Genomic DNA, 72,089 nt, shown 5'->3' on the forward strand with positions numbered 1-72,089 from the left:
TGTGCTGAAACAGCTAACAGCGGTCAGACCGCAGGCATATGGGCGGTCAGACTGTCAAGAGTCACGGTTAGACTACCAGAAACACGGTTAGACCGCCTGTGTACAGAGAGTTTTGGCCCCTGGCGGTCTGACCGGCCTGAGTTGGCGGTCAGACTGCTGTATACAGCCGGGGAAACTTGGCGAGCTCGTCGGCGATGATTCCGGTGACCTTTGGGGTGGGGCTTTGGACCTAGAGCATCACCTTAACCTCTTTTACCGCATAGGATCACAGTTATACGCCGAAATTGATCAAAACTCGACTATTGCTACCAAAACATCAAGAACTCATGAACTTCAACCCTAACTCCAAATTCTTGGATTTCGACCAACCAATTCGTGCATCCATGCCATGGGAGCCTAGGAGACTCACCCAAGATATTTTGCCGAGCTTGAGGACCGTTGGTTGAAGAAGGAAACGGAGAAAATCGCTCGGAAGACGAAGAAATTCGGTGTTCTTCGCGTTTCGACCCTAAACACCAAAAGACATCAAATCAAGCCCAAATCCTTCGGGAAAGAGCAAACAAATTGGAGGGATGAGAAGCTTATTAGCTAAGGATCGTGTGCGTACCACATGCATACCTCAAATCCTTCTCTTGAGCTCGGATTTTGGAAGAAATGGAGAGAGGGCTTGAGAGGGAGGAGCAATAGCTCCTGTTGCATGGGTGGGAGTGGGAGCAGGTGGCTGCACGTGAGGGAGAGGGAGGGGTGGTTGGCCCACATGTGGGGCACACATTTTAGAGAAAAGGGTCCGTTTTGACTACGAATTTCATTCTTTTTCCTCCCGTATTTCTTTTCTCTCATCCAATTAACTTTTAATAAAGTGCATTAGTATTTCGAATTATAATTACGCAAAATTAAATATAATTCTTAAAAAGTATGATTATGCTTGATTGCGTGATTAAGGATTTGGGATGTGACAACAGGTAAGAGTAGTTGAGTGCTACTTGAGATGACTCTGGTGGTGCCTTAGGTCAATGGCACCACCTCTTTTGTTGTTTCTAGATGTATTTTCCACTGTGTAGTAATGATCATTTGCTAGGATATGAACTTATTGTATTTTGTTGATTCTAGCTCTTGATCGATGTTATGTTGAGAGCCCAAACATGTGTATTTTGCTCTCATCCTTTAATTTCAGCATGTAATACTCTTAAATTGTGGAGCTCGTAATAACTTTAAAGATTTGTAATGTATTTAAAGTGCTGCTCTTTATTATATCTTGATGTGATGAAACTTGTTGTAAAGGTGTGTGTTTCGATCTTGGGCATAAAACACATACTTGGACTACTGGGATTCGATTCGCTTTAATCATTTAGTGGTTGCGATTATTGCTTTAAGATGTGGGTTAGCTCATAGCATATTGAGAGACGGGCATGTACTAGCTCTCATCTTATCAGATGGTCGGCTGATTTAATTAATTCGACTGTCGTTTGAACTGTTCTCAGAAACATGTAATTTGAATCGTTCTCACAAACATGCTCCTAGAACTAGCTCAAACAACCCATAAATATGACACAAGCACAATAAAACAAAAAGATGCAATGAAAATTGAATTTTCTTTCATTTTTTGCTTCTTCTCTTTTCTGAATTTTTTACTCTTTCTTTTGGCACTCTTTGCTTCTTTTTTTGTACCTTTTCTTTTGGCACTCTTTGCTTCTTCTTTTTTTGCGAATGTGTAACAAGTTCAAATCTCTTCTACTACCTTTTCTAGGTACAGGGAGGTGAGTGGGTCACAAACTTTTTCTGTAGGGTGGGGTATCAAGGTAATTAAAAGATACTTAGGCTTTATTTGATTTCATATATTGGAGTTCTTCTCAGACTCAGATGATAAGGTGAGTGCATGGGATGTCCGAGAGCAACAAGAAAAAGAAATCCAATTCGGTTTTGGCTATGGGGTCAAATCCGAGTTGGAGGTCGATGTTGTATTCAACATAGTTTCAGACTATTGGGAATGTCTAGGGAATAAAATGTGGGGATATCAAGAAACCGGTGGATCATGGTTGGTGGGACAAACTCGGCTATAGCACACAATGCCCTAATTGCAACCGACGCAAAGAAAATATTGGCGGCCCAAAGCATTAGCAATTTCACAAGCTAGGGCAAGCAGAGAGAAATCCTAAGCAAGGACTTGACGCTAGATACTAGAACACGATGACCAGACCAATAACAAAAACACCGACGTGGAATCAAACTCAACAACACGAAACCAAAAATGAAAATTGCAATATGCACAAAGTGGTTTGGATAGCAGAAGGACGAAGAACACAATCTTTTTATCCGGCATTTTTCTAGACTCTAGGTGATGGAACGCAACTAAACGAAGGGAAAAACTAAGATTACCTAATGGGAAACCAAAGTTTTGATGCCACTTGATGGAAGTATGACCTGATATTCCGAAAGGTGTTAAGATAAGTCGATTTGTGGAGCTTTAACGTTGATGATTCAAATACGCCAACCAAAATAGATCAAAACCCTCGCAATCACTATACCACTACTATGTAGTTTTCAACCATACTGAACATTGTTAACCTCACCAAGAAGGCTTATCCCTGCATGCAAATCGAGAGTACAACCAAAAGAATAGAAGATGCAATCTGAAATTCTGTTGTAAATACAGATAAGGTTCACAAGGTGGGGTTGCTCAAACCAAACAAGCGATGAAACTGCAAAGTGGCAGAGAAAAACCTGAAGATTCTAAAGTGGTGGCTACGGAATATATATGTGGGGTCGAGCTAAGGTTTTGGGTGGCCAAGGATGACCTACATAACCCACGCTTAGGCCCCAACACACTAACAAGGCATGACACGACGTAAAACAGTGACGTAGAATCTTGTTTTATTGATTATGATTGATTTACAATGAATCTAGGGGTGGGACTAGATCCATTAGAAATAGATCATCATAAGATTTCTAGCGAGTACAAGAACTTTTCGTTGGACTCTGTATGAGAGAGATAAGCCTGTTTTATTGAAGTGGTATCCGCAGACTCCGAACCAAACTTGGAGCCCGAATTGAGAACGGCTTGGACTCCAATTTAACTTGGCCTTCGAGGGGTGACTTACAAGTGAAATTGTGGTGCTTCTCTCATATTTCTAAGCAACAAAACATCATAATAAGTTAGTAGCATCTCATCTTTTACCAAGGAAACATAAACAATAAGGAACGAGTTCACTTATAGTTTAATTGTTATTTACATGTTTTTGTAATTAGTCCTTATATATCTTGAAAAGGAATATTAGTGTTGAATGTATCCGAACTAGTGATATTCTCGTCAAGTCCTGGTATGACTTGCACAACTCAGTGTGTGTTATGTAAGAGAATCCCGGAATCGGCTCTTCGTCTATTCGCCGAATGCAGATTCTCGATCCAAGTGTGGCGCATGATCGTGGTTTGGATTTCACAACCATAAGTGGACCTGGCAATGTGGCAACATGCATCCTCCGCCCATGAATGGGTGGACTTCTCTGGCCAATAGCCCCAGCACGCGACGAAAAGGCATGAAGTCACTCATCAAGTAAATAAATATACTATCGACTCAAGAATCTGTGGCCTTTCAGACCATCTACTACTGTAGTGTACTGTAGTAGTGAGTTATACTATTGGTTATGCATATGTATATATGTACGTATAGGTATATGTATATGTAATTTTTATTTTTTAGAAAATTATAGGAAAATATCGAAATGAATATTAGTTATATTGATAAATCGACTGAAAAAAAATCTAAAATGCAAAGAAAAATATCTAGAACTCAAAAAAATATGAAACAATTTTTTTTAGGTTAGTATTACTTTCATCTACATGTTAAAACTATATGCATACACAAAAGTACTATTGTTTTCTCTATAATTAATTAAATGTGTTAAACATTGATAAATTCATAGATAAATATTGAAATGCACATTTGTGAACCTAATTTTTTTAATCTTCTTTTGTTATACTCTATACAGCAAAATAAAAACGGACACGACATAGACGCATCAATCAGACTAGTTATTCTGATTTGCTAGGAAACCTGGAAAGAGATAAATCAGAGGATTTTCAATCACAGAGATCAGCAACCTTCCTAGATAGTTCTAATGATCACGGACCAAGCCTCAGTCTGGGCGTTTACAAGATCGTGCGACCTTAGGCCCTGTTTATTTCGGATTGTAAAAGCTAGATTGTGATCAAAATCGAAAAGCTGAAACAAACAGTTGGATTGTGATCACAATCCAAAAGCTGAAACAAACAGCTGGTTAGAAAAGCTGAATTGTTACAATCCAACATCCAGATTGTAATAATCCAGCAATATGTCTTCCACCAGATTGTAACAATCCACAATCCAGATTTTACAATCCAGCTTCTTACAATCTATAATCTACAAGTTGGTTTTCACAATCACCAGTTGAAACAAACAGGCCCTTAGGCAACTAATATTACGAGAATAGGCTTTGGTTTTCCGTATTAAGAAACCATCAAAACTAAGCAGGCTATGTGAGCTCCTCGCTTGTAATTTTGTCATAACTCATCAGCCCGTCAAGCTCTTTCTTCTTAGGCCCTGTTTGTTTCAGCTGTAGATTGTGAAAAGCAGCTTATAGATTGTGGATTGTAAGAAGCTAAATTGTAAAATCTGAATTATAAAAGCTGCATTGTGGATTGTTACAATCTGGTGGAAGGCAGATTGCTAGATTGTTACAATCTGTGTGTTGGATTGTAACAATCCAGCTTTTCCAACCAACTGTTTGTTTCAGCTTTTGGATTGTGATCACAATCCAACTTTTACAATCCAGCTGTTTGTTTCAGCTTTTAGATTTTGATCAGAATCTAGCTTTTACCATCCGAAACAAAAAGAGCCTTATTAATATATTAGGTAGTTCTCCAGCCGATTCTTTCAAAAAATACATAATACGTCATGGCTATGTTTTTTTTTTTATTTTTTTGAGTTAAAATTTAAATAAATAGATTCTCGGTGAAAAAATTTACAAAACTAGGCGCCCGCAGCCCTCTCAGGGGGCTGCAGCCCTCTGAGAGGGCGGCTACGGGTCCTAACCACCCCCTGAGAGGGCGGTAGGTCTAACCGCCCCCTCAGAGGGAGGCAAGAGGTGCTAACCGGTTAGGCCCTGAGGGGGCGGTTAGCCCTAGCCGCCCTCTCAGAGGGCGGTTAGGGCCATTTTCTCCTGTAAAATTAATTTTTTTCCATTTTATCCTCTAAAAATGTATAATTTTTGTAATTAAAGAAATAAAAAAGGAAAGGGTGTAAGGAAATTAAGAAATTAAATTTGGAGTAGGTTATGTAATAATGAGAGAAAAAAATCAGTAGTTAGTAGTTGCAGTATTTTACGTGGGTATGGGGGTGGGAACGAGGACAAACATAGTATTGAACACATGGTGAAAATATTACAATACACTGTAACCGCGACGACACGATAAGAAAATAAAGGTGGCATGTACAGTTCGCACTAAGATCTACTTATTAGTGCGCCGGTCCTAATCATAACATGCCTTAGGGAAGGAAAGTATTTCGGGTTACATTAGTTACTCTCTACTGCGTGCATCTAGGATACTTTCCCTTTCGGAGGGCATCGGGACCTGCCGCCTTAGCATGGCGGGCTCTCTCCCGCTTCCTTTCCCTCTCAACCTCTCGAGCCTGAGCCACGGTACGGTCGTGCGCCGCCTTCCTCATACGCTCTTCTTCCTCCCGCTTGAGGCGAAGTTCCTCTTGCTGTTGTTCGTACTCCCGACGTGCGTAGGCTTCCCTTCTCCACCTCATGTTCATGTCGACCCACAGCTTCTATGAGTCATTTTGCTCATTGTCAAGCCACTGAATAAAATCACAGAGCGGTGGAGGGGACTGAACAAATGGAACAAGATGAGCGGTTAGTAAAAGAGGGTGCATAATCAGAAGAGATGAGGCGGATATCTGTTACCGTACCAGTCGATGACCAGTTGTTGCATGGCGATGCTTGTCATACTCGTAGTTGGCACACATGAAGAAGCGCAGTCCATAGGTGTATGAGATGTCCTGCGACTCACGGAGCTTACAAAGGTCACCACAGAAGCACATTGGTGGTTCGAGACCTTCAGGTATGGTAGTCCCCCAATGTTTCTTTGGTGGGCTCGATGGAGCTGAGGAAGACATTGCACTTGAGAGATATGAGAAATGAGCGATACTTCATCGTAAGGAGGTTCGGCTATTTATAGTTGGGGGAGGCAGGAGCATTGGATTCGCTCTTGAAGAAAGGAGTGAGGGCATGTGCGTAGCTGGTGGGAGGAGCATCGGATTCCATCTTGAAGAATGGGAAAGTTTTGTCATTGTCCATGGTAAGAGATTTCACGTTTATTGGTACCCGTGTTGTCATTTACTGATTTGAAAAAGCTGGGTAGTGTTGTCACATCTTGTTTAAAGCCTGCGGCAAGAGGCATGTGTTGTCAAGTCATGGTTAAAGTTTAGTGCTGTGGTCACTTCTCCATTGAACGTGTCAAAATATGGAATGCATTTACGAAATGCTAAGTCGACCATACAAAGTGAACGTGTCTTAATATATAGGAGTACATCACGAAGCGAATATGCATATGTTAGTTACATAAAATGTAAAATGCTACTCATGCCTCCCTCGTTGCCGTCGCCCGTGCACCCCATCGTGGTCCCAATGCCGCTGGTTAACCATCACGTGACCCCTGGAGTAGGTGAGGGGGTCGGGTGGGCCGACGTGTCTGGTAGGCCTAGGAGGGACCACCGGTGTTGAGGTCTCGTCGTGCGTGGGCTGTGTCCAAAGCGGTGCACTGGAAACCTAGGACCGCTGAAGGACGTCGTAGTCAGGTGTGCCCCCGAAGAAGTCACGGACGATGTCGTATGCGGTGTCGGGGCCAGCCTCATCCTCCTGACTAAGGTAGGAGGACTGTGAAGGCTCGGCAGACGTCCATGTGTACTGGCTGGAGGGGCCTGTGAACAAATAATCACGTTAGGTACGAACAATATGGTTTTGAAAGTAGTAGTAAAAAATGTATAATTGTACCTGCGTGGTACGACAGTGCAGCAGAAAAAGGCCACGCTGACGTGCCGTAGTACGTTGCGGGGGGGGGGGGGGTAGGGCGTGGGGCCGCCGAAGACGGACCGGCCTCATCACCGAAGTAACCTGAGCATAGTACTAACTTATTTTGCTGAAAGTATTAGAAATTAGGAAGAAGAGTTCCCGGAGTACCTGACTGTGGACGCACAGGGCTCGATCTGCGAGGCTGCATCGAGACTTGTGCAGACGGACCTAATGAATGTTTAATAACAATAAGTAAAGGATATTGGTCAATATTATTGAAAAGTATAATTCGTACCATGTTGCTCGGACCCTCCAAGACGTGATAGAAGGGGTCGTGTGGGAGCCGACACTGAAGAACGTCGGTGCACGTCTGACGACCGAGACGACTCGACGTGTACACCACTCATCCTGGGAGGCGGCCCTGCTACATCTGTGGTAGATCGGTAGGAGGTGAGCTCCAAGGCGCGCGTCGTCTTGTCGAAAACCCGTCTAATGAAGCTCGCAACATCCGACGCACTTAGGTGAGGCCCTTGCCGGACGTGGTCCATGGCATCAGCTGCATCCCTATTTACGTCATAAATGATATCTGTCTGCGGGTACGAACAAAAGTGAACAATTAAAGTATACGGTTATGTTCATTCAATATGGAGTACGGACTTCAAAAAGTTACTTACTGCTAAAGCGGCGTCCTCGTCCCAATGCACCGGGTATGTCTCCGCTGTCGATGCGACGTGGGCCCGGACATCCTCAGGGGTGGGTGACACGTGTCCGCGTATGTGGTACGTACCACCGTAGGTACTCCCTGAAGTTCCCCTCGGTGTGGGGACGCACCTCATCAACGACGTCCTGTAGCGCTTGGGCCCATGTTGCCACGTAAGGGGCCAAGCGGTCCGCCCAGAGGTTGCCAGCTGGCTGGCCTTTTCGCGTGTACCTGCATTCATACCACGGTAAATGTAAGTCAAACTGAAACAAAGGTTGCTCAAACTATAATTTTGCAAGTGTACCTGTGGACTTGCAAGGGGACGGTACGGATGGGGATGAGCGGGAATGCCTGGTGACGGCCAAACTGCCGCATGACGCGGTGCGGTGAGTACTCTTCGACATAGATGTCGAAGACAAGGGGCGCCTTGGTGAGCCAGTACTCCTCGTCACAGGTGCACAAGGGGGACAAACCCAACCCTGCCCGTGTATGCACGGACCGAACGCTGTATGGCTCCCATCCCACATCGTTCGGACGTAGCCTGTCGAACTGGGTACGAAAATGCTCATACGCGCTGCGAGGCTGCTCGTGGGTCCAGTGTGGCTGAGTGACAAACATCGATACAAATATTCAGAGACTAACATAGTACGAATGAAACTGTTAATGTAAAATACATGCCCGTCGACGACACCACAGCGAGGCCATTGTGGGCGCGTCCTCGTCCGTCTCGCCGTACCATTCCTCTGGGTACGGGGAGCGATCCACCACTTCCTGCCTATGGCGAAATGCTCGTACGACCATAGCTGAAGAAGAAGTGGACACCCGGCGAAAGTGGCTAGTGCCTCCTTCTTCGTGCATGCGTCGCAGAGCGCCCGATATGTCGCAGCAAGAACAACGGATGCCCAGCTGAACTGCGGTACATCCTCCGCATCAGCGTCCACTATCGACCGGGCGTACAGCACAAGTGTCCTCGTTACCAGGTGGCCTTGGCCACTAGTGAACATCACCCACCCAAAAAACCAAAGGAGGTAGGCCTCCAAATGTCTCGAGACCGCGTATGCGTTGGCGTGTGGGTGGGTGTACACCGGCTGCACATATGAATGATGTCAGAAAGGATCATTACGACATACTTTGTTAGTATTCGATAGGTTCCCTGTTACCGTACCTGGAACTGTAGGATCCACTTCTTCGTTGGCCCTCGTGCATCGGATAAGAACTCAGGCACGTAGGGGGGTGCGTCCGCCTTTCGCTCCACCAGCCCAAATCGCTGATGCATGTCGTTCATCCAGTCAATCTGCATATCGATGACCCCAACCGCAGCTCCTGCGCAAGGAAGGCCTAAGAGGTAGGAGACGTCCTGCAGGGTCGGAGTCATCTCTCCGCACGGTAGGTGGAACGTATGTGTCTCCGGCCTCCAACGGTCGACCAGTGCTGCTATCAGCGACCGATCGAAGTAGAAACGACGGGCTGCAACCTCGGGGTTTTCCGTCGATCGGGCCTCGACCAACCGGCAAAGCGGTAGGAGTCCGGCCGCTGCCAACCTATAAGTATTGCAATACGTCAATAATATGTAACAACAGCAGTAATATGATAATTTTGTATCAAATTTTCTTAGTACATGTGGGTCCATCGCTCGTCTACCGTCAGCAGCTCTCCAGGGCCTCGTGGGCAAAACACTCCTAGCTCCGTCTGGTGCTCGGCGGATAAGAACATGCGATGCTTCTTGTCCACGGCAGGGTCCAAAAGCTCCGGGGTCGAAGGGTGAGCCATCTCTGCATTTGAAAGACATGTACATTAATACATTGATAAATAAATACAACAACAATATACTTTGAATGGAAATTAACACATATTAAAATGGTACAAAACTAGCTGAACACACATGAAGCTCACCTAGACAACAGGTGCATCACCACCTGCAATTTTGGTACAATATTTGTAAGTGTGACCTACTTCATTGCTTCTTCATCTTTCCCAAATCAGGCACATATATTCTTGCAGGCCCTGGGTTACTTGTAAAAGTGTCAACAATGCTGTAACCATACAGCTCCTGGTTCCAGGTGTTCAATACTTGATCTTTCATGAAATATTGTGACACATATTGCCTTGGAAGCATATGGTGCTCCGCGCACGCAGCTATGATGTGTGTACAAGGTTTGTGGAGTAATTGTGGCTTCTGACAACTACATATGCATGTCCCACTCCTTAGCACACACTCTTGAACATGCTGCTCACGTCTACCCCCCCCCCTTCGACCCTTATCCCGACACAGGACACTGAACCTGTGCTCTGCAGTGCTCTCTTGATTTGCGCGATGCATGTGGGCCTTCCTATTTGCCTTCTCCATGTACTCACATAGCATCCGGCCGTAAAGCATACGATTGTCCTCCATTACAACCTTAGCAGCTGCATACCGATCAATAAAGTACTTGCAGGTCCCATGCAAAATGCCTTCTACAATTCCAACTAGTGGTAGGGACCTCATTCCTCGCATGACCCAGTTATAAACCTTTGCAAGGTTTGTAGTCATTACTCCATACCTGGCACCACCACTGTCGTACAGCAGAGCCCATTTTTCATTCGGCTCATTGCGTATCCACTGTGAAAAGATCCTAATAGATGAGCCTGATCTCCTTACAATCTACGGAGTATCGGTTGGGAGAGGACCGAGAGCCATTGGTTCCTCACCGTTAGGTGCAGCCTCCGCAGTTTGTTTAAGAGTCAGTTCATCAAGTCTTGCCCATAATGCGTTGAACTTACGTTGCTGGTTCTGACTGCACAACTTCTTGAAGAGCTTCATTAATTCTTTGTGTTTAAACTGTCTATAGAAGTTCGCACCCATATGGCGCATGCACCACCTGCTTTTGAGATCTAGCCACTGTACTGGTACACCCCGTCGCACGCTACCGTGTTGCATATCCAGCAAAGCCTGCAACAATCCTGCATATCTATCATGAATGAGACACACATCTGGTCGGTCAAGAACAATTGCATGCTTCACCTGCTCTAGGAACTAATACCAGCTGTCTCCGTTCTCACTCTCCACGAACGCAAACCCTAGTGGCAGGACTTGGTTGTTACCGTCGACCCCTATTGCAGACAAAATTTGCCCTTTGTACTTCCCAGTCAGGAATGTTCCATCTAGGCATATGATGGGTCGGCAATATCTAAATGCTTTGATAGTTGCACCGAATACAAAGAAAGCACGCTGCAACACTCTTTTTCCGCTGTACTCCACATCAATAGAGGGGTAATGCTTGATATCATAGTAGCTGCCTGGATTTCTTGCACAAATTGTGGCTAATTGACGAGGTAGATTGTGATACGAATCTTCATATGTACCGAACCTCATCTCAATAGCCTTTTGTTTCGCCCTCCATGCTTTCGCATAGTTTATTGTGTACTGGAACATTTGCTCAATAGCACGGATTATTGATCGTGGCTCATACCTTAGGTTGTCCACAATCTCTCCGTACATAACATTTGCAATGAAAGCAGAAGACAGGTTCCGGTGGGCGAACTCTATTTCCTCAATGTGACAAGTATGTTCCTTAACTATTGAGCATTGCCAGTAGTCTGCCCATTTCCCTCTGAATGCGTGCACCCGCCAAGGGCACTGAGGAACCAAGCATTTCACATCATACTCTCTTTTACTTGATTTAACAACCTTGAATTGCCTACGAAGAGACAATGACCAGAATTTCACTGCATCAATAACTGCCTCTTTTGTAGGGTACACAACACCCTGTGACACCTCATTCTCATGGTACTGCTACGGTGTCTGGTCAGCCTCGCTAACCACCAACTTCAAAAATTCTTGATCCCGCCACTCTGCAGAAACTGGAGCATTAACCTCCTCATCAGACGAATCCCCATCGGTAAGGCCTTCCTCCAACTCTTCAGCCTCCAAATCCATATCTTCAATGATGCTAGGGATGTGCTCCCCTTCATCAGCTACACCCATCGACTGCAGCTCTGGAACATCACCAACCTCCTCCCTGGACCCTACATTAGCCGCCTCTAACTCATCTTCCACTGCCTCACTTGGTCCTGCTACTGCTTCTGCAGAGTTCACCTCATTTTGATCTTTCAAGTACGCCTCAGCTAATAAAATAAGCAGCAGGCCATGTTCACAGCATATATCTATATACTGCCTCTAAGTTGATGTGGCTTCGATGGGAACAAGCTCACCAAAGTATCCCTGACTAGCACGGCTCAGAACAGCTTTCAACTTCAGCTCATATTGCTGCAGATCCAGTTGGAAAAACCGCATGAGCCATTTGCATACACCCACAATAGTCCTCTCATTAGCCTTACTAAGTCCCTTCATGACATGACGAAATCCAGAGAGATCTACACCGTTGGGATTGTACCTAATTTCACCCTCACCATAATATATCTGAAAAATTAATTTATCTGCCATCCCTGGAAACACCCGCAAATATAACCCATGTTAAGACAACAAACTATATTTCTGATTATCGGATAAAATAGTTTCTAAATGCTGCCCTTTGTTCGCAAATTATTATCTAATGTTGCCTCATACGTCCGCAGGTACAAATAATATACTAAAAACTATATACTACAAGTAACATATTGAAAATAATATACTAAAAATAATATTCTATATTTAACTGCTATCGTACCATTTTCTAACTAAATTTGACAATTTTCTAAATCCTAGGTCATAAATGTCTAAAATCTATGTCATATACTACTACTGAACTAATTAACAAAAATAAAAAGGAAAAAAAATTACCTGAACTTTTTCTTCAAATCCACAGCCCAAATGCAGCAGGGCTTCGCCGACCTCTCTTCCTCCCCTCTCCTCTCCTCTCTACTTCCCTCTCTTCTCAAATTTCACTTTTTTCCGAATTTTATGAGTTTTTTCCCATTTTTTGGGCTATTTATGGCCGAGAGGGCGCGGGGGGCTGGTGCGGCCCGGCAGGGTGGGCGGAGCCCTTACCGCCCCCTGAGAGGGTGGTAAGGAGCTCTACCCGCCCCCTCAGGGGGCGGTAAGCTCGTGGGCCGGGCGGCAAGGCCCCAGCCGCCCTCTGAGGGGGCGGTTAGACCTACCGCCCTCTCAGGGGGCGGTTAGGACCCGTAACCGCCCTCTCAGAGGACTACGGGCGCCTAATTTTGTAAATATTTTCACCAAAAATCTATTTATTTAAATTTTAACTAAAAAATATTAAAAAAAAACTCCCTTATAGATGGCCAACTGGGCTGATGTGAGACCCATCATTGTAGGCTTAGCATGGCTAGATTTGTGTCAAGCCAGTCCGACACGATGCATCGGGCCGTGGTTTGTCCACCACCCTAGCACGGTGCGTCAGCATAGCACGGCTCAGAATAATTTCGTGTCTAACAAACAACACGATTAGCCTGCGTAGCCCATTTCGCCCATTTAGCCTGTTTAGCTCATTTAGCCTGTCTATTTTGAAAATATAGCCATTTTTTACCATTTGAGCTATAAAAAATACGTTTCACAAATCACCAAATTTCGCCTATAAATTACTTGCATAAGACCTTTCAATTTTTCGTGCATGTTGGGCTAGCCGTGCCAGATGGGCCTATCGTGATGTGGGTCGACCTAGCACTACATGAAAGCTAGTCAGCATGGTACGACCCACCAACAGTGTCTATTGGGTCGTGCCTAATGGGTCAGGTTGTTTTTATGCCCGTGTTAGGCTAGCCTATCATACCCATTTAGCCATCTTTAGAACACCTGATCAATGCTCGGTCGATTGTGATAAACCAATATTAACACTATCAGATGTAGAATTAGTAGTGATATCTCTTATCTCTGTCGATTTATGATATAAATTGGCAGTAACGCCGATTCAAGGCTAAAACAAATCGTGGTAGTTATGATATTACTGCCAGTTTTAGTCTTAAATCAGCAATAATAATTCTGCACCCTAGGTGCAAAACCTGCATTTCTGACTAGCATAAGGTATTGCTAGTGTCGGTGAATCAGGAACCAGAGGTCCCCGAATCCCGAGGCCAGGCCAGCAGTTTGCCACATGGCACCTTCCTGCGAGGATCGTCCCCGCGAGGTACGAGAAGACTAAGTCCCGGGAGAAGGCGCTCGGGGACATGAACAGTGGTCTCCGAGTACCCAGGTTCCCCGATGATCTGCGAAGACCAAGTGACCGGGAAGAGAATGCTCGGGGTCATGAACAGTGGCCCCCGAGCATCCAAGTCCCCCGATGACCAGAGAAGTCGAGTACCGGGAAGGGTGTGCTCGGGGCCGCGAACAGTGGCCCCTGAGCACCCGAGTACCCCAAGGACCCAAGGAAGGTAGTTCCGGGAGAGAGTGCTCGGGGCTGCGAACAGCGGCCTCCGAGCACTCGGTTCCTCGAGGATCCGAACGGTTGATTCCGGGAGAGAGTGCTCGGGGCCGTGAACAGTGGCCCCCGAGCACTCGGTTCCCCGAGGACCAAGAGAGGGTGTTTCCGGGAGAGAGTGCTCGGGGAGGTGAACAGTGACTCCCGAGTACTCGGTTCCCCGACAGCCCAAGAAGTCCTTCATCGGTGGCCCCCACAGGGGTCCAGCGGTGAGGTGTCAGCCTGTGAAAGTCCCGATGCCGCATTTAAGAGGGCGTGTGGTCTGTCACCTCCAACTGCTCCTGCCATGCTCGGTGTCAGTTCCTGCCACATCCTGGCAGAAGGGCGTGGGGACATTTAATGTACGGGTCCCATCCCGCGTCATCTGGTACGCCTCGAGATAGCATCGCAAGGCCCGAGGTGCCCCGCCTGCCGCCCTGCGGTGTCAGACGAATAAGACCAGGCGGGCACGCCGGGCTGCTCTGCGGCTGCCTGGTGGGCCCTCTCCATGGCCCCCGTTGCTAGCGTCATCATGACGACCGAAGACAGGGCGGGGGCGCGTTTTCAACCCCCCGTCACTTCACGCTAGCGCCCATGATGACTGCCTTTCCATTTATAGCATCTTGGAACTCGTGCCGTCCCTTTCGAGGCATGCTACCGCCGGCGAGTATTTAAGGGAGCCGGCGGGCACGGACAAAGACAACTGAAGAACTCTTTCAGAGGTTCAGAGAGAGCACAGACGTCAAGACCGAAGAACATCTTCGTACAAGCATAGAAGCTGAGACCACCGAAGAACAAGGAGCTCGAAGCTCTAGGATAGACAAACACTCTTGTAACCAGCAACATTCCTGAGATACATTCTCAAGGTATTTATAGCATCCACACAGGAGTAGGGTGTTACGCTCAGCGCGGCCCGAACCTGTCTAAAAATCCCTCCAGTGCATTTACTGCGTTCTGTATTAGATCATTCCATCCCACCTGCCATTACATTTACACCCATTTATTTCTCCCGCAAACATATTCAGAATCATCTCCGGGCCGAATCTCAAAAAAGGGTCCCTCTGGATCCCTGCGACAGGAGTTCACCCTCCGACAGCTAGTCACGCCCTTTGAAATAGAACATGCACGCATGCGCACACACAACATACGTGCACACACATATATGTACATATCCCTTATTAGTCGTGCAATATGTTAAATGCCAATTCAACGTGTTTTGTGTGCGTGCACACATATGTGCACACATCCCTTAGAGCATCTCTAGCAAGGTGTCTTTCCGGCTCGCCATCGCCAAATATAGCTATCTCTTGCAAAAAAACAAGCTCCAGCAGAGTAACCAACCGAGTGGCTATCACTGTAGACATGTTATCCACGAGGAAAGAGTTGCCAAATTTGACTGCCCTGTGTAGCTCGCTATCCTTGTCCACCTCTGTTCCACACACCTTCACACGTAGCTTTTCCTATGCTTTTCCATTCATGAACTCCCACGTGCCTACGTTGCCGAACGCTCACCTCCATGGTTGCCATCCCCGTTGAATCTCCCCCGAGTACTGCGCGCCCTCGGTCGCGAAGAGCGTGCCTTCCCGTGTGCCCGTAAAGCTGCGCCACCCCGTAGCTGCCCCTTCACCAGCGGCTGGGAGCCGACGCATCCCTCCGCCAGAGCCTGGAGACTCGAGCATCGTGGTTTCCCTGTCGGCGTCCCGAATTTTCTGGCCACAACATGCGATCACAATGTTTTTCCGGTTGTGGTGTCAATTTTCTGGACACGAGGAGCGCCCATTTTGTTTTTCATGTCAAAGAGACGTGACCATCATGTTTTCCGGTCACGGCAATTTCTCAGCAACTATTCCAGCCATCAAACGCTCCTAACAACCTTTCTAGTCGCAGATACTATTTTCCGGTCAAATGATGGATGCATCTAGTTTTTCTATTAGACCCAATCGGCTTGCGAGCCATCCAACGACTGGCACATCCCAACCAAACGGCCAACCACAACCGGAAAATTATCACCCTGTTGCCGGAAAATGACACCCGAGCGGAAACTTCTGAATTGTATACCGGAAATTTGACAAAATATTTTCAGGCAATCTTGGCACCAACCATCCCTTTTAACTGTAATAATCGTGTAGCACAACTGGAAAAATATTGGTGTTTTCCCATCATTTTGAAATTTTCAGAAACCACGTCAATCGGTATGGTTTTGTGGGTCCTGGTTGAGGGGTGGTTCTTATTTCGGCGCAATCACTGTCACGGAGCCGCTAGCCTTCCATTCCTTGGAGATGGTGGTCCGTTGCAGCCGCGGCGAGCCAATTCCCTGTGAGCCACGGCCTTGCAGCCCTCGGCGATCCACGGCGCAAAATCCGTCACTCGGCCGCTCGCCTCCCCTTCCTCGACACCGACAGATTGCAGTCACGCGCGAGCTTTTCTTTTATCTTCCAGAATATTTATTTATTTATGCAGATAATGTTATCAACGAAATGGATCACTGAGCCAATCATAACAATAGCTTATGTTATTCTAGTCCAATGGACAGTCAAGCGATAAGAAATGACTACTCCTTGCTAGTCTCATTGGCTATTGTATTACGTAGAGCAGCCCAAACATTCTATCATTCGGCCTTGTTAGACTACCCATACACAGTAGTAGTTTGGATCAATCAGGCAGTTATGTCTAAGTGAAATGGTACATCACGTTTGAGAGTCATTATCAAACAGTTACTTCGTTTCGTCGCAGGTTTCCTCGAGGTTTTTTTTTTTACATTTTCTAACTTAAAAAATTAAATAAATAGATTTTGAATGAAAAATTTACAAAAATAGACGCCTACCGTCCTCTGAAATGACTGCAACAGCCCTTTCAGAGGGCGGTAAGGATGGCCCTTGCAGCCACTGAAATGACGGTTAGGCTACCGTTTCCGCAGCAAATAATACTCAGCCGCTAAATTTTCTCTTTATGTCTCCTCTATTTAAAACAGTGATCTTCTATTACTTCAAGAATCCTAAAAATTTTTGTACATGTTTCATAATCTATGTGCAACCCATTTTAATTGAATTCAGCTAAAAAGCATGTGTAAAATTTAAACTAAAATTTTATATAAAAAAAGATACTTTTATAACTTCTAGAAATTGTTAGGGCATCAAATAAATTCCCAAAAATCTGAAAAAATTCACTAATATTCTTCTTATATGATGGAGTATTTTTTAAAAAAATTATTTTTAACCATATGTTATATGGTGAAAAAGTGAGTTCCTTTCTAATACTCCATTTATATGTATTTTTATAATTTCATGTGATATTCTTCTTTTAACTCTATTTGAATTCAAACATATACAAACCTAGGGCTGAAAATAATTTTATAAATTATTCCATCATATAAGAAGAATATTAGTTAACTTTTTCAGATTTTTAGGAATTTATTTGATGCCCTAACAATTTCTAGAAGTTATAAAAGTACCCTTTTCTAGAGAATTTTAGTTTAAATTCTACACATATTTTTAGGTGAATCTAATTAAAATAGGTTGTACATGGATTATGAAATATATAAAAAGGTTTTAGAATTTTTGGAGTAACAGAAAATCACTGTTTCAAATAGAGGAGACAGAAAGAGAAAATTTAGCGACTGAGTACTGTTCACTGTAGGAAAAGTAGAGTAAACACCTCTTATGTGGCTGTTGAGAGGGCTTACCGCCCTCTAAGAGTGCGATAAGGCCTATTTTTGCTACCATTCTTACCGTTCTCTGAAAGAACTGCAGTCTTTTGAAAGAGTGATAGGCGTGTATTTTTATAAATTTTTTCATCCAAAATATATTTATTTAATTTTTTAAGTTAAAAAATGTAAAAATAAAAAAAAACTCGATTTCCTCTGTAAAAGAATCACTTAAATTACAAACCTCGGGCCCAACCAACCCATCCGCACCTTCATGGGCTGTAGTCTGAATGGGCCAGAGATGAGGTCCGTGAATGACAAGCCACAGTCCACCCGGGGACACAATATAGTTTAGACAATTCTATCTGCTAGACGTTGTTGTACATACAACGAATCTGTCGAACAGTTATACGTATAGTGACTCGCTTATAGTACACTACAAATTCACTTGCAACTTCTATGTGCGTCTATCCGATTTGCATGTGTGCATTAATGAACTTGTACTTACAAGTGATTCAGATGCAAGTACAACTTAGATTATATTTGCAAGGCAGTCATGTACTTACAAATTGCATCAATTGTAAGTTACCATACACACATATTTGTAAGTTTAAAAGTGCAGTGCACACGCTTATTTACAAATCCATTTTACACTACTTTTTAGTGAATCAGAATTACACCTACAAACTCGCATATATTCTTGGTTTGAGGGCGAATCATGCCCTACATAGGGCTGAATAAAAAGCTCGAGACTCACGAACTAGCTCGGACTCATGAAGGCTTAGCACGGTTTGTTATCCAAATGAGTCGAGCCCGAACCATCTTGCTGGCTTGTTTTTGAATCGAGTCAAACCGAGCTAGCTCACGAGCCAAACGAGCCTATACCCTTGCCTAGGTCTTCTAAGTCATCGTCTCCCTCCCCCGTCCCTACTCCCTAGTCCCCACTCCTCATCCCCAACCCCACGCCAGTACACCACACTGCCATAGCTCGTATCGTGCAGGCCGCCGTCACCCACGCCGTGGAGGTTGCTGTTGTCCGCGTCATGCAGGCTGTCGTCGCTCGCGCCATGGAGGTCATTGCCCCATGTTGTGCCGACCGTCATCGCCCGCACGTGCAGGCGGTGGTGTGGATCTCCAACAGCGGATGGCGACGAGATCCGACCGACAAAGAACAACATGACCGCCAGCATGACACGAGGAACCTATGGCGGTGGTTGCCAGATGGTAAGCTCAGCCAGAGCATGGCCGACGTGATAGGGGCGGCATGACGGCACTTGGTTGTTGGGGAAGATCGGGCCAGCGGCATGCCAATAGGGGGAACGAGCGCACAAAAGGAGGGTGACCCCGTGAGGCTCACCGTGAGTCCAGAACGGAAAAGGAGGCTAAGACGTGGTGGCTCGTTGGTGAAGGGGCAGAGCAAGTAGCCAGAGCCAGAGAAGAAGATGTTGTCAGGCTTGATTCGAACAAAATCCGACAGAATCCGGTTGGGGAAACATCGTGCGCACTCCTTCCTTGCTTCCTTCCGCTCGAGCTTGATGGATCTGGTGGCAGCACGTCGAAATCAGGTGGTGGCATGTTGGATCTGACGGTGGCTCTCTGCTCTATGCAATGATCCTCTCTGTGTATGGCACATGCCAAAGGAAAAAGGGAGGGGAGGGAGCGAGAGCAGAGGGGAAGGGAGGGGGCAAGCTCGAGAGCTGGCTAGAGTCAGCAACCGGGCCGAGCTAGCATTTTAGCTTGCTTTGCAAACTGAGCTGAGTCGAGCCATTATTCCACCGAACTTTCACGAGCTGGACCACCGGCTGAGCTCATTTCCAGCCCTAGCCCTACGTCTGAGATGAATTTGTCGCCTTTCTAAGGCACTAGGCTTTGGTTTATCATGTTCAAATTGTCCGGTCCTGATCACCACGAGCTCTAGCTTCAGCTTTCCGAAACCTTTCTTGATGTTCCGTTCCAGAAGCAGCAAGAAGATGAGCACCTACACTCAATCGAGCGGCCAGAAACAAACGAGGTGTTCACACATACCTCACCGGAATGTGGTCCTGCTGACCTCTATACACGTATGTTCTGGGTGTGTTTGAGCAATGCCGTGGCATCAAAACATTGCCAGCAAATCCAACGGAGTATTCTGGATGAACGAGGATTAAGCAAAACTTAGTTACAATTTGCTAATTATTGCAGGTAACTGAACGTACATATTTAAATTCCTTTATTGCAGGTAACTGAACGTACATATTTAAATTCCTTATATGCCAGCGAATGGTTGTCCCATCCGTTACATGCCACTTTTTGTCTCGCTGGCATGTGAGCTCGGACCCACCTTGTCCATGACACTACAACGGACTTTGCAAATTACTCCCTCTGGTTACAAATATAGGTTGTTTTAGTTTTCTCAACTATTTTCTAAATATAAGTTATTCTCGAACTTCTATGCATTTTTTCTCTTTTATTCCCATCTTGCCCTTGTTTAATAAATGTTACCACTCTCACAAATGAATGAGTTATCTTTACCAATACAGAATAAATAAAGGGTAATAAAGTCATTTGATCTACTTTCTTAATCCTTGTATATAAGTTTGAAACAACCTATATTTGTAATCGGAGGAAGTATATAAGAAATAAATTCATTGAGTAATGGGGGACAGCTACATGCATAAATACACATTGGAAAAGTATGAACAGGGAGATGGCTCGCTGGAAGAGCTCAGCTTTGCTGGACTACACTTGTATCATATGTGAATGTTGGCCGAAGGGGCATGTTGGGATATTTATCGTAACGCAGTGAATAGTAGACTCGTAACAATCAGTGTAATAATTGTTCTGTCTTATTATTATAACGGCTAGATAGGGTTATTTATAGTCATACACCTCAACTGTCATGATCATTATAACATTTGTATCCTTTATCTACAAGAATATTTCTTTTAACACTAGAAACTAATAATTGTTCTGTCTTATTATTATAACGGCTAGATAGGGTTATTTATAGTCATACACCTCAACTGTCATGATCATTATAACATTTGTATCCTTTATCTACAAGAATATTTCTTTTAACACTAGAAAATATTCTAAGATATTCTAGGTATTACTGTCAATGTACATTTGCAGAGCACTATCCTAACCGAACATGACACGTGTCCCAGGGGCCTGCATCAGGTCCCCCTTTGGGGCTACTGGCGGATTCTCTTTGGTCATCTTCCTGCTAGATTCTTGTTAACCCGTAGGCTACTCTTAGGGTAGGTCTTCGTTCTCTTACCGAAGGTCCTTGTGTCGCACCCCTTCATCCTCAGGGTATCGTTCTACCTTTCGTCATCTAGGCTTCATCGCATCCCTTCGTCCTTTGGTCCTCACTTTCGAGCTTTGCTCCACTTCCGCCCTTTGGCATTCCCTTTTTCATGTGCACCCTTCGGGAGAGATTATCACTTGTATCCTCGAACCTCCAATCCTTCGTTGTCCGTCCTTCGGCCTGATCTCTACAGACCATAGGGAAAACAAAAAGGGATTGGCTGATATAGTCTAAGTCAACGAGTGGGGGCCAATATGGTACCCCCCCCCCCCCCCAACAGGGTATTACATTGAGAGTTATATTGAGGATTAACTATTTACTGGTAGTCATCGGTTAAAACGTATCAGCATTCAGCTGTATAGTTTATTCTGTGCATCAATCAATTGTAAAATTACTGAAAAACAGGTAGCCACCAGTGGATGTTGTAAAATTCTAGAGCTATATAAGTTGTTGATCAGATTTAAGAAGAGCATTATCAGGTTTCAGGTCCAAACAATTCAAGCAATATTAAGCGACGAACATTAACCTAGTGCTCTTGCTCTTACTAAGGAAGGAATCTACAGCATAAAGTGCTCACAACGTAATAACCTTTTACATATGATTTCATGGTTTGTGAACCATGTTAGAGTACTTGGTTCGCAAAACCATGTTAAAACTAATCTACAGCTAGAAAACCAACCCTGGTACATGTGGAAACCAGACAGTAAGCGGGCAGCGTATAACCCTCCTTAGAGTTATTCCAGAAGCAATATTTTTTTTCAGTAAGCGCAATGACTACTGTTGGACAAGACGATCATGTGTGCAAGTACTATGAAAAGCACATCATCCACATAACTTAGCTATTAGAGTCCTGGGATATATATTTATGAACATATTCATAAAATCTGAGGACAAATGTCATAAGCCTGCACTCACATCATTTTGTAATGGTGCAGATGCTTTCCTCTTCCTGCCACATCATCTTGTACAGGCAACGCTTCAGCTCAAGTCTTGACAAGTTTCCTGCTTGAGTAAATGCCATCACCATCATCAATTAAGAACAGAAAATAACTGCTAAGAACTAATGACATCCTGAGAAACCTAAAATCACACGAGACGCACATACATTTGTGATTTCCTCCATTTCTCAAGCAGGGTGCCCAAAAGAGCTTCCTGTGCATCAACAGTTCAGTCAACATGAAAAATATCTCATGACTCAGGATCAAAAGCTTGTCTTGTCGCTTCTTCCCTCCTGGCATTTTCTTTCTCTATGTTAATTTGTTGTCCTGTAGGGTCTAGCTTATTTTTATCCATCAATGCCTGTGACGAGATATGTATCACCTTTCTGAATATCAACTGAAATATGAAGAGATGAACTTGCACCTGTGGTTTCTTCTCCTCTATGGAATTCAAACGTTGTTCTTCCTCTTGCTTATATTGCCTTCAGACAAGGCAGGCATCATGACTTTATGAATTATCTAATTTGTATGAAAAAAATTCACGCAAAGGAACTTATGATCAGGCCAGAGAAACAAAATCACCGAAAACTTCAGCAAGCAAACTACTAGCATCACTAAAGTTTTCTAAGAGACAAGTCAAAATAGATGGGGCCTACTGTAGTTCCTCTAAAATCAAATACAAGCTCATATGGTACTTGACACCATCATCCACTAAGATCAATTTTACCATTTAACAGAGCATAGCAACAGAGCAGTATATGCTTACCATCAGTCCACCACTTCTGTTTCTTGGTGAGAACACATGAGCATAGATATGTAATTAACTCGATAGCATCAATAATATCCAGAGATTCTAACGTAATTCCTTTCATGCCAAGCAGTATGTTTTCTTAGTTGCAGTCATTGACAGCTAAGTGAATTATGATCTTCTGCAAGTGACTGCCAATCCCTAATCTGCAATATTGCTAGATTTTGTTATTACAGTCACAAAAATGTTGCACATGGTGTTTTCTGTATCCAGTTAATTCCTGGTGAAAGATTTCCTGCCACCATACCAGTGCACCATGCCACATTACAGTGCACTGTCACTCAATTCGAATTATCTCAGCACCATCATTATCCATCCCCAACAAGAAAAGCTTGTAGCTTGTTGCCACTCTGTACCCAGCTAGAGGCAGGATTTTTCTGTACCTTCCTTGATTTCATTAGTGTTCTGATCTCATTTGCTTCACTCCACATCCCCGCCTCAGAATACATGTTCATCAGTAGAGTGTAGTAGCCTGAGTGCTCTGGCTTCAACTCAAACAAATGCTCTGCTGCCCATCGTGCTAATTCAATGTGTCCATGTATACGGCAAGCCCCAAGTAATGCTCCCCAAACATCAGAATTAGCATGAAAAGGCATGTTTCTGATTATTTCAGCAGATTCAGTCAGTTGTCCAGCACGCCCAAGAAGATCTACCATGCAAGCATAGTGCATCTGTTGCGGTTTAATATTTTGGGCAAGCATTTGACTGAAGTACTTCTTACCTCTCTCTACAAGCCCACCATGGCTACATGCTGACAACACTGCAATGTAAGATACATGATCATAGTCGATACCATCATCCTTCATCAAATCAAACAATTCAAATGCAACATCAATTTGGCCATGCATCCCATATCCCAAGATCATAGTGTTCCATGAAGCAACATCCTTTCCTGTAATCCTACTGAAGATCTTTGAGGCAGTATCAAGCATTCCACCTTTAGTGTACAAGTCCAGCAGTGAATTAGCCAGAAATGGGTGAGTACTTAACAATCTCCTCACTAAAACACCATGAATCTCTTTGCCTTGCTTAAATGCAGATAAATTAGCACATGCAGACAGACAACCCATGAAGGAAACAGCATCATACTCAACTCCGGAAGACCTCATCTGCTCAAAGAGATGCAGAGATTCAAAACAACATGGACTCTGCGAGTAACCCAAAATCAAAGTGTTGTATGATACGTCGTCTTTCTCTGACCTGTCAAAAATAATTCTTGCCAAGCTCAGATGCCCACACTTGGCATACACATCAATCAAAGCATTTGATACGAACAAATCAGATATTAATCTTCTACGGATTGACCATGCATGGATCTGCTTCCCCATCTTTATAGAGGCCATCCTTGCACAGGCTGGAAGCAGATTCACAAGTGTGAATGAATTTGGGCATTCGCCATTCTTTTGCATTTCAATGACAAGCCTGAACGCCTCAGTCTCAGCTCCGTTTTGCACAAGATTTGCAATCATTGCATTCCAGGAGACCACATTGCGTGCCTCAATTTTTTCAAAGACAGCAGACGCTTTCTCCAAACAACCAAATTTGGCATACATATCCATTAGTGAGTTGGCAATGAAAATATCTGATTCCATCGCTCTCTTTATACTATACCCGTGCACCTCCTTCCCCAAATGAAAATAACCAAGATCAACCAAAGCAGGCAGCAAACTTGACAGCGTTATAGACCCTGGCATGACTCCACACTCTGGCATTGCCCTAAACAGTTCCAGCACATCTTCATAAAGCCCTGCATGAACAAAGCAACCTATTGCAGAATTCCAAGAAACCTCATTCATCTCCAGTGTTCCGTTAAACACTCGCATTGATGCCTCCAAGTCTCCAAATTTCCCGTACATATCAACCAATGCATTCCCGAGATTCACCACAGAGTCAAGTCCAGCTTTCAACGCCAACCCATGGACACCCAACCCAAACCCCTCCTCCCGCTCCACACCACAGGCAGGCACCACCGACACCAAACTCGCCACATTTACCGGAACCCCGCTCCGCATCATCCCCACCACTACCCTCTTCGCGTCATCCAATATCCCGCTTGCCAAAAATGCCGAGACGAGAGAGTTCCACGAGACGACGTCCCGCGCGGGCATTTCATCAAACACCCTGCGCGCGTCGCTCGCGCGGCCGCAGGCTGCGTAGAACGCAACGAGCGTGTTTCCGGCGAAGACGTCCGCAAGGTGGCCGCGCCGGAGAGCAGCCGCATGGAGCTCGAGGCCCTTGGCGTAGTGGGCCTCTGCTGCTGCTGCTGCGGCGGCGGCGGCGTGGAGGGCGAAGGGGAAGGTGCGGTCGTCTGGGCGCACGCCAGAGCGGACCATGCGGTTGTAGACTTGCAGGGCCTCGGCAGGGAAGGCGGCGGAGGAGAGCGCGCGGGAGAGAGAGTTCCAGAGGAAGGCAGAGCGGAGGCGGAGCGGGTGGCAACGGAGGACGAGGCGCGCCGAGGGGATGTCGGCGAGCGCGGAGTAGGATAGGAGCAGGGCACCCGCGAGGGGGAGGGACGCGGAGAGGGCGCCGGATACGAGGGCGGCCGCGTGGGCGCGGTGGAGGAGGAGGTGGCCGCCGCCGCATTGGTGGAGGCGGAGGACGTGCTCGTGGAGGGACGCGGCCGTGAAGACGGTGGCGGGAGCGCGCTGCTGCATGAAATTGTTTGCAGGTGGAAAGGAAAACGCGAGTTGTGGCTAATTACGCGGTGAGTCCTGTAATCATTCGCATTCTTTTTCTCTTATTCATCAGAAAATAAGACGTGTTATTTAGCCACGTCATCAAAAAATACAAAAATAATTGGTACTCCAAAATAAAAATAGAAATTGAATTTAGTGTCGTTCGTAGATTACATGAATCTAAGGATGTCTAATAAGGAAGACGATGCTGTGAGAATCCGGAGATAACAAAGGTGTTGTTGGCCAGTGATAAGACAATGGAGATCGAAAAGCAAAGAGTAGTTATGGTATTTGTTGCATGGATGGGTGGAGTCGTCATGTGCATGTGGGCTGTGGCAGCAACGACAGGGTGATTAGAGAAGAATGGAAATTTGGGTTTGTAGAGAACTAGTGTTGCCAAGGTGATGGTGTACGCTCCGTGCTACTGTCGAGTACAATAGAGGTCTTAGCGCTCATGTGCTTGTGGTTCTGAAAAGTGAATGTTGATGAGAAGATAGGTGACATTAATTTGATTGGTCCATAAAAGTTTGTCTTTTTTCAGAAAAAATAAGTGAAACTATATAAAAATGATAATGTACCAACATCTTCCCTTCCTTATGACCCCTATTTTATCAGACTTCTCCTTCGTTCGCACGAGATATAGTGGTTGTGCAATTCCTCTCTGCACTTACACTACTCCCTGTGGTCTTCAGCGTGCCCAACCTCTATTCCCTTATGCTCTCTCATTTTTTATGAGACTCCCACCTCCCCTTAACGCTTTATTTCATCGCTAGGAAAATACACTAGACCATACGCACTCACCCATCAATACCTAAGCTCGTCATTGACCACATTTACGTGTAGATCTACAATGGTGCGCCAAATCTGAGGTAGGGCATAGAGAGATGGCTCATGCAAACAAAAAATCTAGGCCCCTTGGGACAACTTTTGGTAAAAAAAATTGAACCGAGGCCTCAAACGGCATGCTTCCCCCGCTTCTCACGAACACCATTTTAGGAGACCCCTCCTCGTTACACCTGCGATGCAGAAGCGGCCGAACACCCGTGCATATGTTAAATAGAGCCACTGAAGTTTGGAAATAATTATCCACAAACGACACTCTCCTTATGAGATCCTAATTATTTGTTTAAGGTTCATTCAAATTTGTTCATAGATCTAGTAAAGATTTTTTTCAGAGAACTTAACTGAATTTGTATACTCCTTTACTAAGTAATGATTCAGTTTGCACCAAATGCATGGCATTTTTCTTTTCAGGTATGTATTGAAGCTTGTGCAGTTTGCTCATGTGTGATGCTTGGAGTTGGTCTTTGGAGAGTTCAGTGATGGCTGAAGTAGTTGTGGTTTTGCCAATGTTATAGATTCTTCTTCAGAGTATGTCCAATGTAATAAACTTTTCTATTGTCATACTTTACACTTATATACGAAATTATTAATACTAGAAAAATTCCACTAAAATGTAAAAGATTAATGAAAGTAATGACATCAACATTTATTCAGCAATTAAACTAAGTGTTCATTCTGTTCAGAGGGATATTGGTCATTATACACTCAAGACAGATAATCTCCAAAAACAAAACTAGGGTTGCCAAAGGGCCAGCTTCTCCAGCTAATGGATTCTTCTTACAGGATTTTTCGAGGACAACAAACTTATCGGAAATGCTCCTTAGAAAAAAGTTTTTCAGATTTATGCAATTATAAATATCACGGTTTTGAAATATGTCATTACACTTTCAGTATTTGAAAAGATGTCATTATAAATCTCATAAAATTAGATCCTTATTATTATAAATCTCTTAAAATTAGATCATACCATTACGAATCTCTCGAAATTGGATCATACCATTACAAATCTCCTAAAATTGGATCAATGCCATTATGAAATGTGCTTGGAGACTAAGATAATGGCATTGATTCAATTTTATTAGAAATACCGAAAGTGTAGTGGTATATTTTAAAATACCAAAATTGTAGTGGTATATTTTAAAATCGTGATATTTATAATGACATAAATCTAAAAATCCCTTAGAAAAAAGGTGTCCCAACAGAGACTCTAGTATGATGGTCAACACACGCTCGACGATCGGGGCAGATGGTTCAGACAAAGGCAGCAACAAGGTGGCATTGGTGGAAGTGGTAAGATACATTCTTTTGTTTTTGTGTTCTCGCTGAATCTTGGATGGAATTACCTTTCACTAGGGGTGAAAATAGGTAGGATATTTCCCGCCCGTCTATCCGCCCGAAAGGATTTGGATAGTATTTTAAAGCAAAAAATTGGATATTCGATAATTTTATCAGATATCAGGGTCAAAGTCGTATAATTGTATCGAATACCGGATGCAGATGTAGGGAGGTAAGTATCCATTGGATATCAGATATTCGAGAATAAAATCGGATATATCCCAAGAGTATTTGAGCCTATCTTCTGGAAGTTGTAACTTTCTCATACGAGGTCAAATAAAGACGATCTTTATATGAAAATTGTAGTTCTAGATGGGATCTACAAGTTTCTAGTTGGTACCTTTTCATTTAAAATTGTTAATATATCCAAGTAATTAATAGAAGCTTTAGCCAACATATTAGATACTCATAACTTCTCTGGTTTTGCTTTAACATAATTCCTTCTATAGGAATATATTGCTAATTTCCTTGTTGGACCTCTAGTGTCGTTGAGTTTTCGACATGTGGAATAATCGAACAATAATAATATATGTAATATATATAGTTGTTGCTTTTACTCATGACCGAAATTATCTGCATCTGACTCGTTGCATATTCGATCGTATTCGTAACCGAGACTATCCGCATCTATATCTGCATATGAGACCATCCGTGTCTGGCTCTGACTCCAATAAAAAAATGTGAGATATGCTATAGGATCGGCGATATCCATCAATTTGATCCAATTACACCCCTACCTTTCGCCAAATTCTAGCCAAATGCACTATTTTAGTTTCCTAGCCTTTGCTTATCTATATTTTTTCATTGATGAAAATTCTTTTTATTAGTCTATATTTATTTGTTGAACAGTAAAAGCTGAATTTACTCTTCAAGCACTAAAAGCAACTAAGCAAGTGAAAGAGAGACGGAAGTATATATGGTAATATGAAAATGGTGAGATCCACTTGGATGGCTAAAAAGCTTGTTGAAAAGTTTATTGCTCCTTTTGTGGCCGCTAACATCTTGTTTGCTGCAACTGAAATTGAGGTTAAGGAGAAGGAAAAAGTTATAACAAGTCTGACAAGAAATAGGTAAATCGTAAAGTTCTTAAGGCATCTTCCGGTGTTAGTTTTTTACACATTAATTAGATGTCTAGCTAGATAAAAAGTTGATGTGGCAAGTAATTTAAAGAGGAGAGAGAATAGATTTGTTTCTTATGAAAGAAACTAGCTTTTTAACAATCTAGACGATCATGAGATAATTAATTGTCGAGAGAGATTTCAAGAAACAAGTAACACATGGACGTATTGAAAGCTTATTTCTTAATATCTTTTTTTAGACATCACCTAATAAATAAGGCATTACGAGTGGCTAAGTGTAATCTAATGAACTACCATAACAAGGTTAAAATTGGCCAAGTTGTGTGGTTGTTTCGATGAAGACAACATGGTTTATTTCTGTTGCTAGTTCTGTTCTCTCTCCTAACACACATGTTTAGCCAACAAAGAAAACAAAGCTTCACGGGGCGAGCAATGGTTGTATGATTGGTCACGCAACCAATCACACTTTATATACACTTAGTAGCATTGATCCTGTATTCTTTCTTTGGTCAGATTTTCCAACGGCTAGCACTCATCCATAGCCCACGAAGGGACATTTCCGCAATATGTTGTGCATACAATGGTTATCTAGGTTGTCCGTACATTTCACCGCATGAATCTTGGAGAAAACCAAAGAAAATGCAGAAAATGGCAGATATGTAAATGTACTAGGCGTACTCTTCCTCCCCTCCAACTTAGTTGAAATCATGGGCAGTTTTTCCTCCTTGTCGGCCCAGAACACCGGAACACTGTTGCTCCTCCTCTCCACACATATCTGCCTCCGTCACCTGGGCTACGCATGCTCGACGAGCACACTGCCCCCCTTTGACCCAATTCATACCCATCCCAGGTATTGTCGCCTCCTGAGTTGGAAGAGTACTCCAGCGTTACATCTTCTACCTCACTGTGCCGCCTCTGTGATTTAGAGCCGGCGATGCCCACAGGAAGTACCAGCGAATGCACTGGTGAAGCTGCGTCCTGTGGTCCAAGTCTGTCACTGCCAATCATGCACTGCAGCTAACAGAGCTCCAGAGCCGCCTCCTTAGGAAAGGTAAATAATTTTCGGCACATCTTACTGCATATCTTTGCTTCAAACAAACATTCTATCTTCGTACATTTTAGCTTCAATTGAAACATACATTGAGGTCATGAACATCGATTGAAAATTAGAAGCATCCATTGAGATCTTGGACAGATCTTGGACACAAAATTGTAAATGTTAGATCTGTGGTCAACCATACAAAATGGATGTTATTGTTTTCTTTAAAATAGTTTAGCAAATAGATGTAGCCAATTAAAATGCAATGTTGAACACAACTGCATTTTGTAAGTTTAGGATTCCTTTGGTAATCACCAAAAAGAATATGTACCAGAACTCTTGAATATGTACCAGGATTCCTTATGCATGCAATGAATGTCTTGGTTCCCAATTGTTCTTTCATCTGACTCAAGGAAGATGAATAATTTTCATAATTATGAGTTTATGTCTATACATTTATATGAAGATCAGTTTCTTAAGTTTGCACATATTTTTAATTGATTAGATGTTACAGATATGAAATGTGCTCTCAATTCTATTGATGAGGAGCAAGAGATTGGTTGCGAGGAGGTTTGCTCTGAGTCCATAAGAGGATTCAAAAACTCAGATATTAATATAATGTATGGACAAGATAAATATTTAGATTACATAAGAGTGATTACTGTATAGATAGGTGCTAGTACTTGATTAATCAAATACTAGATTTTTAATAGATTAGCACAAGATTTAAACAAGAACATAACCTAGATGGTTGTTGGAAACATCACGGAATAAAAGCAAATATTTAAACAAGAACTAATTATGTGCAAAAATGAACAAGAACAAGAACAAAACCAATACCACATATGAATAAGAACAGAGCAATGTAGAATGGACTCTTTCTGAACTAGTTTCTCTGTCTCTGGTTAAAATTTTTAGATTAGGAACACGCTAATAGCACCAATATATTTATTAACTCAAGTTACTAAACCATACCTTAGGACCATAAATGCATGCTAACGACCTACATTGAATGTCCCGTTCGAAGATTTTAATATTGTGGTTAAGATGTATTAGGGTAATGATACTTTAATAAGTATGAAAATAGTGTAGTAAGAAAAATCCAGGGTTTTCTGGGAACAACTAAAATTGGCAAACAGTGACACATTATTTATCATAAAAAAACAAATCAATGACAATCACTATAGTATTCTTTTCTCGGAAACAACTATTTTTGCATGTGCTCACGCTTGGGGATCAAAACTAGATAGTGGATGGTGCACTCAATTGACTTTAACATTTGCTTAAATATGAAATGAAGAAAACAGAATATATGCATGACAAGAGTATTCTTTTAAGAAACAAATACATAATTTTACATATTTTACAAATTTAATCAATCCAAACATATACACAATTTTACTTGACCTCCAAATATTCTTTCTAACTAAGAAACTAGACGTGGAGCGTGTATGCAGGTTTGATAGAAAGCTTGGCGGGCCAAAAAATAAGGAAGAAATGTCATCAAGGAATTAAAATCTTACGCACAGATGGGTACGAACAAGAACATAACCTACATCACATATGAGTAAGGAATCCTACACACAAGCTGCTGATATGTAGAAAGAATATAATCTACGCCTCATATGAGCAAGAAATCATATGATGAAATGAGCAGATGCGCCTTCACAAACCTTCGATCAACAAAAGGAGAACATTTTTACTAGGTCAGAACTGTCGACGCCGTCACCGCTAAAGATGAGCTAACCTACGCAACAAATATGCACGAAATTATCAGGTAAGATTAACAGATCCGTCTTCACAAATCTCCAACGTCATCAATACCGTAACAACCATAGATGAGCTTCACCACCGCCGACCGTCACTCAACAAAAGCGAAGGAACCGCCTTTGCCGTTCGACCGTCGCCGGCCTGCCTATCGTAGATCAGAACGGTCGTAGCCAGCCGTGGTGACTAATCAGCACTGTCGCCGTCACTAATCACAACAACCGCAATCGATGTCCATCAACATCGTCACCTGTTTTGGAAAGAAAAGGAACAAGAAGAACGCAGACAGCACAAATACCTAGCTCAGCACGCGAAATAACACTTCTGCCCTCAGCAGCCGATTAAGCGTTGCGGACGACATTTACAGGCTGCGATGAACAGTTCCGAATCTCAAAACAGACATACGGCTGTGATAGGCATTGTGTCCCGCAGTACAATGTGGAGCTGCCGACGGGGCCTTACGCCCCTCCTCCATCATCTATCCCCACATTCCCACTCGTGCGTTCCGTACACGCCACCTCCGCCTCCCCACTCCACCCCATGGACTCGCCGCCGCCGCCGCTCCCCGCCCCTCGCTCACCGGATCCGTCCCCCTCCACCCTCCCCTGGCCAGACCTCCTCGCCGGCGCAGCCTCCGCCACCCGCCGCCTCGTCGCCGCGCACTCACGCCACTTCCTCGCGCTCTCCTCGCTCCTCCTCCTCCCGCTCGCACTCCTCCTACTCTCCCTCCCCTCGCCGCTCCTCCTCGCCGCCTCCTCCTCCCCCCACGCTGCCCCATCCGTCTCCCTCCGTTCCCTGCTGGATCCGCGGCCGATCCCCCTGCCCGCGCCCCTCCCGCTCCTCGCCCTCGCCGCCGCGCTCCTCTACCTCGCCGCCTTCGCCGCCGCCGCAGCCAGCGCGCACGCCGGCTTCTTCGGCCGCCCCGTCAGGCTCCTCGCCTCCCTCCTCTCCGTGCCGGCGTCACTCCTCCGCCTCCTCCTCACGGCCCTCCCGGCTTCCCCTCTCCTGCTCCTCCCCCTCCTCCCTCTCCCCGCCCAGCTCGGCACGGGCCTCGCTGTTCTCGGCGTCCTCCTCCTAGCCCCCTTCTGGTCCCTCGCCGGCGCCGCCGCTGTGGTGGAATCCACCGCGGGGCTCTCTCCGCTCCGCCGGAGCTGTCGGCTGCTCTCGGGCGCGCCCCTCGCCGCGCTCTCCGCGTTTCTGGTCTTTGCCGCGGGTATCGGTGTCACGCTCTGGGGGTTTGGCGGGGTGGCCGCCGAGACCTACGATGCTGCCGCTGGGTGGGCTGGGATGGCGCCCGTGGTGGTGAAGGCGGTGGTCGGCACCGCACTGCTGGCTGTGATGATGCTGTATGGGATGGTGGCCAACGTGATGCTGTACATGCACTGCCGCGCGCTGCACGGGGACCTCGCCGGTGAGATCTACAACGAGTTCGCCGACATGTATGTTTTCCTGCCATTCGACGAGGGCAAGGATCGGCATGTCATCTCCGTGGTCACGATTTGGCCGTGATTGGTTACCTTGTCAGCAAGCAGCGGTGAGTCTGCACATTCGAAAAACAGTTTTGAGTTTTTGACCCTGTATGACCGTGTACACATCGCTGTTATTCTGTACATAAGTGTGCGAATGGTAATATACTATACTAATGGATTCAGACAACCGTGCCCTTGGTTTTGTCCTGGAAGTAGAAAAGGATTTGTCAAATGTACGCTATTATCTCGGTTAGTCAGTCGGATTGAATGATAAACTGATAATTGTGTAGACTTAGTGGTATATTAGATACAACAGTGGCAGCATAAGATTACATCTAAGATGATAAAATGGTTTGACCGATCCAATGTTCACCTAGACACTAGACGTAGACATACGGTCTAGATGTTTTTGTACTGCAGCAGCAAATAAGCAAACACATAGCTATATGTTCCTGAGTGCGGTACGATATTTTCAAGTGAGATGCAAACAAATAGATATATGGAGGAGCTGCAGAGGAATCCGTGACAGAGGAAGAGACAAGCAGTGGATCAGAACACATATCCGACGGACTGTGGGCGGTGAAGAGTTACGGAGTGGAGGGGACATGGACCTGATGGGTGACGGCGAAGGCACGGGGACGACTGCAACCGGCGGTGATTGGAGACAGTGGATGAGAGGAGAGACTGAGAAATGATGGATGGGGAATGGTTTGGGGCCTTTGTATCCCAAAGGCCAAACCCTAAAGCCTTTGTGCAGATGGGCACGGCTGAAACTTTTCCTCCTGTGCGGCCGCACCAAGATGCTGCATCTCCGGGACGGCTGACTAGCTATGTCTAGGAATTGTCTAGCGCCGCCAACCAGACCGTCTGTGATCATAGTTGACTGTCTAGACGGTCTACCTGTCTAGAGGTGTGACTACCCCGTAAACCCGGCACCAACCCCTCGACTACCGTCTAGTCATCGCTAGATGACCGTCTACACGAACACTGGTCCTATCTATTGAAAGACTTTGAGTTAGCAACTTTGCATTGCTTCAAATAATCTTTAGAATTCAGTTGCCCTCTGTTGGAAACTGTCTTATTCAGATACTACACTGTTGAAACAAATAATATTGTTGAATATTGATAGTGTCAGACCTATCAAAAGTATCTAATTATGATAAATTTACCTTGCACATGAAGAAATGTTGGGTGGACTTACAGGTTCCGTTTCATTAGCCAGTTGTTGATATGCAATGCAAAGGTAGTCTGAGGATGAACGTTGCTAGTGGCAGACACGTTTCTTTTTCAGAGGATATATTTCCTCTATTTTGTTGTGCTTACTACCTTATTCTTCACTGCAACGGCAATCTTCCTTCACTGGAGAAATGCTTACTGGCATCCTTAGCATTACCAAGGAATTAATAAATTATATCATAAATACTGACTCCCTTTAATGTTTGTAAAGCAGGTCTCCAGTATTATGTATTGCAAATGCTGAGATGTATAGCTCTGAATTATTTTGAGGGACTAAAACTCAAAAACCTCAGACTCTGTGTGCACCTCAGTTACAACATATATAGAGTTATCTATGATGTTGAGGAAGAAGGATGATCTTTTCTTCTTTTGGTTTCTAGGTTCCCTTTGCTTATCTGTGGTGACTGTCTTGAAAATCCAGTATTGGCTTTTAACTTCTATAATTTATCATAACATTTTTTTTTACCAATTGTTCTCACCTGGAGAAGGCAACTACAGTGTGCATAGCATAGGCACCACACTGCCCTTTTACATGTTTCGTACTGTGTTATGTCATAGAACAAAATGCTGGTACTGTTTGTAGATACAACTGCTCTGAATTGAGGACTCCTTATATGCCATTGCAAAATTTCTCAATCCTAGATTTCCATCGCCTGTGTCAATGACATATGGGGAATCCAGAATTGGAAAATTGTGCAGCGGCATGTGAGAATTTTATCCATATTTTATTATTACATAAGTAGCCTGTAGAAGAGAACAAACAGCACAAGAGGCTCCATTTACTGTCCAATCACCATATCTTAAATGATGAATATTGTGTTACTAACCTGGAGACTTTATTGGAGAAGTTAATTCTTTCTGTGAATCACAAAACAATTCTTTTGATGGATTAATATACTTAGCACACTGAAAGGAAAAGAAGAAAAGAACAAGCAATATGGAATAAAACATAATTGTGTTTATTAGCATGATGTGTAGAGAAATTTTGAGGAAACCAAAAGATGTGTAGCTTGTGAATATCAGGACATGATAATAGGTGCTTTTTTTTAAAAAAAAAATGGAAATGCCATTGGAGCACACTGTATTGTTGAAAATGTGATTAAAATTTGCACTTTGTAGCATTAACCAGGTACGAATGTCGCTAATGTACTCTCCAGAACTAATTAAGCATGAATGACGCTAATTCACTCTTCAGAACCAAATATTTTTGACACAATGCTCCTGCATTATTTGTCAGTTGGCTTTTGTTGAATTCCTTGTGGGTAGGAGCACTAGTAGAACTTGAACCGTACGTTGTTGATGGCAGAAACAGAGGAAGTCGGAATCACGTGATGAGCAAAGTGTGCACCGTAACTGATGGTGCTCTTGTGACGGTTTGTCTGCCACCCCATACGCGACGCATTGCTGGACCTTGCCTGGTGGCTTGCGTCTCTTGCAGCTGTATCAGGCTACCTACTAGGCCCTATTAGGCTCGTGACACTGCCAGGCCACCTGCAATGGCCTTCATAGCTCCCTGATCAGGTTCCTGTGTTACTGGACCTCGCGTGGTGGCTGTGCTCCTATGCATTGGTGTGTGTTAGGGTCTTCAGTCGTAGTCTGTTGATCCAATCGTATTTGTGACATGGGACAAGTGATGCTGCAGTGTTACATGACACGTCGGAGTCTGACTTGAGTGTGGTTGTCGGAGTCTAACTTGGGTTTGGGTGTCTGATTCGGCAAATTCTAAAAATAGGACTCGGGGATTCGTTATACATATATGTGTGTATATATTTGAATTTTTAAAATTAAAAATACATTCAAGTTTATATTAAAAAACAAGTAACTAGTCAATGGTGAATATTCAGCGGGCGGATGGAGCGGCTTCGCGTGCTAGAGGTGGTCGGAGTGTTGCCGCAGTATGCCGCGGTGAGGGATGCCGTTGTCGCCTGCCCTAACCTAACCAACCTGGCGCTGCTTGGCAACGATTGCTTGGACTCGTGTGTCCGTGTAACATTGATGCTGTGTGTTGCAGTTAGGGTTCAGTTATACTTTATTACTTTGACAAGGTTACGAAATATAATCCCAAACCCTCATTTGCCAGTTCATTTTGGAAATGTGTCGCCATTGTCTTGGTGCAGAATTATAAACAAGTTTAACTAATGGTATTCTGGTAGGCGCTTGACACAAGTTTGCATGACTTAGACTGAACCATCTATTATATATCTTAGTTGAAATTGTTGTGTTGTGGCTCTTGTGTATGGGACAAGTGACCTTTCTTTTGATCAACCTCTGGTTGTCAAGGCAATGAAGGTGAGAAAATTAAGTAGAAGGGAATCTATTATATTAGTAGACAGACATTTCTCCTTTTTTCTTGCTAATGACTATAACATGATTACCGATCATTTTGGGGGTTATCTGCACAAAGAACACTTGTTCTGCGTTGGACTTTTTGGGAGTTATCTATTTAGACGTGTGTGAAACAATGATTATCTAACACCACCACATAGGATGTGGCTTGTGATTATTCATTTTGAGAGTCTACCTATGATCTGCGATGAGCTGATTCGTTTTATCCATCACAATGAAACTTAATATTTGGTTATTTGTTATTCCCAGCGTTTGTGTAGAAATTATTTGCAAACGTAGGCTGGGCATAAACTGGTGTCCGCTCTGAAGCATTTTTACTCTGCAAATGCTGGGCTGGCATAAGTAATGTCAAGAAAAAGTAACATGACAAAGTGCTGGGACTAAGTATACATACAGCATTCATTGTACAGGTTCATCCGTAGTCTTATGTTACTGGAGGAAGAAAAAAAATGCTCTTTGCGTCATAGATGTGCTTCACTCTGCTGATCTGTGTTTGCATTTGAACTAGTCTTAGATGGCTTAATCAGCTACCGTAGTGTGCCGCATAGGCGCCACATCATCCTATTTTTGCGTGTTTGATGTCGCAGTATCAATGACTGCATTGTTCCTCCTGTCCCTCACAATCCCAGTTTGCAACAATCCACAGGTTTCGCAGAGCAGGATGCATTTGCTGCTGACCTGTGCGCAGGTTGCTGATCAAGACGACTATATCCCTCGACGGCGTCACGGATGGTCCAACACCAGATGCGTCAGCCAAGGCTAAGCACAACGTGAGGATGAGGAACCAAGCAGGTTTCGCAGAGAATACGCGGACCTAGCAGTGTCACTGCAACGCCACCATGGCGTCGGGAAAACCAGCTGGTGTCCCGCCCAGCTGCGCATTGGATGGTGATCACCTGGCCAACGGATGCATCGAAGGAGGCCGGTCATCTCATTGCCTCTACCTCTTCCATGACATCGTGTATACATGCTAGGTGAACGATCACTGGATGCAGCCGTCAACAGTGCCAGAGTCACCGTCTCCTGGTAACGTCGTCGGCCCTCTCCTCTTACCGCCGGTGGTCAGTCATGGCCTCTCCTGCATGCTGGTATATGTTTTCCTCACGCTTGCATTGCCACCACCCCTAGCCACGATCATCGTTCGCCGCAAAAGCCTGCAACAAGCCCTTAGACACCTCCCCGTGCACCGTAGCTTTCCGCCACCCGGATCTACGATCGGGATTGGCAAGATAACAAGAACTTAACCCCATTGGCACTGCCCACTCGGCTGTCTTGGAGAATACACATGCCTTACTCGAGCATGTGTCCTTCCGTTAGTTCATCGGAGGGTCTCCTCCACTAGCAAATCTTCCAATCGAGGTCTTAGTTTCTGATGCTTCTGTCTGATATTTACATCATGATTAGTGGGACCTTATGTTACAGACCTCGCTGAGATTCAGATAGAGAAGAAGGGACCCGAGGAAAAAGGAAGAAGCCTTGGGGAAGGAGTTGTTCAACGAGGACAAATTGTCCTTGCTGCCGTTTCCGAATTTACTTCAGCAATGCCTCATACACAGGCGAGTTCCAGTCAAGGTAACAAATAGCATTCGTAGTGGCCACTATTGGGGTAGCGGATCTATGCCACTATACCATGTCAAGGTAGCAGGCTAAATGTAACGAGCGGGTTGCAATTGCAGGCTACAATAACACTTAGCGGACCGTTACATTACGTTGCAAAACCTAGCAGGCCAACTCAACTCCCTTGCTCAACCTTCACTCCAGCTGCCACTCGCCAGACGCCTAGGCCCCGGACCACGCTTGGCCTACGCCTCACACCAGTCAACGTCGCCATCGCCCTTGCCCCGGGCCCCAACCGCCACCTACGGCCTATCAGCGCCATCCTGCCCCTGCCGCCGTCACCGTCGCCGCCCCGGCCTGACCTCCACGGCATCGCCTGTGCTCCGGCTGCTCGATTGTGCCCCGACCAGTCGTCCCCCAGCTGCTTGGCTATGCCTCGGCCCCTGTTTGCTCAACCGCAGCATGTGCCACGGCTGCTCCCCGCCCGCCTCAAAATTGTGAGTATTTTTAAAATTCCGCTATTGTAACTTAGCGTCCACAAAATTACCCGCTATCCGCAATCCATACCCGACACCAATCCACTACCACCCGCTATCTGCTATTTATTACATTGGTTCCAGTATTCAACAGGATGACCTCCCGGCCGATTACAAAACGGAAACAGAGCCTTCTATTGTCGAACGGTAAACAGAGTAAAGAGTATTTCATCTTTACGCCTTGGCTCGCAGCTGGCGTCGTTCCTTCGCACGCCTGACGTTGCGCTTCCTCTTGCGTTTGACGCCTTCCACGGTCATGACACCTCAGGGCATGCCGTGGCTAGTCGCCCTCTTTTATCTTACCGTCACATTCTTGGGCCCTGCTTCATTTGTTTAGTGTGCGGTGCTCCACCACGCTGATGTGAACATGTGCTTTAATGTTTAATCGCAGTGATGAGTGCACTATAGCATGACACAGTATTGCCGTTAAACGTCTATCGATAAGAGTTGATGGTCACCATTAAATCTTTTTTGTCAGCAAAGGATGCGAACAAGTGACTTTTGAGCCATGAAGGAAGTGTCCCCACGCATGCATCGATCGGCAGCTATCAGATTCGAACCGAACAGTAGGTGTGCTGTAAGGTCCGCTATCGCTAGCTTGAGCTGTCCGTCTATCCTATAACCCAACTCAAACTGGAAAACCGTATCGTGATCTATAGTCTCTAGCTGAGGAAAGCGAAAACAGCTTACATTTACACACCACGCCTGAAGTGGTGGCAATGGATACAGAAGAACTCTGATTTTGTATCGCGTTGTCCGCGCATAAAGTTGTATGTATATTGCTGTGATTTCGACTCTTCATGAGGTACTGATGCTAATTGCACATATAATGCACACAAGGACAGTTGTGACAGTCTTCTTCTTTTCTTTTCTTCTTTTCTTTTTTTTTTAAACAGAATTACAGAAGAACTCTTATTTGAGGACAACAGTCTTCCTAAACAAAATCTATCTAGGTATGGTGGAACTACTAATTTTTATAAAATTTTAAAAATTGCTGGGGGATTGGTATAGAAAATTTCAAAAAGAAATTCAGTGATCAATTTTTATTCTGTTTTCACTTAAGAGATCATCTAAACATGAATCTGATCAAGTTATAGCATGAAGGTGGCATCTATCGGCAGCTACCAGATTCGAACCAAACAGCAGTTGTGCTGTAAGGTCACCTAGCGCTTGAGCCGTCCATCCTAACCCAACCCAAACCGGAAAACCATATCGTGCTCTATACTCTATAGGTTAGCTAGCTGAGGAATTCAAAAACAGTTTACATTTGTACACCACGCCTTGGCCCCTGGTGGTGGCAATGGATACAGAAGAACTCGAATTTCGTATCGCGTTGTCTGCGCATATAGTTGTATGTATGCAGTGATTTCGATTCTCCATGAGGTACTGATGCTAATTGCACATAGATAGCACAAAGTACGGAATTAGATTGCTAACCCAACCTGCAGTACAGAAATGTCTTCAAGCTGGTTTCCTAGGCATAGTTTATTATCAAAAATCACCACAAACTTGTGGCGTTATTGACACTACTGAATAGGTGATCAGTGTGGTTTAAAAAATGTGATCAGTGTCGGTTTCTGAATCGGTATTGATTAATCGGCACTGATAGTTAGTGACTATCAGTGCCGAGTATGGAATTGACACTGAAAATCACTATCAGTGTCGGTTCGAGATGAGAACCGACACTGGCACTGATAGTGCACCTATCAGTGCCGACCGGCACTGATTGTTTGTTACCAACCGATACTGATAGGTGTTTCCTGTCTTTTTTTTAAAACGTGGTGGTTGCCGCCAGTACCGTGCTATTTTCAAATTTTAGACGTTGCTGGCAATAGACACGCATACATATCAAGTTTCATCACAGCATATATACACAAGCACATATAAATTTTATTTATAAAACATCAAGTCCCATCACAATATATATATACACTGCATACATATCAAGTTTCATTACAATAATCTTATAGAGTTTAAGATTTCTTGTGAACTGATGGGTCTGAACTCTGCCCTTTCTTATGGGTTGAAGGTAACGAGAAAGACGATCTAATTTCATGGAACTCGCCGGTTGGATTGATGATTTCGTCATTGATGAACCCGACAAGTTGTTCTTGAAGTGCGTTGATTTCATGAGGCATGAGATGTTCTTTGGACAGCTCGAGGATCTGCAATTTCAAGAATTGAAGAAATCAATACATATGATTTTAGTGTATCAAACCTGAAAATTAGTCATCAACATGTATACCGCCTACCTCAGGATCTTCTGGCAGGATCGAATCCTCTCTGTTGAAGCTGTGCATGAATTCTATTACATAAAAACCACATAAATTATTGCCTGGACCCTGCTTCCTACAAGGAAAACCATATCGGACTGTCCATTCTTTTGTGTATGGCTTGTATCTAACGCTCTTCTTGGTGTATCGCGGGTACACTCTGTATGTGTGTGATTATTACCGTAAGTAGACTTAGATCAATCAAATCAAATATTACAAGAGTAGTAACGAAATGGTCGGTTTTTACCTTTGTAGCAAGTCAATGACGGGTTGGTAGGTTTCTTTCGGATTATTTTGTAAGTCGAAAATAAAGATCTTGCTAATATCTGACTGGATGATAAGGAGGATCCAATGAAAACTGCACATAGGTCAGCATATGTTAGTTGGCCCTAATTTCTAACGATGTATTGCTCAAAAAGAGTAGAAACACGTACCCCTAGTGGTAGGGTAAAAGTATGTATTTCTTCAATTGTAGCTCCAGAAGACATTTCAATACATACTCCTCGGTTTTTTTTTAGGTCGGCAGATTTCATCATTGTCGGGTTGACAAGATGTGGGTCGATGAATCCCACATGAATGATGCACTCCTTCCTGCATCTTTGTACCTCCATTCTACACAAAGAATAAGTTAAGAGATTCAATACAATGGTACAGAAATATGTATTGTGAATTATACATATACTACACTTACAGAATCCAACAACTCAAGATAGACACGTCGGGGGCATCATGCTGGTACAGTCGATATATTTTCTTAAAGAATATAAAAATACTATCGTCCCCGTGGAGATCTTGTTCCTTGACTCTGACCTCGAAACTTTTCCTACCCTCTTTCGACTCATTCATGTACCACGCATGAAATTTCTGAAGTTGATATGTCAGTTTGGCCCACTTGTTCGGCGCGACAACAGTTTGCCCAGCTTAAATTGCCATCTCTCGGCTGCTTTGGGTGCCACGGACTCGTTAAAAAATTGCTCTCTTGTCATATTGGCATCCTTAAGGAATCTTTCTAGTTGTTGTTCTTCCCGTACCTGGTCGATAGAAGCCTACCTTAAGGATTTCTTTCCTTTGATATGCTCGTAGTCTGATTGACGCTTAGCCGTAGTAGGTTTTCTCAGCGTCAAGAGAAACTTTTTCGTTTCTGCAGTGAGTGGTTTTTTCTTCTTAGGCTCTCGCTTTTTAAATAATTTTTTGACTTCGGCGTTCACTATCGCTCTGTTTTCCTCTGTAGTTCTTTCATAAGGCAACTTCTCAGGTGCTGCCACCTTCTTAGACTGAGAGCGTGTTGTCAACTTCGGAGGAGGAGTTGGCAATTTTGGTGGCACTGTTGCTGACTTCGAAGGAGGAGGAGTCGGCTCTCTTGGAGGCACTGGTGCTGACTTCGAAGGGGGAGGTGTTGGCTCCCTTGGTGGTACTGTTGCTGACTTTGGAGGGGGAGGAGTTGACTCTCTTGTTGGCGACTTGCGTGAGGGAGGAGTCAGCTCTCTTCTCGGTGACGGTGGCAGTGGTGGCGACAGTGGAGGAGTTGGATCTCTTCCTGGTGACGGTGGCACTGGTGGCGACCGTGGAGGAGTTGGATCTCTTCTGTGTGCTAGGTCTGACTCCGCATCAGATGACTCGTCTGTCTCATCTTCAAACAATATGTAGTGCTTGTGCCACAGAACGAAGCCACCCACGTTTGATCTGAGCCTCTTGGAACCCGTCTCTCCAGGGTAATCCATGTCAAGCTTACGGTACGGCTTTCGCACGGAGTCCACGTGGACCTTAGCGTATCCCCGTGGTATCGGGAGATCGTTGAAGAGAGCTCCTTCGACACATTGGTCGACCTGCCCCATAGCCACCGTGATGGTAATGTTCATGGTGGGCACGACAAGTTTGCACACTTTGCTTTCTGTGATGTCGTCCACGGGAAAATGGGCTAATTCTTCTTCTCCAAACCCCACGGATGTGCAGCTGCTCCGACGATCACCAGGGCTCACAACATTTTCTTCGCCTTGCTGCTGCCTGATTCCTTGCTAAAATGATTCTTTGATTTCTCTGATTTTGGCGTCTGTCATCTGACGCTCTTGCACAAGTTCTTGTCGCACTGCAGCCAACAGCTCTTCTAGCTCTTCTCTCTTTCTCTTCCGACTCCTATAACTTTCGGTGGATTCTGGGAATCCCTCTTTCTAGGGCACCACACCCTTACCTCTGGTGCGACCTGGGTGCTCCTTGGTTCCCAGTGCCAAGGTTAGCTGGTCGTTCTCCCTATCCGACTTGAAAGAGTCTTGGGAAGACTGGGCGTGGGCATCTGCAATTCTCTGCATCACTTCCTGTTCTCTGTCGCTTTTGAAGTTCAGACTGCCATCTGCCGCCAAGGTCACCCCTCTCGCGTACAGATAGTGCTTCGCTCGTTCAATCCGGGGGGTCGTCTGAGGTGTGGCACCACTGCGGGTTACCTGTTCTTCTATCTCATCCAACTCGTCGTATTTCCTCACGTACCCACATGAGCCAGTTCTGTGGGGGTACACGTTCTTCTGGGAGTTGGCTTTGTTGATCTCACTTAGTCGTTGTGCTTCCTCTGATCGCTTGTGCTCTATGAAATCATTTCAGAATGGTTGAACCGTCGGATAATGGTCCCATTTTGGTGTTCAGCTCACCAAGCTATAATTTCTCCACAGCTTACCCTTGAAATTCTTAAACGCGATGGCCATTGTTGATAGGGCACGACTCTTCACTTTGGCCATGCTGCATCCTTCAGGGAACTCAAACTTTTCCAACAACTTGCCCCACATAAGATCCATGTTTTCGGGAATCACCCACACGTCATCCTATCTGTCTCTCCAACTTCTGTATATGACTGCGACATGGTCCCTCACCAGACACCCAATTGCTGTCTTGTACGGGCCCAGAACAACTTTTGGTCTCGTGGGCTCCCCGACTGCATTGACCTCCGCGATGATGAAACGTCCCTCGGGCATCCTGCTGGGACCTCGTCCACTCCTCTCTTCTCCTGTCATCTCATCACCCTTTGGAGCATCAGCATCAGGGTCGATCTGACCCTCCGGTGCATCACCTTCGGCCGTGCCCTGCGCAGCCTCAGCGGCTGTATCCAACTCAAATCGTTCCATGTTCAAGTACAACCTCGGGCTACCGCCCCCTGTCTGGTCCGGCTCCATGTTTGCAGGCTCATCATGTACTGAGGCTGGAGCCGGACCTGAGGGACCTTGTATCGGAGGGGGGACGGGACAGGGCCGTGCACGACGGTTGGATTTCGTACGTGTCATTCCTACATCAACATTTTAGACACAAGAAGCACTTGATTTAGAGATAATCTAAAACCGAATGCTATACTGGAATATAGAAGAAATGAGGAGAAAGTGACGTAAAATGCAAGGGTAAGGTACACAGAAATGCAAAAGTACAACATATTGATCAGGTCCATAAGTACAACATACATCAGTTTCAGTTATGCAAGTGTTCATGGCCAGAGTATAGAACACATAATAATCAGGTCCATACAAGCATTATACATTCAAACTGCGTCGCTATCATCACTCGGCAACCACCAGTACTCATTGCCCTCAATGTGGCAAACATCATTGCCCTCAATGTAGTCATAAGGAACAACGTCGTTTGGGTCCATGCTAGAATCCACATCATCGCCTTCAAGGTGGCCAACATCTTGACGGTCTAGCAACTCGGCCGATTGAATGGACAACTTCTGAAGCCTGCTCACTACCTCCTCAAGTTGGAGTACAAGGCGGTTCGCATCCATGGAGCACTTGCACGAATAGGGATCGAAGCTTTCGTTAGCCATCTTCCTTAGGTCTACAACTATATCATCGATCTTTTCGATGGTCCATGCCCAACCATCAGTCATTGTTCTACAACTATATCATCGCTTTCAGTTAAAACATAATAATTCATTCACAAAAGCAAATATATTATCCGGGGTGCTTTTCTATATAAACAGCCAAGTTCTTGTCCAACATGTCACAATCCTAGCACCTTTGAATTCACCGAACACCGACGACATTGATCCAGGTAATATGAAGATTTGAATTATCTGCTACTCCTTCATGTCTAACCAGGTTATTCATAATGTTTTACATGTTTACTCCCCTTTCCACCCATTTAGTACTGCACTAGGAAACTATTATTGCCACTGCACTAATATATGCAATTTGTTTCTTTTGTGAAGTGATCACTTACTATTGGTCCTACAGATTACTATAAATACTGCTAAAACTAGTCAATAACATAAGTACATACTTCCATAAGATGAACCGGTAATTTAAAATATGTTTCAACATCATGTATCTATAAACACTAGACCTGGTTTTTCTGAGTTCTTTGGCAGGGATGCTGATCATCCCAGGTAATTTAAAATAAGGCACAAAGAGTTAAGAAGTTGATATGAAAATATGCTTATATATAACTAGTGTCAACACTGCAAAGCGATATACCATTTTTGCACCTGTGGTACTAATACAACTCTAAATCTGTCCACAATTATTCTGAAATTTGTTTGACAAAATAAATGCTTTAATATGCTTTGTTGCATATAAAATTAGTTTTAATTCTAGAAAAATGCAAATAAATTTTATAAAATCTTTTTAACTTGTGCAGGAGAGGATGAAATCATTTCAGAGTATTGCAGGAAATGTTCTGGAGAGGGACGTATTCGTGTCAGGAAGGACATCAAAGTAAAAATTCCTCCGGGGGTTAGTAAAGGTAGTACTCTTCGTGTACGTGGGGAAGGCGATGCGGGACCAAAAGGGTAAGCAAAGCACTCAGAACAGAATGTTTATCCTGTTTATCTTCACACTGGAACATTTTAAAATACTCTCAACAGTTCATTGTAGTCCTAGAGGCAATTAAATGGATCTTCGGTATTATGGTACTAGTTTGCGACGCTTAGGTTTGTAGTCTTGTGCCATATGTTGCATACCTTTGGACTAAACTTTTGTTGAGAACATGGTAAATGGCACGAAGCATAGGTGTTTGGTTAGGGAAAATCAAGAACTTGCCAATGGCATATCGCAAGATGTATGCTAGATTTTTGAATTTTTGTACTTCTTTTATACTTCATGTAGATGAAAGGAAGTTTATGATCACTGGCGTTTCGTATCTTAGGTCTGTGCATCTGCTTTTTGCAGAAGATTTTTGTTGCATCAGGAGCATACATCAACGCAAACTAATTTTGCATCGTGTGTTAATTTACATTTTGAAGAAAGCTTTAAGGTTAACGGAAGTTATGCTATAACTTCAGTGTAGAAAAACTTCAGAAAATATGCCCAGATCTCTCTCTAAAGGGAGTTATGCTATAACTGCAGTGTAGAAAAAATATGGCCAGATCTCTCTCTATGTCTGCGATATCCTGCCTTGCTTTACCCTAGATTAAATTTATCTTGTCCAAGTTCCTCATTTTTTGCTTTCTATATCTCTATTTGCATGGATGTCCAAATAAACCCCATGCATAAACCCTTTCATCTTTTGGAAAACAGAGGGCCTCCTGGAGATATTTATGTTTGCCTCGATATAGAGGAGCCATCAGATATTAAAAGGGATGGTATAAACTTGTATTCAACCGTGTCAATAAGCTACGTTGAAGCTATTTTGGGCACCATTAAAAAGGTAAATCTTTCTCATTATGATAAACAATTGTGACCCTTAGTGTCAGTCATAGTTCATTGCCTTGTTCAGCAAGCAACTATTTCATTCCCATAGAACTAACAGAACAACTATTGAAGCAAAATAGCTTGGTTGCTTTATTCCAGTTCTGATTTTTAATTGGCAAACTCCAAGTGTGTGTTTCAAGTTTAGTCCCAGACTGCTCATGTAGCTAGCGTTCCGCATATAGTGATCAACATTATTGGCTTATTTGGCCTGCTTTACACACACAATGTTCATTGAAAATAACTGATTGCATTTTAAGTGATATTCCTAACCTAAAGGTACACTAGTTATATCTTCACTTCTGTTTAGTTCTTAATCGCAATGCTAGTGTTTTTCCTTTTTGCTATTGAGATAATTCAGATGTTGTAAAATGAAATTTAAAGCGAGGTGTTTCCTGGTGTTACTTAGCCACTATATTTTACTAAGCAAAATCCAAGACCAGAGGTGGTTATAGATACTTTTTTTTCACGTTAAATTGATGCCACAGTTTCGTTGGAAGCAAATATATACTAATGAAGAATTGTTAATCATGTTACTCGAGCTATGCCCACTGCTAGAGCTCTGGTTACTATGAAGTTGTCTTGTTCAAACAGATTAAAGATTTTGTTCCTTTTTAACTAACATGGACGATTCATGGAAGACTAATTGTTTTGTAGATGTTTGTTTCATATATGAAAAGAATTGTCCTTGAAATGGTTGTTTTAATATATAGGTCTGTGTAACCATACCTTTCAAATTCTTTTCGCATGCAGGTCAGAACTGTTGATGGAACTAGTGAACTTCGAATACCTAATATATATAGGTCTGTGTAGACATACCTTTCAAATTCTTTTCGCATGCAGGTCAGAACTGTTGATGGAACTAGCTAAACATCTAAAATTCGTCAAGCATTATATCATAAGCAAGCATCATCAGCACACATTCAAAGGTGGAGAAGGTAGTGCAAGAAGGCATTTCGATGGGGAGGACCGTATCCGAAATCACGCAATCACCGAAATCATGCGATCACCGAGATGGGAGGTAACTAGGGTTTCGATGGGGAGGACGGGATGGTGCTTACCCGTTGGGCTTGAAGGGGATGGAGGAGAGCAGGAGAGGTGGTCCTCGGCGTCGGCGTCAAGGGCAGCGACGTCTCCTCCTCCGTGGGGGGTGACGGCGGTGAGGGCTCCGGGGACGAATCGGCGTTGGGAGGAGGTGGCAGCGCGTCAAGGCGGCGTCGGGAGGAGGCGGCGGCGCGTCGGGGCTCGGGTGACTGAAGCGAACGAGGAGGCGGCGCTAGGGTGAATAGAGGAACGAGGATGTGGCTAAGTGTTGGAGGCAAATATAGGAGATGTATCAGTGCCGGTTCTAGTTTCTAACCGGCACTGATACTAGTATCAGTGCCGGTTTTAGTTAGTAACCGGTACTGATACTAGTATCAGTGCCGATTATATGTACAACCGGCACTGATAGTTAAAGTATCAGTGCCGGTTACTACATAGAACCGGCACTGATACTAGTTTTCCCAGCAAATATTCTTCTATTGTTAAATTCCTTGGAAGTATAATAAATAGTTTTAATATTATAAAATAAATGTTGTAATATGGAAAATAGTTTTAGAAAATCCAAATTAATTTTTATAATATTTAAAAATGTTTTGTTTGACAAAATAAATGCTTTAATATGCTTTGTTGCATATAAAATTAGTTTTAATTCTAGAAAAATGCAAATAAATTTTATAAAATCTTTTTAAATTGTTTTATGTTGAAAAATAATTCTAGAAAATTTCAAAAAAAATTTAGGCCTTTTAAAATCTATATGCACTTGATATAAATTAAAGCATATTATTACATCATCCATACATGTCCTTGATACAAAATAGAGCTTAACCTAAATATTATACAAATTTCACCAAATACATGAAAGCTGCTTCCACTAAACGATTAATGCTTTGTTATGGTCGCGGCGTATGTAGGTAGCTTCTGCAGTGTTGTCAATGAGAGACAGTTCGACATTCTCTCCAAAAGGAGGTAGGTCTTCGAATTTGTCGCAGTCTTCGTCGTTGACAACATCCTCAACACCGACGCTCCTCCTTGTTAGCTGGGTCCAGGTCCTTTACATATAAGACTTGTGCAACATCGTTGGCAAGCATGAATGGTTGTTCTCTGTATCCGACGAGTTTGAGGTCCACAGTAGTCATACCGTACTTGTCGACCTTGACTCCCCCTGTGAGTCTGACCCATTGGCACCGAAACAGAGGGACCATCAACTCGCCATATTCAAGTTCCCAAATCTCCTCTATGAATCCATAGTAGGTCTCCCTGTTGCCAGCGTGGTCACATGCATCAGTACGGACACCGCTATTTTGGTTAGTGCTCTTGTTGTCTTGTGCTTGCGTATAAAATGTATAGCCGTTAATCTCGTATGCTTGGAATGTGTGAATCGTAGTTGACGGGCCATTTGCCAGCAGTTCCAACAGAGCATCGTCGGTATCCTTACCCATCATGTGTTGACGTAACCAATTACCGAAATTATCTCTGTGCTCTCTTGCGATCCAATCATCTGACTTTGTTGGATTTGTGGAGCGTAGCATGGTCACATGCATTTTGACATACGAGATCACTACAACTGCCTGTTGCAGAACTGCGGAGTGTGCTTGAGTGAATGAAGCACGATCTTTGATATGGATTGAAGTATGACCTATCGTCCCTTTCCCCTTTAGCCTCCCCTCATAGCGATATATAGGCGTACCAATCGCGTTCAGTTTCATATAGTCAATGCAAAACTCAATGACCTCCTCCGTACTCCACCCTTGGGCAGTGCAACCTTCCGACCGACCTCGGTTACGAACATATTTCTTCAGAACCCCCATGAACCTTTCGAAAGGATACATCTGATGCAGAAACACGGGGCCAAGGCTCTTTATCTCACCCACAATGTGAACAATTAGATGGGGCATTATATCAAAAAATGTCAGAGGGAAAATAATCTCAAACTGACATATAGTATGGACCACGTCTTCCTGCAGCTTTGCCAGTTTGTTCGGATCAATGACCTTCTGTGAAATTGCGTTGAAGAACGAACACAGCTTAATGATTGGGTCTCGGACCTTATCTGGCAGAATACCTCGAATTGCAACTGGAAGCATCTGCGTCATCATCACGTGACAATCATGAGACTTCATGCCAACTAACTTCGTATCTCTTATGTTTACAAAGCTCCTGATGTTTGAGGAGTAACCGGTCGGAACTTTGACATCACGCAAGCAACCACATAGGCGGATCTTCTCTTCCTTGCTCATAGTGTAGCAAGCTGTGGGAAGTTTCCTTTTGCCGTTGTCTAATTGTATGTAGTGTAAGTCCTTCCTGAGGTTCATTTCTTCCAAGTCCAGCTGTGCATTTAGTGTATCTTTTGTTTTGCCGGGTATGTCTAGTAAGGTACCAATTAAGCTATCAAACACATTCTTCTTCACGTGTATGACGTCGAATGCGTGTCGGACCATAAGATACTTCCAATAAGGCAGCAACCAAAATATTGACATCTTTTTCCACATGGGAGCATTTTGCCCAGCCTGGATTTTTGTACTGCCTGGCCCCTTTCCAAGTACAATTCTAAGTGTCTTAACCATCTTAAATACATGTTCTCCACTGCGAATCTTCGGAGCTTGACAAAGCTCCACTGTCCCGTCAAAAGCTCTTTTATTCTTGCGGTATGGGTGATCTAGACGGAGGAACCTACGGTGACCCATGAAGATCATTTTCCGGCTGTTTTTCAGCCACCGCCCCTCCATTTTCTCCAAGCACTGAACACATCCATTGTACCCTTTTATAGTCTGCCCTGATAGGTTACCAAGAGCAAGCCAATCTGAGATCGTCACGAACAGCATCGCGCGCAGGGTGAAATTCTCGCGTCTGTACTCATCCCATACCCGTATGCCATCTTTCCACAGTACAAGAAGATCTTCCAGCAATGGTTTGAGGTACACATCGATATCGTTGCCTGGTTGATTCGGCCCACTAATCAGCAGGGGCATCATAAGGTACTTCCGCTTCATGTACATCCAAGGTGGAAGGTTGTAGATACAAAGAGTCACGGGCCAAGTGCTATGAGTACTTCTCGTGTTGCTGAAAGGATTCATCCCATCGGTGCTCAACCCGAACCTTATATTCCTCACTTCATCTCTGAATTCCTTGTATTTCGAATCAAATCTCCTCCATTGCATGCCATCAGCAGGGTGTCTAAGCATTCCATCTTTCTTGCGTTGTTCGGCGTGCCATCACATCAGCTCGGCATTCACTCTGTTAGCAAACAATCGCTTCAAACGGGGGATTATAGGGAAATACCAAGCCACCTTAACGAGGGATCTTTTCTTCTTTCTCTTCACCCCCACGGCATCGCTCTCGATATCATCAACGTTGCTCTTGTACCATGGTGCATTGCAAACGTGACACGCTTCCAAGTCTGCTTCCTCGCCGCAGAACAACATGCAGTCATTTCCACATGAATGTATTTTCTCTACTTCCAATCCCAATGGGAAGACTACCTGCTTGGCATGGTACATGTTTTCGGGCAACACGTTCCCCTCTGAAAGCAATTCCCTAAAGAATTATAACAATTCATTGAAGCCCTTATCGGCCCAACCATTGCTAGCCTTCATTTGCATCAGTGTCAGCACCACATGCAACTTGCTGTGCTCATCTTTACAGTTCAGTAAACTAGTGTTTTAGAGTCCTCTATCATGCGCTGGTACTTTTGATGTTATCTTTCACCGGTGAAGTCCCCCTCCCAATCGCGCAACATTTTTCCTATGCTTCTTCATTGTTGCCAACAAAAGTGTCCCAATCATCATTCTCGACAAAAGTATCTTCAAATGCCGACATATCGAAGTCTTCGTTAGCCGTCGGATCGTTGCCTCCGTCTCCTTCGACTGTTGGTTGCCCTTCACGCCCAACATCTGCAAGTTCACCGTGCTTAGTCCAACGGGTGTAGCCAGCCTTGAAACCCCTGCGGATCAAGTGTGCACGGATCTGCTCTATGTTTGAAAACTGCTTCTCATTCTTGCAGTCGACACACGGACATCATATATAGTGCTCGTCACGCTTCCTTTTTGGCTTCTTGTACGCCGCGACAGCCCTAAAAAAAAGCCTCGATGCCAACAATGAACTCTGGCCCTCGTTCCTTATACATCTATGACCGGTCTATCTACAAATTATTATAATTAAACACATTGGACTTATAATCATTAAACATTTCAAAATCTAGAACATATTCGTCAAATTACCTCGCATCCTGATTGGTCCCTATTTGAGGGCCCATCTCCTTCTGGTACTTGGGCCGGGTCGGGGGACTCGCCTTCCAAAGGCTGCTGAGTATGATTGCGACTGTGGGTGGACGTGCCATCCCTACAACACAGTATTTTATCAACTGTACATGTTAAATTCACTACGTTGATTAATTAATAGAGGAAATCCACTGGAATATTACTAAAATTCATGACTTTAAAAATATACTCAATCCACATACGAAATTTTTGAATGGCAATAACGGTTCAACAAGTGGCAAATTTGCAATTGTCCCTAGATTTTAATGTAGGCACCCAACTCTATTTACATGTGACTTTTAATCTACTCGTTAAATCATATACAATGATAAAATTGCGATCTTTCTCTAATTTATATGGACATTTGAGCTCTTGCTCATTCCAAATTTCAACACAAACTAACAACCACCTAAATTCAAACCTAGAGCAATCTAGCAACTAAAATCCAACTAAGAATCAAATGTAGATCATCTCTATACATCTAACAACAACAAAGTTACAAACTTTACCTAAATTAGATCTCAACTACATCTCTAAATCCATAACCATGGAACAAGCACTGTCGGTGACATGGAAACCAGGGGTCCCAAAGTCCCGAGGCTAGGACGGCAGTCTGCCACATGGCACCCTCCCTCGGGGATTATCTTCCCGAGGTTCGAGAAGACCCAGTTCTGGGAGAGGGTGCTCGGGGCCATGAACAGTGGTCCCCGAGCACCCAAGTTCCCCGATGACAAGTGAAGATCAAGTCCCGGGAGAGAGTGTTTGGGGCCGGGAGCAGTGGTCCCCGAGCACCCAAGTTCCCCGATGACAAGTGAAGATCAAGTCCTGGCAGAGAGTGTTCGGGGCCGGGAGCAGCGGTCCCCGAGCACCCGAGTTCCCCGATGACAAGTAAAGTCGCAGTACCGGGAGAGGGTGTTCGGGGCCATGAACAGTGGTCCCCGAGCACCCGAGTTCCCCGAGGACCCGAGCAATACAGTACCGGGAGAGGGCGCTCGGGGCCGCGAGCAGCGGCCCCCGAGCACCCGAGTTCCCCGAGGACCAAGAGAAGGGCATATCCGGGAGAGAGTGCTCGGGGCCGTGAATAGTGGCCCCCGAGCACTCATAGTTCCCCGAGGGACTGAGAAGTCCTCCGCTGGTGGCCCTCATAGGGGCTCAGCGATGAGGTGTCAACTGGTGAGAGGCCCGATGCCGTATTTAAGAGGGCGTGTGGCCTGTCACTTCCAACCACTCCCCCACGCTTGCTGTCAGGCCCTGCCATGGTCTGGCAGAGGGGCGTGGGGGCATTTAATGCATGGGTCCTATCGCGCGTCATCCGGCGCGCCTCGGGATAACATTGCAGGGCTCGAGGCGTAACGCCTGCCGCCCTACTGTGTCAGGCTTGCTCTGACCGGGCGGGCACGTCGGGTTGCTCGGTGGCTGCCCCGCGGGCCCTTCCCGCTGTACCGTTGAAAAGCGAAATGATGATGACGACGACCGGACGGGGGCGCATTTTCAACCCTCCCCGTCGCCTCAAGCAGCAGCCCATGATGTATGCTTTCCATTTATGGCACCTGGGAATTTGCGCCAATCCTTCCTAGGCACGCCATCCGCCCCGCCGGGTATAAAAGGAGGGCGGGCTCCCCGGGAAAGAGAGACGAGTCGGAAGAGACGAGTTTGAAGAACCCAGAACCGAACCCAGAGAGTTGAAGACCAAGAAGACAGACAGAGAAGAGCATTCAGAACACATCAACCGAAGAACAAGAAGTACGAAGCTCTAGACTTAGACAACATTCTTGTAACACAGCAGATCCCCAGAGGGACATTCTCTGGAGCATTTATAGCATACACACAGGAGTAGGGTATTACGCTCACTGCGACCCAAACTTGTCTAAAAATCCCCTGAGCATTTACCTTAACCTGCATCTCATTTACTCCCATTTATTTCATGTACAAAGCGGGTTCAGAATCATCCCCCATGCCGAATCTCAAAGGGGGTCCCTCCGGATCCCCGCTTGAGGAGTTCACCCTCCGACAAGCACCATCCATCATCAACCCTAGAGCAATCTACCATGTAATCTATCCAAAAATGAAATATAGATCATCTCAGTAACCTTAAAATAGTTGACTCCTCCAAATTTTGAAGGCTCCACGCAAAAAAAAAAAAACCTTGAATCGCCAAAAAAAAAAATGGCAAGGAGGCGCTGTAACACTGGGCTGCGGTGGCGGCGGCTCTGTTCTGGGTCGAGACGGGGAAGAAGATGGGCTATATATACTATAGGATGCTATCAGTGCTGGTTTAAAGAGGAACCAGCACTGAAACGCCACTATCAGTGCCGGTTCTTAACTCCAGGCCCTCGATCGAGGGCCTGGAGTTAAGAACCGGCACTGATACCACTTTTAGTACCGGTTCCTTTGAACCAGCACTGAAGGTGGCGGCTATTATGTGGGGTTCTGTAGTAGTGAAATTAACACTTAATACCGCCTTTTGAAACTATCGCTAGTGTATAGAATTCAATTAAAATAAGTTACTAGTAGTAAATGATATGATTAGTCTCGATTGAAGTTTGTGAAACTAAACGCATTTTTTATGACACAACAATCTTCTATAGAAATACAAATTTTTATCAAGATCCACTACCACAGAAACCCCAATTGGTGGCTGCCTATTAGTGCCCATCTTGCTAGAACACTGGTAGTGATAAGGTATCACTATCTGTTCGTAACCACCAACAGACAAAAAATGATGATTCTGTTGGAACCGGCAGTGATACCACTTATCACTACTGGGTCATACAATGGACTGGCAGGGGTACATCACTACCAGCTTGTGTCTAAAACTTGCAGGGATATACACTTTATCACTACCGATTGATGCCACGAGCCGGCAGTGCAAAATAAGAAACTAAGTTTGGAAGTTGCAAAATTTAGACTAAGAATGTAACTACAAATTAAGTTTCTGATTGCACAAAAAGTTATGATTACACTAAGAAATATATGATTACACTAAATAAAGGTACTAATTGATTACAAAATATATAAGGTCTTGATCCTTACAAAAGAAGCCCGGATTAAAAAAACCAACATCTAGATTGCAAAAGATCGACTAAGCCTATACTATAGCTAGCCTACTCCTATGCTAGTTTACGCTTCTTCGCTGATGAGCTGTCATCGTTTGACGATGATGACGATTGTGAGTCCTCCTCCTCATCGTTGGCATCATCCACCTCAGTGGAGGAGGAGTCCTTGGAGTCGGCCACCTCCTCCTCCTCTGCCTCCTCGGAGGACGCGTCATCCTTCGCGCCAGCATCATCCACCTTTGAGCTCGTTGCTCGGCAGTGCTAGGGTGAAGTGCTATCCATGAAGTGCTGCTAGTCCTCATCGCACGAGGAGCAGGGATCACTGCATAAGACGGAGAGGTCATCATCAGAGGATGTCTCCATTGCCTCGTCCTGCGAAGTTGATGGTGGTGGCGATGGAGGAGATGCTGGAGTTGGTGGTGGTGGTGGAGGAGGAGGAGGAGGAGGAGGAGGAAGGATGTGTGGTGGTGGTGGAGGAGTGGTCAGGACGACGACGGTATAGCTAGCTAGGAACTTTTCAAGGTGGAGGAGTGTAACACCCTGGGGACCACAATAAGCCCGTAATGTCACTCAGACAAACCTACAAGGCTGTCGAAGCTTAAAGGCAAATATCATAGCACCTCCCCTATAAATTGAGGTATAAATAAACAAAACATCACACTAGCATCAATAAACATCCTAGCAATCGGGGAACAAGCCTCAATCATGAAAAAGTACCACGATGGGTCAACCATACAACAAATGTTTCTAAAGCTCGCTAAAGATATCACAATAGAAAAATCAAAAGACGAAGGTGTTTGTGCAAACGACGTGCAACTACCCATTCTGCATGCTCACCATTAACTCAAGACGCACGTGCAAAGATAGCAGGAATAAGATTCAAAAATCTCAACAAGCAAATTGCTTTAACTAGCTATTTATTTATAGTTGATTAAACATTCATCTTTAACCAAGATAATAAACTGAATAGGCTAACAATATTTGAAAAACATGATTAAGCACTAGATTTGTAAAAAATAACACAAATATAAAATAGAGAACTATAACTTAAGACAAGAAGAACAATGATCTAAGAAAGGAAGAACAAAGCACTAGGTGATGAAAAGAAAATTGTGTTTCTTCAAATTACTCTCGCGATCAAACTAAGGAAGAACAAAGATCTAAGTTAGTAGAGCAAGGAAGAACAAAGATCTCTGGTCTCACTTGTGTATAGTGAATTCTCAGTGGTGGCATAGAGAAAATGACAGAGGCAGGAGGATTAAATAAAGGCTGTAGTTGTGCCAGTTGTAGTTACGAAATGGTAGTGATAGATCGACGTATCGATCCGTACGCCCCATGTAATGATATCACTGTCAGTTGTAGTACCCGGCAATGATATAATGACACGTTGAGTCATGAGCCCCCTATCACTATTAATCAGAGTTACCAACCGGCATTGATAGATTACCTGTCTCCTTCATGTCTCCTATGCACCCCTTTGTCTTTCGTGCCATTAAAACTGCATGGCACCCCTAGCTTTGTCTTCCGTGGATGTTTATTACAACTACTCGCCCTCCTAGCCTCCTCATTGCATCCACCAACTATCACTCCTCCTCCTTGTAATACGTCAAAATAAAAAAAATAAAAGAAAAAGGAAACCAATGTGGATAAGTCAGGCTGAGCCTGACACCACTTAGCCCGACCACCCACAACACCCACCCGACTGCCCCCATCCACCTGCCTGACCACCCAAACCCTAGCATGGTATTGTGGGCGGTTGGGGCGGTGTTGCAATGGCCCAAGGCGATAGTTGGCGTGACGACGGGAGAAGATGGTGGGACTAGCGACAGTGGTTGGGCGACACTGAGGTGGTGGCCGAGGCAGTCAACTTGGGTTTGGGCGGTCGGGCAGGTGGATGTGGGCGGTCGGATGTTGTGGGTGGTCGAGCCAAGTAGTGTTGGGCTTAGCCCAACTTACCCACATGGGTTTCCTTTTTCTTTTTTTTTTGAGGTATTACAGTCTCCCCTCCTTAACAGGATTTGTCCCCTAATCTACCTACTCCAAACTTACAGAAGGCAAGGAGGACATAGAAAAGATACGATGACAAACAACAATTAACACTCACCAGCTTCTAAGAGCCACTCAGGTTCTCACACTTGACTAATTCGACCAAAGGGCCATCGCATACTTGATGATCCTTCTTTCACATGACCCGCTCAGATGAGTCCAAGATACACACCAAACGACACTCCACGGTCAAATCCTACTCCATGGTGATGGACTTCAAATCGATCTTATGCTCAGGGTCACGGAGATTCTTCCGTAGCATAGAGACATGAAAAACATTTTGCACCCCTCTCATTGACTCTGGCAACTCCAGACAAAAGCCAAATCGCCAACACAGGTTGTGACACAAGAACAGGCTAATGTACCTTGGATTAAGCCTTCCAGAGGTACCAAAATGCACAATGCCTTTGATCGGCGACACTCTGAGAGAAACATGGTTGGCAACCACAAATCATAGATCCCGTCTCTGGACATTTGCATAGCTCTTCTATCAGCTCTAAGTGTCCAATACTGATGAAACTCCTGCACATTCTCCGTGGTTCGCTAAACCAAGATAGGGCCAAGCAAAGGCCTTTCACGCACATCATCCCACTAAAGAGGAGAAACACACTTCAGGTCATACAAAACCTCAAAAGGAGCTATCTTGATACTTGACTGAAAGCTGTTGTTATAGGCAAACTCAACCAAGCTAAATGGTCCTTCGAACAACCTTCCAAGACAGAACAGAAGCATGCAACATATTATCTAGGGTTTGAATGGTCTGATCTGACTAATCATCCGGCTGAGGATGGAAAGCTGTGCCAAGAGTGAGTTCCATGCCCAATGCACTAAGAAAGCTTTGCTAAAACTTGGATACAAACTTGGCATCTTCATCAGACACAATTGACTTGAGCACATCTTGCAGTATCACCACTTCCTGGTACCAAGGGAACCTTGACTCATGTCGAATTGGTCATCCTCATGACAATAAAAATAGGGACTTAGCAAGTCTGTCTACCACAACCCAAAAGATAGCTCACCCTTGAGGTGAGCGAGATTAAATCAACCATGCAGACTAGCACGAAGGCGCTTTAAATCTACTCCGGAACCTCCACCGGCTGCAACAGACTTGCAGGCCGTTTAAGCTCAACCTAAAGCTGATGACAAAAACCACAAACTGCTATGAAGCTAGGAACAACATGATACCGTTTTCTATTTATCCTGCGGCAATCCTGCAATAGGATACCGTTCTTCACATTGATGTACCGTGACACCAAGACGCCTTTTTAAAATCCATAGCTTACTACTGTCAGGACTAAGCTCGAAAGAGCCACCTTCCAAACCTGCCTTCTGACCTCTGGAAGAAAATGATCATGTCATCTCGCTTCCTTCCCACTCTTAAAAGAGAAAATGAATGCAATAACCCACGACATCTTTATTGGTATTATACCAGCAAGACACGAGACACTCTCTTTGACAAACTATGGAACTAAGGCATTAGCTGCTTAGGAACACCCTCTTCAGTGGATGAAATTGCACCCAAAACATTGCTCAACTAACACCACAAATTCGGGTCAAACTCCAATAAGAACAAATAACTTCCTTTGCCTCAATCTCACGCCTTCAGAGGAAGGATAAGCTTAAAACCCTTACGGTTTAGGACTAAGGGGACATTGACACTTCACTTCTTCAACCAACGTTGCTAACTATAAAACATGAGTACACCTACTCAAGATTCGGTCGCAACCTTAAGGCATGAGACTTCAGTTGAACACTCTTACCCCGGTGCATCACCGAGTCTAAAAGGGACAAGCAGGAAACTTCAACCACTTACCCAAAACAAATGTTCCAAACACCCAGCGACTCATCCATCAAGGCACAAGCTTAAAGTTTCACTCTCCAACTCAAACACCAAAAGACCTCCATCCCGAGAAAACCAGACCAATGGTTGAACTGTGATGGTCATCACGTCTAGAAGCATGCCAGACTGGCATGCTGAAGAACTTCTCTTCTTACTCATGCTCTCAGGCCCGCCATACTATCAGCAACCACACCACGACTTCTTCAATCTAACATCGTATCCACAACACAAACTTCGTAAAAGCAGGAGAGACGTCGGTTAATCCAACCAAAAAGACGACCATTGCAAAAAGCCCACAATGTTGAGGGATGAAGACATGCCTTTTGCAACCTCAAAACTGTTATTCCAACTCAAGAATAGTTACTTTACAAAGGCAAATTAGAAAACACGCTCTGCATCCTCGACTCACAGTCAACAATTTGAGCGATGTCACACCACACTTCTCTTCGGGTCCTCAAAGAGCATACGGCCTCCTGGATAATCCCAAACCATAGAGGCTCACCTGAATAGAGGTCATCCTCTCCCACAACATCCCCCTTTTGAACATAACTCTAGCTTCTGAACATAACTCTCTGCCCAGAACATGGCCAGAATGTGCATGCTCTTGAGCAGGCTTCACGCCATTTCCACGATGGTGCGGTTTCTGTGCTTGACATCTCCATTTTGTAACGGTGTGTATGACGCCGTCGTGAACCGTTTGATCCCGTGTTCGTCGCACCATTCCTTGAACTTGATGGAGTTGAATTCTCCACCTCGAACTAATCGGAATGCCTTGAGCTTGACGGAGCGCTGATTCTTGGTGAGTGCCTTGATCTTGCGAAAGCATTCATGCGGAGCATCTTGAGCTTGACGGAGCACTCATTCTCGGCGAGTGCCTTCATCCTTCATGCGGAGCATCTCAACCCACATGAAATGGCTGTAGTTGTCGACGATCAACAAGAAGTATTAGTCTTCGCTTGGCATCGCTGGATTGATCAGGCCGCATAGGTCTCCATGGATGAGCTCCAAGCTGTGCTTCACCCTGTATGTCAAGGCTTGTGGGATGGGTGCTCGGTGTTGCTTGGCGAGTGCGCACCCATCACAAAACTGATCCACTCCATCAATCTGTGCCATGCCGTCGACTAGTTTCTTCGTGGCCAAATCACGTAGCGCCCAAAAATGGAGGTGGTCATAGCGCGCATGACAGCACCATGCCATGTCACTGTTCTTCGCCAGCAGATAGTGTAGCTCACTGGGATTGAGCCCCATGGTGTACATCTGATTGCTCGAACGCGTGACCTTCACTAGGAGCATACACACCCGATCAAAGATGCACAACTCCCCATCTTCAATGGTGGTCTTGCAGCCATTTTTGTCAAGCTGTTCCAGGCTCATGATGTTACTGCATAGACGAGGTATATAAAACACCTCAGTGAGCGTGTGGTGTTCATCGTTCTTGCACTAAAACAACACAGCTCCCTTGCCTTCAATCTCCACGCTGGAGCTGTCGCCAAACTTCACCGTCCCCTTCACACTTTCGTCCGGTTGCGCCAACATCGACCGATTGCCTATCATATTTTTACCAACACTTGTGTCAAAGGTACCAAGTGTCACAGCTAGCATCGACTGGTATTACCCTGGACTCGTTGAGGAAGACACGCTGCTGCACTTCAACGTTGGTTCAAGGAAGCTCGCTGTGCTCCACCATGAGCAGTGCGAGTTGGTCTTCATGTGCTTCAATGAAGTTGACCGCCTCCTTGTTCTCCCAGCGTGGCTGCCTGCAATCGCGTGCCCAATGCCCGTGTCAGCCACAGTTGCGGCACTTATGACGCGACAGATTGTGTGCACCAGCTTTGCCATCATGTGCCACATCGGTGCCCTTCCCGCGCCCACAATTAGCGCGACCTGACTTGGACGACTCCTCACCTGCCTGTCGATGCTTCTACCGCCCCTGCCACTCATCTTCGGTTAGGAAGAGCTTGCCGGCCGATCGGCCCTTGCTTGCCCTGCCACCGAAGTCGTGTTGCTCCTTTGCTGCCTTGAGCCTTCCCATGAGTTCCTCTACAGTCAGCGTCTCCAGATCAAGAAGAGTCTCAATTGAGAGCGCGATTCGTTAGAACTTCAGAGGCACCACTCGAAGGGATTTCTGAACCACCTCTTCTTCTTCACGATCATCACCTAGAATTCGCAAATTTTTGACAAGACCAGTAAGTCCCATTGTGAAATCATCAATTGACTCACCGTCATTGAAGGAGATGTGTTCGAACTCTTTGCACAGACTCTGCACCTTCTCCTTGTGCACACGATCGTTGCCCAGCCTTGAAGTTTTGATCATGTCCCACACAACCTTTGTGCTATCCTTGTTGGCTAGAGAGGCTAGCATCTTAGAGGGAACTGCTCGGAGGATGGCTTCCAAAGTCATTTGATCCTCCTGATAGTCCATGCCCTTGAGAGACACTGCATCCCAGAGTCCCCTCGCCTGCAGCATCATGATACACCAGTTGCCGTAGTTCATCTTCCTGAGTGTTGGATAGGCCGCCGATCCACCCACTTCCTTCACCACCTGGCTGATCACCAGGTCACGGCCTCCATTGCCGATGTTGCCCGCCTCGTGGGGCCTGGGATGCGGTGGTGACAAAGAGCGTCGGTGTGGGATTTGAAACGAGCTCGACATCACCGGATCTCTACACCAAGTACGGTATCTGGCTCAGATGCCAATTGTTGTTGCAGCTGAGGATCAGCTCGCTGCGATCACTCTCTCATAAGCTGTCTACCTCACTCTGACCAAACTCAGATGTGTATCGGGCAAGCTACAGTGAATTCAGAACTCTGAAGAAACTGAAGGCTGTTTTTGGTGCCAGCATTGATGCCTTTGCCAGCGTTTTCGTGATCCATTCAATAAGCAAATACGATGAGAAATACAAGTAGTTGCCCGACAATTTAACCACTTTCTGACCGTGCCATCCCATATCCAGAGGATGCGGTATGCCCTCAACTAATCCTGCTAACTGACTGACCTATTCTACTGCAAGCCTGACCGAGTTTTTGCCAAACCCGTTGAGCTTTGCTGCTACCTTATTACAGACTCGATGACTGACATGATTAACTATCCTAACAGCGCTGCAGTTCAACCTCATACACCTTCAGGAGCGGAACACCGTAGCCGTCCCTACCGGCCGCTGGGTTGTCATCCGTTTTGTGGCAAATAACCCCGGTACGTAAACACTGTCACTTGTAGTTTTTTTGACGAATACAATCACCTACATCTACTACTTCCTCTGTTCTTTCTGCTTGTAGTCCTAGAAAAACGTGGAGACAACTTTTAAATGTTTAAACGACAAATATGCATGGAAGTAGATTGATTTCACACATGAGAACTATATAGATCAAGGCCGTTATATTATTCATCATATTCACTATTCCAAAAACGACGGTAAAAAGCATTACTGTGAGAAAGTAAAAGACAAGTGAAAACAACGGGGTTATACTAATTAGGTGAAGTTGTTAGCTTGTGAAAGTGCTGGTATGTAATAACTAATAATTGTACTAATTTGCAGGGATGTGGTTCATGCACTGCCACTTCGATGCACATCTTGATTTGGGGCTGGCAATGGTGTTTAAAGTTCAGGATGGGCCGACTGCGGAAACGTCAGTGCCGCCACCTCCTGCGGACCTGACACAATGCTAAGCGTCGCTGTCAACTTCGATTGTTTGAATTTGTGAGTAAATAGATGGGTTTGTTGACAGATGAAGTGTAGAAGCTTGGTTAGCTATGTTAGAGTTGTGATATTTGACTGTTATTTTGTCCATTCATAAAAACATGATATTTGCATGAAGCACATACATATTTTTATTTGAAGTTTAGTCATAGCTATATATGATTGTTTGAATTGGGTGCATAAATAAATGTATATGTCACCAGATAAATAAATTTGGCTATTATTTGTCCCCTCATATGTTAAATATAATTGAATGGAGCACATGTATGTATCTTTCTATTTGTAAGTCAAGCAATCCCTTTTTCCTGTCGGGCCCTTGCCGGAAAAAGATAATAATAGAATTGTCGATGGTTTGTGAACTACCGATCTAACGAACTTGTTGAAAAATTGAGAGATGTTTTGAGTAGATGAATCACAAGGGGAATATACATGGGGTCTTGTATTGACTGAGTCTGTTACAAGGGGTATGTGGCTAGCCTAGATAGATCTAAACCTAGTCGGCGACTTTCTTACTTGTCTTCTATTGGCTTCGATTGGCATGCCCTGCGCAAGGCCTTTGCCTTTGTATATATACGGGGGTGTCGTACGTCCTTTGGAGTCCTACTTCCTGTTTTTAAAGATAAACCTTCTCAGTTACGGGACACCTTAGGTACCTATGGATAGTTTCATTTCATCCAGGGATTCTATTCCTGGAGATAAAGATATACCCCAAGAATTACGAGAAACCTTGGAGTGCCCGCATCTGGTAATTGTACATTATTCATCATCAAGCCCCCATCAGTACGTGAAATGAGGTTTCGACGGATGAAGTATATGCCCGGCAAAGATAAACTTTTTGCCTGACCATGTTATCGAGTAAGACTTAGGTCACTAATTAGCGTGAAACATCAAACCGAGTTTTTTGGTCTACTACTCAGGATTCGAAACGCCTCCGAGCCCTCAAGAGAGTTTTCGAGAAGGTGCTCCATTCGAGTAGATTTTTTGTTTGCTTCACCTTTTTGGAAGGAAAAAAGTTTGTTACTGGTTGATTTTGAAAGTTGAAACGTCTAGTGAGAATCTTTTCCTGCCAGAGTATCATGATTATGGTAGCAGGGCGAGGAGTCGGAATCTTCGGGGTATGGCACCAACTACCCCGCATGCGCCGGGCATAAAATGCGACATGACGATGGAGTGGGAGATCGTGGCCTCAAGTCGTATCTCGTCATCAATTGCAACGCCATTTCCGGGAACCTCTGCTCTGCATAAAGGTGAAGGGAGATCCTACCTAAACGTTCATTCTTTTGTCATTGATTGCTTTCTGTCATACTCATCATTCTCCTTGCGCCCTTGCCCCCAACCCTCCTCCCCAAAACCCTCTTCCCTCAATCTCCTCTCCACCATAGGCAAGAAGAAGATAGAAAGAGAGAGCTCCTCTACCGATGAGATGGCGAGCGCGATCCCATAGTGGCAAGAGACCGAGATCACGACCGAGATTGAAGAGGTGATGCCTCCTTCAGTTCTGATCCCCTGTACGTTGGTGGCAGAGCAGACGATCCTGAGCCCGGACACCCACAACTTGGTGGTCTTCCTTGACTTCTACCGTTGCCGTTTTAGCTTCCCTCCCTCCAGTTTCTTCCTCGAGGTGCTTGCTTTCTATGGCCTGGAACTCATCCACCTCAACCCCAACTTCATCATCATACTGAGCATCTTCGTACATTTGTGCGAGGCCTTTCTTGGTTTCCACCTATCCCTCGACCTCTTTCGGTACTTCTATGTCCTGAAAAGGCTTCAAAAAAAGGTTGCTGGTGGTGTCAGATTTCAGCTCTGGGAAGGCAAGCCGTTGGAGTACATTGACTTCGCTGCCAAGTCCTCGTGGTCGGGTTGGCACAAGAAGTGGTTCTACTACTGATCCAAGCCGCAGAGGCTTCCTTATCGAGGCTTGCCACCGTTGTCGAGGCCCACCTAGACGGAAGAGCTAGTCATGACTGCTCTTCACCGGAACCTTATCGGAGATACAACCTAGGTCTTCCTTCCTTTGGCCACTTTCTCGACCTCCATTTTGACCATCTTCTTTTAGAGGTGGCACTTGTGGAGGAGGTGGTTGTCGATCTAGTGGAGGTCGCACCAAGGCTTACTATCACGTTCGTCACAGCCTTGTGTAGATGTCTTGCCGAGAGAAGAATAAGAGCGCTTGTTGTGACGGGTGTCAAGTCAATCTGCAAAAACTTTCTCAAAATTATTTTTCTTGCCCTTACCTCCCTTGACGTTCTTCTTGCACTTGGCCTTGACCCTATCACCCTCGAGCCTGGGTTGAGAGTGTTTGATGAACTGAGTCTTCTCCTTGATGAAGAGAAGCACGCCTTCAGCCTTGGCAAACTCATCGATCATTTTCATGGGCTCCATCACTTTCTCAGGCTCCTGGACAGTGATGTCTTCAATTCATCTCTGGCTCTTTATCCCCCAAGTGAACGCTTGGATGACGTCCCAGTCGCTGACCTTGGTGATGTTGTTTTGGATATTTCTGAAGCTGCCTACTAACTCGCACAAGGTTTCGTTCCCTGTCTGCTCGCAATGGTAGAGATCATTTTTCTTGCTAGGGCGAATGTATGTGCTATGGAAGTTGGCTCAGAATACATCGCAAAGCTACTCCCACGAGTAGATTTTTCCCGACGATACATTGGTCAACCATGTCTTGGCTGCCCTTTTAAGGGTGGAAGGGAGGAAATTCGCTATTACGTTCTCATCCCCACTAGCCACTTGGATGGCTGTGGTATAGATCTAAAGAAAATCAATGAGGTTTGTGCTCCTTTTGTATTTCTCGATCGTCCTGGGGCGGAACCTTATTGGCCACCTTATGTTCCGTAGATCTGGAGAGAAGGTCAAGCATCCGTTGATGGCGCCTTGCTTGATTCCAGTAGCCTTGGGAGTTTTCCCATGGCGATTAGAGATCGGTCCCAATTTGATTGATGTCAGGACATCCCCTTATTAGATTGATGAGGGGTAGACGAAGCCCATTCTGAGGCCCTTGGGCTCCTTCATCGGTCGTTGATTGCCTCGCGCAAGTCACTGATCGGATGACCTTTGATTGTCAAGGCTCGGTGGCGGTTATTCGTCCGATGGTCATCCCGGGAAGCTTTGTTCTGGGGGTTATGCCTCTCTGAGTCCAATACGTCTCACAACGAGGGGTTGTGTGGTATGCCCTGATTAGAATTGTTTATAGCGAGGGCCAGATGATAGTTCTCGGCCTGAATGATGACCTCTATTGTTAAGTCAATCGCCTAGTTCATCCAATCCTTACCAGGTGGGGACGGTAGATCTGTGGTCGAAGGATGCATGAGGCCTCTTGTAGAAGAAGGATCCTCTTAGATGTTGCAGATCTAAAACGTTCAACCCCTTGCTAATGGTCAGAAGATGGTAAGACCGGTGCTCCGTTATGTATCTGGGGAGGTGTCTAATCTGGTGCTGACCGTCGCCTGCACCCAGAGCTAGAGGGCCCTATCCATTTGTAGGGTTGTTGTCATAATTACCCAGACCGTCACTGAAAGTCCTTGATGTCGACTAGAGGGGGGGGGGGGAATAGTCATTTTTGAAATTTAAAACTCTGCAGTGGATCAAACAGTGTCCGGAGACTCCGGCCCCATCAGGTTCCGGAGTATCCAAGTTCACTCGGATTATCTGGACTATACAGGAACTCGAAATCAAAGTAAATTTAAGTAAGTCTAATGTAGTGTACGAGTTACCACTGTCTCTATAAGATGTATAAGCTCCTTTCAATAATAACCTGCACTCAAATACTCGCAAGCAACAATATTGAGGCAAATCCCCAAATAAAAATTTGAACGAGTAAATTGCAAGAAATTAAATGGAGACAAGATGTGTTCCCGAAGTTCGGCCACCTCACAAAGAAGTGCCTATGTCTCCGTTGAGGAGCTCACAAAGAGCCAGGTTGTTTTCAACCCTATCCTCACCCAAGCGACCATAAAGATCGAGCTAGGGTTCTTACTCAATTCGTGGGTAATACAAACTTCCCGTGGCACTCCACAATGATTGGGTGCTCTACGGGTGACCTCTTGCTGTCTAGAAGCACAAAGCTTCAAGAGTAAAGAACGCAAATCGCAGCTTGGCAAGAACTCAAAATGCTCAAAGATTTTCTTGTTGCTCTCTTGCTTGAAATCTCACTCCCCAAACCCTAAGTCTCAAATCTTGCAAAGATCAAGCATTAGAGGGGTTTGGGAGGGCTATTGAATGCTCTTGAGGGAGTTAGTTCACATGTAGCTCAGCAGCAATAAATGGAGCGGGTGAAGAGGTATTATACCCTTCCCCCAAAAACTAGCTGTTACTGTGCTTTTCAGACAGACTCGGAGTATCCGGGTTCACTTAGAGTCTCTGGGTAGCACAGAAACTCATGCACCTAATATGTCAGAACTAGCCGTTATACTGACTCGGAGTATCCGGGCTCACCCGGAGACTCCGGGTAACACTTGAGAAAAACCGGCTAAAACACTAGTTTGGAGGATGCCTGGAAAGTCCAGAAGCATCGGGACCCGGAGACTGCAGACCAACTCGGAGATTCCGGCTCTAGCACCCTCGGAAAACAGAGGCTCTTTCTCCGAGTCTCACTCGGAGACTCCGGGACACTAACAACATCCGGAGTATTCGGGCTAACCCAGAGACTCCAGGCTCAGGCTTTGAAGCGAGACATAGACGCTCTCACATAGCCTCACTCGGAGACTCTGGAACACTTACACAGTCCGAAGTATTTGGGCTAACCCGGAGACTCCGGGCTCAGACTTAAAGCCAGACAAAGACCTTTTCTTGGAGTCTCACTCGGAGACTCTGGAGCACCTAACAGAATCCGGAGTTTTTGGACTAACCCAGAGACTCTGGGCTAAGACAACTCTGCCCCTTTTTCCCGGTGTCCGTGAGTGATTGTGTCTCTCAAAATTTGGTTTTAACAAGATACTTTGAGCACTGAGACACTAGCAAGACTACCAAAAACACCCCTCTTTATAGTACGACATTCGTAAACTCAATTCAAAATTAAAATAAATTGAACCCTATGAGTTTCTTCATGCCGCTTCTCTTTTCTTTTTGAGGGACGTCGACTTCTTTTAACCTTTCTCAATGGGACTAAAACCTGTTCATAAACTCGATAAACTCATTAGTGCCTTAATCATTTATCATCAATTAACCAAAACCCACAAGAGGCCTAGATACACTTTCAGTCACCCCCATCTCTGATAGCGAAAAATTCTCAGGGGTAACCTTCGCTGGAGGAAGTGTCCAGATCCATCATGGAGTTTTCATCGGATTGCTCTGGGTTGGTTTCTTGGCAATCCTTGTTATAAGAAGCTGCGGATATTGATCCCAACTTGGTGTGAGCTGGAAATTGATGGGTGTCTTGGCAGCCGAGTGGTTCGAACTTGATGCCGTAATCTTTAGTTCATTGATCTGTAAATTAACTTATCTTGTCGCTTGAATCATTGCTGGTATGTTCATCATTATAATTCACCCGATCGATCACCAGCTTGCCAGGAAGAGGGGTAAGTTGTTGTAGAACCCCTCATCCAAAAAAATCGGTTCTCAGCGAAGGCTTGGGTGACTCCAATGGCATGTTCTGTGTAGACTTTTCAACACCTATTATCATGATCCCCACGGACGGTGCTAGCTGTCGACAATTTGAGAACCGCTGATTTAACAAACTTGTTGAAGAGGTAGGCGATGCTTTGTGTAGATGAATCATAGGAGAACACCCAGGTGGGTTTATACAGGTTCGGATCTCCTTGAGGATAATAAGACTACTCTCTTGTATTGATCTAAGTCTGTTACAAAGGGGTATGTGGCTAGTCTAGATGGGTCTAAACCTAGCCGATAAATTTCTTGCTCGGCTTTGGGTGTCTTCCGGCTTATCGAAAGATTTGAAGGACTTCTTTGACTTCTAATGGATCTCGTCTCTTGTCCTACGAAGGGCCCAGGCTTCATATATATATATGGGGTATATATATATGGGGGTGTCGTATATCCTCTGCAGTCTTCTTTCCTATTTTTGGAGATAAACCTTCCTATTTACAGGATACTCTGGGTACTTATGAGTAGTTTCCTTTCATCCAGGGATCCTCTTCTTGGAGATAGAGATATTTTCCTAGAATTGCGGGAAACCTTAGGGTGCCCGGATATAGTAATTATCCAGTATTCATCATCACCCCACCAATAGGACAAGAAGAGCCTTCGGCTAAGATCACTGTGATAACAGAACTAGATTGTCAAACACCTTTATTGGCATACCTCTAGGACCAAGTATTGCCTAAAGATGAGGTGGCAGTGAAGAGGATCTCATACCAAGCAAGGAACTACCATGTAATAGATGGAAAGTTATACAAGGGGGGAGTGCGCACACCTCTACTGCAATGTGTATCAAAGGCTGGAGGTCAGGAGTTGCTTTCGGAGATGCATCAAGGACTCTGTGGATCCCATGTAGGCCCAAGGACCCTCATCGCGAAGGTATTTCGGCAAGATTTTTATTGGCCTATAACAGCTTCAAGCGCAGAAGCCTTGGTTCAAATGTGCCCCGGGTGCCAGCGGATGGGAAGACAATCACATGTTCGGCAATACACTTTGCAACCCATCCCTCCAGTATGACCATTAGCATGATGGGGAATCAATATCATCGGCCCTTTCCCTCGAGCGTCAGAAGACCTTCGGTATGCAGTGGCATAGTTGATTATTTCTCTAAATGGACTAAAGCTGCACCTCTCGCCCAGACCAAGGCAAAGAATAGTGTGCCGGTTTGGGGTGCCCCACGAAGTAACCCTCCAAAATGGGATGCAGTTCGATTCTATGCTGTTCAAGAATTTCTGCTAAGGGTTAGGAGTGAAATTGTGCTTCACCTTAGTTTGCCATCCACAATCCAATGGAGTGGTTGAAAGGGTCAACAGAGGCATCTCCATTGCAGTAGCCAAGCAATTAGTAGGACTGCCGAGGCTAAATGGGTGGAAGAACTAAAGAAGGTTTTATGGTCCCTCTGCACAATAGTCAGTCAACCCACAAGATTCAAACCTTTCTACTTGTTATTTGGGGTAAGCTGTGACTCCAGAAGTGAGAACTAAATCTTTGTATGTTCTCTTCACTAACTCCAGGGACGAAGCACTATAGAAGGATCTCATAGAAGAGTCTCACCAAATAGCGGTTGCAAACCTCGCGATGTACTAAGAAGAAACAAGGCGATGGGTAAATAAGAAAATTGGGGGCATTGCATACCAACCCAGGAATATCGTCCTGCGGTGAAAGCTGAATCATGAATCAGTCAGGAAGTTCCAGTCTAAATGGGACAGCCCCTTCATTATGGTGGAATTTCAGTGACCCGATTCATATCATCTAGCTACATTGGAAGGCGAAGCATTCTCATACCTGGAATGTGGATTCGCTCTATAGATTTTGGGTCTAATGGTTGACCTTCATTCATTTATTTTAATAGATAGGATTAGTTAGAATGTTTTTATTTTTCAGCAGAATGTAAAAAGTAGTTGTCTTCGGAGCTGTACTCTATTCCTTGCATGGGAAGCCCTACTTTGGGGTGCAAGGTTTTTAGCGATGAAGCCTCTTTCTGTAACCCCTAAATGAATGAAAATATATTCCCCAAAACATACTTGGCTATGATTCGCACACGAAGGTTCAAAGTCTAAGGACTCCCCTATGGTTGACGTCTAAGAACTCACCACTTCAAAAATCGGGTGAGCCTAAGGGCCCCGGAGGATTGATGTCTAAGGACTTGTACGACGACGAAGGGTAAAACTCTAAGGACTCCCTCAGTTGATGTCTAAGGTCTCAGCACTTCGAAGACTAGGTGAGCCTAAGGGCCCCATAGGGCTCACGTCTAAGGACCCACCCATGACGACGAAGGGTCGAAGTATAGGGAATCCCCAGTGGTTGATGTCTAAGGACTCACCACTTTGCAGACCAGGTGAGCCAAAGGGAGTCGTAGGGCTGATGTCTAAGGACTCACCCACGATGATGAAGGGTCAATGTCTAAGGACTCCCCTATAGTTGACGTCTACGGACTGACCACTTCAAAGACCGGGTGAGCCTAAGAACCCCAAAGGGTTAACATCAAGGACCTCCCCACAAAAATGAAGGGTCGAGGTCTAAGGACTCCCCTATGGTTGACGTCTAAGAACTCACCACTTCGAAGACTGGGTGTGCCTAAGGGCCCTAGAGGGCTGATATTTAAGGACTCTAATATGATGATGAATGGTCAAAGTCTAAGGACTCCCCTATGGTTGACGTCTAAGGACTCATCACTTCAAAGATCGGGTCAGCCTAAGGGTCCCAAATGGCTGATGTCTATGGACTTGCCTACTATATTGAAGGGTTGTAGTCCAAGTACTCCTCTGTGGCTAGCATCTCGAGACTCACCATCCCCAAGGACCAGACAAACCTAAAGGCCCCGAAGGCCAGTATATTGAAGTATGTGCACCCAGAAACCTTCAAAGTGCCGAGGGTAGGCTTGATGGCTCCCCGGCACAGAAGTCACCAAAGGTTTTTTTGCCAGCCTTGAGATCATGCACGGCATGACAAAGTCGACCGAGGCCCCTTAGATATTGATAGCATCCGAAGGGTGACCGGCTCCGCCTAAGCCCAACTAGTGGAAGAGCTCAGATACCTTCGTGGAATCTGCATTGGTATCCTTTGTGAGGACCACCAACTCCTGCCTGAGGCCACCTTCTCCTCTTTGAAGGTGGTATCCAAGTTGTGTAGCTAATTTTTCTCTTCCTCGAGAATGACCTCTGAGGTGAGTCGCTGCCTTCGCTAATCTTAAAGTGTGGCTCGAAGACTCACGGTTTCCCCTTCGGCCCATTGACACTTGTCTAAGGCCTCCTCTAACCAGGATCTAGCTTTGACTATAGTCCTTCAAGCACCTCATGCCAGATGTAGGTACTACAAAGAGTAAGACAATTGCTAAGTACTAACAAGCGGTGAAAGTTAAAGAAATAATCTCGAACACTTACCCTCATGTGCACGACATTGATGTGATCCATCAAGATGGAAGTAGTGAACTCCGAAGCCACCTCTTTAGCATCCGTCTGTAGAAGGGTCTCCCCGAGCATGAGGAAGGAGGGATGAGTTGATGACTTCCTGAAAAGTTTAGAGCAGTCAAACCCCTCTTACGCCGAAGTGCTCTCGCTAAGGTGGGGGACCTCGAGCATCCCCATGAGCCACTTTCCTTTCCCGGGATGGAGCGAAGGGACTTCTCGCAGAGATGTACTCTCTGTTACAAAACAAAGTGTAAGTTATCATAAATAAATGCATGGTGAGTGTCTAAAAACTTACATGAATTCTTGCCTTCGCTCGAGTCCTCGGAGTGGACTTTAGGGGCACCTTCGGGAGAGGCATCATGAGCTCTTGCACTGGGAGATCCTACAGGTTTGGTGGTGTGGGAGAGCCTTCGATGACGGCAGCCATCTCCTCTGAGTCTATGTCGAAGGTGCAAAGTGTGTCTGCCATCTCGTAGCCCTGCTCCCCCATCGAAGATAGGATGGCGGTGAGTGGGACCGCGGTGATAGGGGCACCATCGGTGACTAGAGGCTCCAGTGCAGCCT

At 44.9% G+C, this 72,089-nt stretch overlaps 2 protein-coding genes and 1 long non-coding RNA gene across 9 annotated transcripts; 2 read left to right on the forward strand and 1 right to left on the reverse strand.

Moving 5' to 3' along the window:
* Positions 1 to 20,662: 20,662 nt before the first annotated feature.
* LOC133905321 (pentatricopeptide repeat-containing protein At1g18485-like) lies at positions 20,663 to 25,451 on the reverse strand. 5 transcript variants are annotated; one of them, XM_062347090.1, is made up of 5 exons: positions 22,718 to 25,451; positions 22,376 to 22,433; positions 22,119 to 22,287; positions 21,929 to 22,015; positions 20,663 to 21,200 (listed from the first exon to the last, which is right to left on the reverse strand). In XM_062347090.1, the coding sequence occupies exon 1, from the start codon at positions 25,411 to 25,413 to the stop codon at positions 23,068 to 23,070; it is 2,346 nt and encodes a 781-aa protein (XP_062203074.1). In that variant the 5' UTR covers positions 25,414 to 25,451; the 3' UTR covers positions 20,663 to 21,200; positions 21,929 to 22,015; positions 22,119 to 22,287; positions 22,376 to 22,433; positions 22,718 to 23,067. The 5 variants fall into 5 exon arrangements, with proteins under 5 accessions (XP_062203074.1, XP_062203073.1, XP_062203070.1 ...); XM_062347089.1 differs by having other exon boundaries at positions 22,119 to 22,312; XM_062347086.1 differs by having other exon boundaries at positions 22,376 to 22,470.
* Positions 25,452 to 31,902: 6,451 nt separating this feature from the next.
* Positions 31,903 to 39,471, forward strand: LOC133905445 (uncharacterized). Of its 3 annotated transcripts, none has more exons than XM_062347221.1 (2): positions 31,903 to 33,031; positions 37,195 to 39,471. In XM_062347221.1, the coding sequence occupies exon 1, from the start codon at positions 32,038 to 32,040 to the stop codon at positions 33,004 to 33,006; it is 969 nt and encodes a 322-aa protein (XP_062203205.1). In that variant the 5' UTR covers positions 31,903 to 32,037; the 3' UTR covers positions 33,007 to 33,031; positions 37,195 to 39,471. The 3 variants fall into 3 exon arrangements, with proteins under 3 accessions (XP_062203205.1, XP_062203206.1, XP_062203207.1); XM_062347222.1 differs by lacking the exon at positions 37,195 to 39,471 and adding an exon at positions 36,047 to 36,063; XM_062347223.1 differs by lacking the exon at positions 37,195 to 39,471 and adding an exon at positions 34,417 to 34,434.
* Positions 39,472 to 45,537: 6,066 nt separating this feature from the next.
* LOC133905348 (uncharacterized) lies at positions 45,538 to 47,366 on the forward strand. Its single transcript, XR_009907603.1, has 3 exons — positions 45,538 to 45,676; positions 46,404 to 46,533; positions 47,328 to 47,366. It is a non-coding gene; the product is annotated as an uncharacterized LOC133905348 (long non-coding RNA).
* Positions 47,367 to 72,089: the final 24,723 nt, after the last annotated feature.

The sequence above is a fragment of the Phragmites australis genome, chromosome 22 (assembly GCF_958298935.1).
Source record: "Phragmites australis chromosome 22, lpPhrAust1.1, whole genome shotgun sequence".
NCBI classification, from domain to species: domain Eukaryota; kingdom Viridiplantae; phylum Streptophyta; class Magnoliopsida; order Poales; family Poaceae; genus Phragmites; species Phragmites australis.

Excerpts from the sequence above, each read along its gene's own strand:
- LOC133905321 (XM_062347090.1), bottom strand. The coding sequence starts at position 25,413 with ATGCAGCAGCGCGCTCCCGCCACCGTCTTCACGGCCGCGTCCCTCCAC.
- LOC133905445 (XM_062347221.1), top strand. The coding sequence starts at position 32,038 with ATGGACTCGCCGCCGCCGCCGCTCCCCGCCCCTCGCTCACCGGATCCG.